Source organism: Scyliorhinus torazame, chromosome 3 (assembly GCF_047496885.1).
Source record: "Scyliorhinus torazame isolate Kashiwa2021f chromosome 3, sScyTor2.1, whole genome shotgun sequence".
Taxonomy (NCBI): Eukaryota; Metazoa; Chordata; class Chondrichthyes; order Carcharhiniformes; family Scyliorhinidae; genus Scyliorhinus; species Scyliorhinus torazame.
The window spans coordinates 297,345,133-297,416,822 of record NC_092709.1 but is presented as its reverse complement, the minus strand read 5'-3'; the positions used below and the strand labels follow the sequence as shown (position 1 = coordinate 297,416,822).

General features: G+C 46.4%; 2 protein-coding genes and 4 non-coding genes across 7 annotated transcripts; all 6 read right to left on the bottom strand.

Annotated features, from left to right (window-relative positions):
• Positions 1 to 3,534: 3,534 nt before the first annotated feature.
• Positions 3,535 to 15,949, bottom strand: LOC140409191 (UPF0729 protein C18orf32 homolog). Of its 2 annotated transcripts, none has more exons than XM_072497431.1 (3): positions 15,774 to 15,948; positions 7,562 to 7,737; positions 3,535 to 4,455 (listed from the first exon to the last, which is right to left on the bottom strand). In XM_072497431.1, the coding sequence occupies exons 2-3, from the start codon at positions 7,733 to 7,735 to the stop codon at positions 4,354 to 4,356; spliced, it is 276 nt and encodes a 91-aa protein (XP_072353532.1). In that variant the 5' UTR covers positions 7,736 to 7,737; positions 15,774 to 15,948; the 3' UTR covers positions 3,535 to 4,353. The 2 variants fall into 2 exon arrangements, with proteins under 2 accessions (XP_072353532.1, XP_072353533.1); XM_072497432.1 differs by lacking the exon at positions 3,535 to 4,455 and adding an exon at positions 6,193 to 6,345 and having other exon boundaries at positions 15,774 to 15,949.
• Positions 15,950 to 38,060: 22,111 nt separating this feature from the next.
• On the bottom strand, positions 38,061 to 45,163 carry rpl17 (ribosomal protein L17). The gene is made up of 7 exons (XM_072497430.1): positions 45,145 to 45,163; positions 44,241 to 44,290; positions 44,121 to 44,161; positions 40,714 to 40,848; positions 40,100 to 40,198; positions 38,641 to 38,832; positions 38,061 to 38,161 (listed from the first exon to the last, which is right to left on the bottom strand). Exons 2-7 carry the CDS (start codon positions 44,278 to 44,280, stop codon positions 38,114 to 38,116), a joined length of 555 nt encoding a protein of 184 aa, XP_072353531.1. The 5' UTR covers positions 44,281 to 44,290; positions 45,145 to 45,163; the 3' UTR covers positions 38,061 to 38,113.
• On the bottom strand, positions 38,370 to 38,441 carry LOC140409708 (small nucleolar RNA SNORD58). The gene has a single exon (XR_011940494.1). It is a non-coding gene; the product is annotated as a small nucleolar RNA SNORD58 (small nucleolar RNA).
• On the bottom strand, positions 39,875 to 39,938 carry LOC140409711 (small nucleolar RNA SNORD58). The gene has a single exon (XR_011940496.1). It is a non-coding gene; the product is annotated as a small nucleolar RNA SNORD58 (small nucleolar RNA).
• LOC140409710 (small nucleolar RNA SNORD58) lies at positions 40,422 to 40,487 on the bottom strand. The gene has a single exon (XR_011940495.1). It is a non-coding gene; the product is annotated as a small nucleolar RNA SNORD58 (small nucleolar RNA).
• LOC140409707 (small nucleolar RNA SNORD58) lies at positions 44,500 to 44,566 on the bottom strand. The gene has a single exon (XR_011940493.1). It is a non-coding gene; the product is annotated as a small nucleolar RNA SNORD58 (small nucleolar RNA).
• Positions 45,164 to 71,690: the final 26,527 nt, after the last annotated feature.

Sequence of the window (71,690 nt, the reverse complement as noted above, 5' to 3'; positions counted from 1 at the left end):
CGGGTCGGGTACAGAGGCGGTTAAAATGAATGTGCTGCTGCGATTCCTGTTTATTTTTCAATGCCTGCCAACGGCATTTTTTCGAGAGATTGAAGGGATAATTACCTCATTCATATGAGGACGGAAAGTAGCCAAAATTAAAAAGGTGTCACTACAGAAAGGAAGGCAGGCAGGGGGTTTGGGTCTTCCGAACCTGATGTATTATTAATGAGTGGCGAATGTGGAGAAGGTACGGAGCTGGGTCAGAGGGGTTGACTCCCAATGGGTTAGAATGGAGGAGAGTTTGGGTCGGGAGTCGGTATTGAAGGCGCTAGCGACAGCACCACTCCCGCCGGCCCCGGGGAGATACGCAGGGAGTCCGGTAGTAACAGCTTCGTTGAGAATTTGGAGGCAGTTTTAACAGCCCTTCGGGTTGGGTGCAGGGTCAAGGGATATGTTGATTCGGGGGAAGCATAGATTTGACCCAGGGAAGTGGGATGGAAATTTTCAGAGATGGGAGGAGAAAGGAATTAGGACACGAAAAGATTTGTTTCTTGGGGGTTGTTTTGCGGGATTGAAGGAGCTGGGAGCGAAGTATGGGCTGGAGCAGGGGGAAATATTTAGATACATGCAGGTTCGAGACTTTGCCAGAAAGGAGATACAGAGCTTCCCAGTAGAGCTGGCTTCGACATTGATGGAGGAAGTGCTGACGACAGGGGGATTGAAGAAGGGGGTAGTATCAGCGGTTTGCAGGGCTATTTTGGCGGAGAAGGCGCCGCTAGAAGGGATCAAGGCAAAGTGGGAGAAAGAGTTGGGAGAGTTTATGGAGGAGGGGTTCTGGTGTGAGGTGCTCCAGAGGGTGAACACCTCCACCTCGTGTGCGAGGTTGGGGCTGATACAGCTGAAGATGGTGTACAGAGCGCACCTTACAAGGGCGAGGATGAGCCGGCTCTTTGAGGGGGTAGAAGATGTGTGTGAACATTGCCGGGGGGGGTGGCGGACGCGCAAATGACGTTGATATGTTTTGGTTCTGTCCAAAGCTGGAGAATTACTGGAAGGAGCCGTTAGGGTAATCTCTAAAGTGGTGCACGTGAAACTGGACCCGGGCCCTCGGTAGGCCATATTCAGGGTGTCGGATCAGCCGGGGTTGGAAACGGGCTCGGAGGCAGATGGTTCACATCAAACATTAGGGGGGGGTGGGGGGGAAGAGGGACATCAGTAGTTGGTAATCAGCAGGTTTCCTTAGGAGGGTTGGGGGGAGAAGGACCGTCTGTGTTAATGACTATGGGTGATTCCTTTCTGTCATTTATTTATGTTAACATGCGGGCTAATGTCTGGGGTCGGGTGGGAGGATGGGATTGTTGTTATTGATATGGGGATTGACATTACATTCGTTACTGAATATTGTTTATTGCTGGGTGTAAATTTGGGAGACAATGAGCAAAAGTAGAATAAAAAATATCTATTGTAAATAATTGTGGCCACAGCACCGATTCCCGTGGCACTCCACTCATTATAGGTCGCCATTCTAAAAATGCCCGTTACCCCAACTCTGTCTTCTATCAGCTTGCCAATCCTCGATCCATGCTAATATACTATCCCCTAATCATGGGCTCTTATCTTATTAAGTAGCCTTTTGTGCGGTACCTTATCGAACACTTTTTGAAAATCTAAGTATATTACATCAGTAGTTGGTAATCAGCAGGTTTCCTTGCCGGCATTTTAGATATCATGAGACTTGGGTTTCCTTGCCAGCGTTTGACTAGATATCATGAGACTTCTGAAGTTAATGTTGAGGATTCCCCAAGCCAACTTCCTCCCATGGTGCTGCCAGGGAATAGATCTCTCGTTGTTCTGTCCTGCATTGGGATAAGACCTTCCCAGAATGATGATGGAACTTAGGCCAAGATTTTCTGGCCTCGCCATGGCAGGACCCAGGGCGAGGATGCAGCAGACCACCCTAAAGTCTATTAACCTCCGGAGAGACTGTGTCCTGGGCGCGGTGGGTCCACATGCACAAAGAAATGTGGCAGGACAAGTTGAAGACGCTATTTTTTAAATAATACATTCAGGATCTTTGGTTTTAAGAGCACAAACGTTATGTTAAAACTTTTTAAAAGACACTATACTGCACAATTATCATTTTGTGAATTTATTTTCAATGTATTTTTACATCACCTTCTAACCATTATGCCTTCTAACAAATGATTTGTAATATTAATTTTATTCCCTTCCTCTTTCAATCTCCTGCATCATCCTTGGGCAAGCATTAATTCCAGGATTTTTCCAATTGAGCTCCATAACGTGATTTACTAGGATGGTCCAAGGAAGATGTTCTGACCTTTGAACCATTACCCCACATTAGCCCTATTAACGAATGAGAAAATGCTGGAAAATCTCAGCAGGTCTGGCAGCATCTGTAGGGAGAGAAGAGCTAACACTTCGATAACGATGACTCTTTGTCAGAGCTTTGACAAAGGGTCATCTGGACTCGAAACATTAGCTCTTTTCTCTCCCGACAGATGCTGCCAGACTTGCTGAAATTTTCCAGCATTTTCTCTTTCGTTTCAGATTCCAGCATCCGTAGTAATTTGCTCTTAGCCCTATTAATGTCAGTGACAAAACATGGAAGAGGGGGGGGGGGAGGGAAAGAGGGGGGAGGTGGGGAGAAGAGGAGTTTCCCATCTGCACATGCTAGTGAAATCACACTTGCGGTATTACAATGGTCCCGGAATATGCTGAAGGACAGCCATTCTCATCTGCCTCAAAAGGGAAGTATTAGCTCAACTCCACTACTCAGCAAAAGGGACAACTTTAGGTTGTTCTTATAGCTTTTAATTATGCAAACATAATTTGGAATTGATCTAGTAGAATTGAAATCTCTACAATACAGGATGTTGCCATTTGGCCCATCAGGGCTGCATCGACCCTCAGAGAGCAACCTACCGAGACACACTCTCCAGTAACCGCACCCTCCCTAACTACACCTTGCACATCCCTGGACACCAGGGGGCAATTTTAGCAAAAACTGGCAAATCGTTGGAATGTGGGAGGAAACCCATGCAGATGTGGGGAGCATGTGCAAACTTCAGTCACCCAAGGCTGGAATTGAACCCGGTTCCCTGGCAGTGAAAACGATGGCATAGGAAGGGCATTGGTATACCCTTCAACAAAAATATGCTTCTAGCTCAGAATGAGCGCTTGCTGTCTGCTCAGAAGCAGTCCAATTCCAGGGAACGTTAGTCCGAAAATTCTGACTGGTGGGTGTACCAGCCTCGGATCATTCCTCTCTTTCCTCTCCCCCCCCCACCCCCAAATTTTGTTTTGCTGCTCCTGAAAGTACTGCCTCTTGATTGATATCTGGGTCACCACACCCATTAGCCCTTGATTACCACACTATGCTACATGTACAAGTCTAGATACTGTCTTACCTCCAAAAGGACATTACTATCAATAATTTAAAACATATTTGATCATTAGTAACCCAGCTCAAGAGTTTGAGGTTATTTGTACCAGTTTCATTTCCGTTTCAGTCAAGACCAGCACAGTGCAGACTAGGTATTAAATATAGTTTACTGGTCACATAGCTTAGTGCTACTATAAGTAACAAGAAAATGCAAAAATAGTTCAAGACTCCTGGTGCGGCACAGGTCTTTCTAATGTTGCTCTTAAGAACATCAGCCTGCGCTTTTTTCCTCTGAGTAGGGAAGTACCCAACTTTGGTGACTCATCCGCTCAGAAGCATAAGCATAATGGATCTACTTCTGCAATTGATAAAATACATCAATCTACACCCTCAAACTCTTTGCATTATCCACTATGCACTTACTGGCAGGTGGTTTCATTACTCTTGTTCTTGTAATGAATTATAGCAGACAAATGGGATAAAATAAGAAGGTAAATATTCTGGTCCCCCTGTCAATTTATCAGATTACACTCTATGTTAAAGCTGCTATATTATTGCAAGAGACACCAAAATCAATTATATTTTCTTAAATCAGGCCATTGAAGCAGAGATTTACTGGTCCACATGTCTTGGTATGATACCCAACTGTGGCACCAAGAGGGTGTTTGTTTCCTCATTTAATCAGGATATTTTCCTTTGATCAATTACAATGCACCACTAACATTGTAGATTCTGGAGTATACATATCAACACAGCAAAGAACCTCTACTAAAGAATATAAAGATCATTAAATGCACAGAAGATAATTATCCATCACAGAAACAGGAACTATATTACAGCATTAAAGAAAGCAATTAAACAACATGGTAATGTGCAATACAACAGAGTAACGAGACATCATTGGCCATTGGAAATTTTTAAATATTGCTATCAGACATATTATGCAAGGACATTTCTTGATGGAGGTCTTAATCAGTTTTTTTGTCTGAAACATTTTGTGGTCCTTCTGTTGTAATGCCGTGTGTAGTTTTGTCAATGCAATTCAGTTCTCCATTCATTGTATATTCAGACTAAAGGGAAAAGACACACATACACAACGGTTACAAGATTTTGCAGGGAAGCAAAAAGAAAATAAAGACATCTGCATTTTCTTCCTTTTTCTCCCAGTTTTCTCTCCAGAAGACACCTACTGACTTGACTTAACGGCTGCCAGTCACTGTGAGGGGTCATGACTGCAGGCACGGAGTTATGACCTGAAATCACGGACTACCAAAACAGCACTGGTTACAAATACTATACTTAACTTTTACATTCCCATTCACCTTGTTGTTTTGAGCAATAGCATTTTCTCTATTGAATTAACTCTGGAATTAAAAGTCTTATGATGACCATGAAGCCATTATCCCGGTGTACACCCTGTACAAGAGGCTTTAACAGTAGAAACAAAAGAATGATGCCCCTACATGTGGCAACCTGAAGAGGCAAATGCGATGATTAGAGGGCCAAAACACAAAAATAACAGTACAACCTAGCTTTCCACAATATTGAGGATGTACAGGGGAATACAAGGCTGAAATTACCATTGCCAAAAGTAATCACATTGTCAGCACCAATGCACCAGCTATGTTGTTTGAAACTCACTGATCAATGAACTTCACCATTGGATTGTGGACTGAAGCTTCTAACAAGCTGTATTCTCAGACTCTATGCTGCATAACTAGCACAATAGGAACAGAAGAAGGCCGTTCGGCCTCTTGAGCCTGCTCCACCATTCAATAGGATCATGGCTGATGTAACATTCCTCACGTCCATTTTCCTGCCCTTTTCCCGTGACCCTTGCTTTACTGATCAAGAATCAGTCTATCTCCGCCTTAAATATATACACGGGTCACTTTTTTTTTTTTAATACAAACTGTAGCCACCTGGGTAGGCCAACTCCCGACGTAAAATGGAGAACAGCAAAGGCTGCAGGGAAATTCAGCCAACAGAGGCAGAAACTAGCTGGTGCAAGTTACTGTGTATTAAACTCTGCAAAAGCCCAGGCAGCATCGATACAAGCAGCCATCTACATAATAATGTAGCAGCCATCTACATACTAATGAGCGATCCCCAGGTACAATCGAAACATTTGGGATAAAGAAAGGCAAGCCAGACTCCTCGGTGCCAGCAGGGGCCAACACAAAAGAGGTTAACGGACACCTCAAGACCGCCCATCGATCAGGGAACCGCTCTAGTATTGGAGAAATCGAACCAAGCGATTGGAACATTTTAACCAACTGTATGAAGAAACAGGCAAACTGGTGAAAATAAAATGGCAGGATACCAGGAGAGCAAGCTGGTACCTCAGAAGGAGGTAGAAAACATGTTAACAACTTCATGTGCTCGGACGTTCAGAAACAGATCTACAACGGCCCTGGTAGAGTGGCAGAGCCGGTATGTCTGCCTTCTTGGGTTAGGAGATGGAAGCCACCGACTGTAATATTTAAAACAAAAAAGGTAGGGTTGGAAAGAGCTTGCCCTCGGATCTTGTTCCCAGTTTAAATTTTTTCCACATTATACTCAGTCAAGCACTGGGTGACTTTGTATTGGTTTTAAGAATATCAGATCAATGTTGCAGATGTTATTTGGAAAATCAGAATGCATGGCGGGCTAGTGTGGAATTTCAAGGGTAAGGTGAAATCTATCCGTGTTGGAATGATGGGTGAATGATTTCACTTTGCTCAGATCCAGGAGAGGAGTTTAACTTTGTTTGAATTGTACATCCTTCCTCTCCTGGACTGTAAAGAACCACTACGGACACTACAGCAGAGAAGTATTTGGTTCCTTTATTAGTGCCAGCTGGTTAATTTCATTCCGTGGACAGTGCAGCACTGTAGATATCTGTGCTAAAACTCTACTGTTAGCAGTTTCTGAGCTTTGATCTCACAATCCTTCACTTTCTTACGTTTGTTCTTTCTCCCCTGTAACAACCATAACAGAACAATGAGTGTTGAAATAAATAATGCAAGGAGTTAGCAGGTGGTGACATGAGACAGGTCAGCAATGAAGTGGACAATTACTAGAATTTAGACATGCAACATCTGGCCAATTCTCACTGAATTCTGATCCAGAGCAGACATTTCTGTTGTATGTCAGCTTGGTTAGTTTGTAAAAAAAATACATCTGTATCCCCAACTCTCAACTTATCAGCTGAGCCAAATGGACCAGGGAGCATCAGTCTGAACTGATTTTTTTTTTTTTTTTTTTAAATTTTGAGCGTCCAATTTTTTGGGTTGTTGCAATTAAGGGGCAATTTAGCATGGTCAATCCTACTACCTTGCACATCTTTTTGGGGTGTGGGGGTGAGACCCATGCAGACACTGGGAGGACGTGCAAACTCCACACGGACAGTGACCCGGGGCCAGAATCGAACCCAGGTCCTCGCCACTGTGAGGCAGCAATGCTAACCACTGCACCGCCCTTCCATTTCTTTATTAAAATTAGAAATCTATCCATCTGTCTTTTTTTAAAAAAATTTAGAGTACCCAGTTAGTTTTTTTCCAATTAAGGGGCAATTTAGTGTGGCCAATCCACCTAACCAGCACATCTTTGGGTTGTGGGGGTGAAACCCACACAAACACAGGGAGAATGTGCAAACTCCACACGGACAGTGACCTCTATCCAAATCATATTCAATGACCGAGCCACCACAACCCTCTGGGGTAGAGAATTTCAATGATTCATCACACTCTGAAGACATTTTTCCTTATCTCGGTTGGTCCTAAATGACCTACCTACCTCTTATTGAGACTGTCTCCCTGGTTCTAGACCCCAGTTAGTTGTCATTTCCCCCCCCCTCCTCTATTTTCTACTAAATTGATCAGCCGAGAATTGGTTCCTCCCAAGCCTTTGACACTTCCCGGAATATGTCCCCAAAAGATTTGGAAAAATAAAGTACAGTACTCTGATTTTCCCTCAGAAAAATCTGGCTTCAAACTATTGTTTGGTGACACAATTGAAACATGTGTGGAATCATGGCTGCAAATGCATTTCTCATGGAAACAAACTGGAGTGCCATTGGGTGAATCACCCTCAGCATCAGTCCAATTAAATTCTCCATATTTAAATCAAACCATGCCAAGTTCCAGAATGCAAACAAAATCTAAGTCTCTGCAATAAGAAGTGCAGTTGTATTACCTTCATTGTTCCATTACATGCTCCGGCTTTCGGTGTAGCGATTTCCTCTTTCATCGCTCGCTTAGGCCAGAGGCGGGAAATAAAGGGAGAGATGAAAGGGTACAAGATAGGCTCCAAGAACTTCTTGTAAACCCACAACAGAACTGGAATGACTATGCAAGGAATGCAGACCATTGCTGTGGATCAGAACAGGGAGGAAAACAATAATCAATTCCATGATATTCCAAATGGAACAGCATGCCCTGCAGCTCAAATTGTAATTTTCTCAACATACTCAATCATTCCCGTAACAGCAAAATAGGAAACCAATTATGCAGCTTGTCCACGCTCATCATACATTTGGAAGAGTTGCTCCACTCAACAATCCAACTGTTTGCTATTGAACTGCTTTTACCCCCCCCACCCCCCCCAACCCACCCGTCGTCCTTTTTCATTAATAATATTCACTGGATTACAAGTCAATAGGCATTGTAAAGCCTCTCGTGCTTTTGCGCATGCTATATATATTTTCATATTATTCTAAACAAGAATCACAGCAGGCTATTTGAGTAAGTGAGGCATCATGGTTGAAATCAATCTAGTTTTCACTTGTACCATTCGTTCATTAAGATTTAAAAAATCAGATGTGGCAATCGTAGTTTAGGGAACAATAATAACTGCCTTGAAGCAGCTGAAAGCAGGCCAGCAAGACTAATACTTGTGGTTTTAGCGCTACAGAAGGGGTGTACAAGTCTAATTCTATCTAATACAATTTTGTTTTAAAAATCTGGGAATTATACTTTTTGGGCTGGATTCTCTGCTGGTGGGATTTTTGCACCTGCAGCGCACCCACGCCCTGGGATTTCCCGACAGCGTGGGGCTGCCCACAAATGGAGAATCCCGCTGCCGGCGGGGGCACGTCGTACCAGAAAACCGGTGCAGCAGGACAGAGAATCCAGCCCATTATCTTTGGTATATAATTGCATACAGTGAAGGCAGCACGGTGGCGCAGTAGTTAGCCCTGCTGCCTCACGGTGCCGAGGTCCCAGGTTCGATCCCGGCTCTGGGTCACTGTCTGTGTGGAGTTTGCACATTCTCCCCATGTTTGCAAAATTATGGGGGGCATAGACAGAGTGGATAGTCAGAGGCTTTTCCCCAGGGTAGAGGGGTCAATTACTAGGGGGCATAGGTTTAAGGTGCAAGGGGCAAGGTTTAGAGGAGGTGTACAAGGCAACTTCTTTTTACACAGAGGGTAGTGGGTGCCTGAAACTCGCTGCCAGAGGTGGTGGTGGAAGCAGGGACGACAGTGACGTTTAAGGGGCATCTTGACAAATACATGAAAAGGATGGGAATAGAGGGATATGGACCCAGGAAGTGTAGACGATTTTAGCTTAGACGGGCAGCATGGTCGGCACGGGCTTGGACGGCCGAAGGGCCTGTTCCTGTGCTGTACTTTTCTTTGTTCTTTGTTGCGTGGGTTTCACCCCCACAACCCAAAGATGTGCAGGCTAGGTGGATTGGCCACACTAAATTGCCCCTTAATTGGAAAAAATGAATTGGGTACGCTAAATTAAAAAAAATAATAATTGCATACAGTGTTCGCAAGTTCAAGAGGGCACTGTATTTTTCATAGAATTTTTAAAAATTGTCAAAATTATATTTTCAAACTACATTTCTGGTCTGTTTAGCTCAACATCACCCTAACCATCCAAATATCTCTGCTAGTGACAGACCTAGAGAAGAAGTGAATCACATGCTTTAAACTGAAATTCAGATTTGAAAGTGACATTTTACAGGGGCTCAGTCATGGGAGAGTCTAGGGCCAGAGGGCATAGTCTCAGAATAAAGCCGTGCCAACTTGAGACTGAGATGAGGCGCAATTTCTTCTCTCGGGAGGGTTGGGAGTCTTTGGAATGCCTTGCCACAGAGAGCTGTGGGGGCAGAGTCCTTGTGTATATTTAAGGTGGAGATAGACTGATTCTTGATCAGCAAGGCAAGGGTCACGAGAAAAGGGCAGGAAAATGGACGTGAGGAATGTTGTATCAGCCATGATCCTATTGAATGGTGGAGCACGCTCGAGGGGCCGAACGGCCTTCTCCTGTTCCTATTTTTTATTCTCTTTGGGGCAGTGCATGGTTGCAATGGACTTATACAGATCAAAATCCTATTTTGTCATACACACAAAATTATAAAATTACAACAAAGATTACAGCAGTTCAAGAAGGCAGCCCCAAACCACGTATATAGCCAGTAATTTCCACTTCTCAAAAATATTTATTTTAAAATTAGGTCAAGCTATGTATTGTGAACAATTTTATTTTATTTTTTTTTTAATTCAGAAAAATAAATTTAGAGTACCCAATTATTTTTTCACAATTAAGGGGCAATTTAGCGTGGCCAATCCACCTATCCTGCACATTTTTGGGTTGTGGGGGCAAAACCCACGCAAACACGGGGAGAATGTGCAAACTCCACACGGACAGTGACCCAGAGTCGGGATCGAACCTGGGACCTCGGCGCCGTGAGGCTGCAGGGCGAACCCTCTGCGCCACCGTGAACAATTTTATGATTATTGTAGAAGCCAGGTATTTCTGATACAACTAGTAGAGGTAAAAGATAGCTGCTTAAGCATAAATATTAAGCCCCAGTTTTAAATACCCATTTAAAATGAGGATTTCAGCACCCATAACCTCAGGTCATGACAAAACAGGTTTAGCCTGACACATGCATAAACTAATTGGAGATGAAAACAACATTTTCACTAAGCAAAATGAAAAAGCTATTGTTCTAATACATTAAGAAATGAGCTGTACCAGTAATCAGATCAAGGACGAAGCAGGCACCATAGCAACATAAAGGCACCATTGCTCACAATGCAGATAACAGCTAAGTCAGCAGAAGACCAGTTTTTGCTGGTAAAGATTAAGCAGAATATCGCATTCCATAACATACACAAGTATTCAGACATGAAACAATTAAAACTAATGTTGCACATTGAAGATGGACGGCTTGCCGTCAAATTAAATGTGTTTGAGTCTAACCCAAACCAATTAGGATTATATTGGGGTGTGATTAAATAAATGAGTTAAGACAGATATGAAAGGGTATAACTGAAGAAATTTCGCCCACCATTTTTGTGTGTTTTTGGTGTTTTTGTAATGTTGGAGTGTAGTTTTAGATTAGCTCTCTCTCTTTTTCATGTTTCATTTTCAGACTTTGACTTTTAAAAGTTATTGTTGAGCTGTTTGCCTAAGCAAGAAGATAATGTCTGTGATTCTCTGAAAGCTTCAAATTGTCTACGAATTGCCTTTTTAAATTACTTTCAAATTGTAATCAATAGAAGACTAATAAAACAATTCTTATTGGCACCTGAGAAGTTTTAACTTAAATTTCCAGAGTTCCAGTAATCGCAAAGTGCTGCTGGTAACCGAATAGTAGGAATCCTTCAACTTGGCGTAGTAGAATACTAGAAATCTTTCAACTATGCAGTGGGTACATAAATATCAGCCAAAACGGAAATTCATTGTTACACTAAATTTAATTTGAATTATATTTTAAAGTTAAAAATGTGCCCGCTTGTGCATGAAACCACTGTTGAATGAATTGATATACCCAAGATAAAAGTTTTGGAATTCAGACATTATATAAATATACAGATTTTAAAAGAATTTTTAAATTAAAACTTCATCAGACATAGACTTCTATAACATCTAAGTATTATGTTACATAAATAATAAATATAGGATAATACATTACAACTGTGAAGATAATGACTCATTATAGCACTACCTCAGTCTATAACGTACTGTGTGATTGTAGATATACCAGGCTGCTTACATTATGTCCAAATATACAAGACATTTGGGGACATGTTTATACCTACCTGGGGGTCCGTTAGCTCAGTTGGCTGGACAGCTGTTTTGTGACGTGGAGCAACGCCAAATAGCACAGATTCAATTCCCATGCCGAATGAGGTTATTCAGGCCCTATCTTCTCTAAAAGGGGAGAGCAACCTATGGTCTTCAGACTGTAGCAACATTTACCTTTTTACTATTCCCATTTTAATTCATGATCACCACAGGTAATTTCCAACATCAAGGTTCTGAAATGGTGTACATTTTTCAGGAATACATTCAGCTGATTTAACAGGCCTCAAGCCCCAAAGCTGTAATTTAAACTGAATGAAACCCAGGATCCATCACCCACCAGCCATAATCCAAGAAACATCGGCTTTAGGGATACGTGGAAGAACTGTCGACATACCTACCTCTCTTTCCAATAGGTATAGGGAATTGTTCGATAGTGAACAGTCTGCATACATCAACTAACTAATTGCTAACTCTCCCTTTATAATATACACCACTACATAGTCCAAAGATGTGCAGGCAAGGTGGATTGTCCCATGGTTATAGGGAGTGGAGTGGCTGCGGAGTGGATCTAGGTAGAGTGCTCTTTTAGAGGGTTGGTGCAGTCTTGATGGGCCAAATGGCTTCTAGGGACTCCAAAATTAACAATGATCTTCTAACTTCCGTATGGGGAAACCTCTGCATTTATTGATACGTTCTCAGTAACACGTTCTAATTTCCAAAAATAAAGGAAACAGTAATGGTTACAGTAAGCATTTAAAAAAAATCTGCAGCAACAAAATTAACCTATACAAAATCTTTTCTAAAACTTTTTTCCCCCCGAACTAAGGGGCACTTTAACGTGACCAATTCACCTACCCTGCACATCTTTGGGTTGTGGGGGTGAGACCCACGCAGACAGGAGGAGAATGTGCAAACTCCACACGGACAGTGACCCGGGATCAAACCCGGATCCTCGGCTCAGTGATGTAGCAGTGCTAACCACTGTGCCGCCCACCGATATATAATCTTGAGAGCAGAACCAAGTTGAAAACCCCTGATATATGTACTGCCCTACATACATTGGTAAGAGCAGCCAAAGGTTATACCATTTTCTGCAATGTACACGTGTGTGCGCTTGCCTTCCTGCATGCACTGATAGATCAAAGGATATCAAAAATACAAATTATTAGAGTTGGGCCACTTGGCCCAAATAGCCTGTACTGGCCTTAACTCCATGAACTTTCTCCCATTTCAACAACGTCATCTCAACTTTTCAACAGTCTAGCAATCTTTCTATTCTCACACATATGCATCCAGTTTCTGTCTGAAAGTAGCCAAGCTGTTGATTCAACCTGAGCCTGTAACATCAAGTTTCAGGACACTTCTCCTTACTTCCCTAATGGATTTATTAACTATTATTTATCTTCCCCTAGTTTCCACAAATGCAAACATTCTCTCCACATTTAACGCACCACATCCACTCATTAAGACATCTGTCAGCTCTCCTCCAAGTCTTCCCTCTTCTAAAAGAAAAACCCCAACCTGTTCAATCATTCCCAACAGCTGTAATTTCAGTTCCCGTACCAACCTAGTTAACATTTTGCAGTCTGGTGTTTCTTTGTTCTTTTCATAGTATGGAGACCAGAACTGCTCACAGTACAAAGTGCAGGCTGACCGGTGTCCTAACTTTGACATTTTATATTTTTATGAAAACATTCAGGGCTTTGATAACATTTCTTGTTGCTTTGCGAACTCAAAATTAGTGATTTGCTCACCTGCATCTTGGACCTATTTGTTCTACTCCATTCAATATCTTGAGCAGAGGTGATGATTTTATTTACTGTATCTCAAATGTATCCATTAAAGGTTTATTTGAAATCACAAGCTTTCAGAGTGCTGCTCCTTCATCAGGTGAAGTGGAGGCAGGTTCACAATCACAGCATATATAAGCAGAGACAATTGCCAAACAGCCTCAGTATTCAACACCGACAACTGCCAATCTCCGATGCAATCCTACAACTTATCCGCTTCATCCTGGACTACAACGTCTTCACCCTCAACAACAATTCTTCATTCAGACACACAACAGCCATGGGGACCATGTTCGCACCTCAATACGTCAACACCTTGATGCACAAGTTTGAGCAAGACCTTTTCGCGCACGGAACTGTCAACCGACGCTATAGACTAGACACATTGACAGAATTTTCTTCCTTCGAACTCATGGCGAAGAAACACTGAAATAACTACACGATGACATCAACAAGTTCTATCCCACCATCAGACTTATCATGGACTACTCTCCAGAATCGATTGCATTCTTGGACACATGCATTTCCATCAAGGACGGACATCATAGCACCTCACTCTACCGAAGTCCATGGATAACCCCACGATGCTCCACTTCTCCAGCTTCTACCCTAAACACGGATAACCCCACAATGCTCCACTTCTCCAGCTTCTACCCTAAACACATTAAAGAAGCCACCCCCTACAGACAAGCCCTCCATATACACAGGATCTGCTCGGACGAGGAGGAACTCGACAAACACCTACAGACGCTGAAAGACGTCCTCATAAGAATGGGATATGGTGTTCGACTCATCCGACGTGCCAGTGGAAAACCACACCGACCTCCTCAAAAGACAAACACAGGGCACAACCAACAAAGTACCCTTCGTCATTCAGTACTTCCCCAGAGCGGAGAAACTACATCTTCCTTGGAGCCTTAAACATGTCAGCAATGATGATGAACATCTCGCCAAGGCTATCCCCACACTACTACTTCTTGCCTTCAAACAAATGCCTAATCTCAACAGACCATTGTGCGCAGCAAACTACCTAGCCTTCAGAATAGCGACCACGACACCACACAATACTGCCAAGGCAACCTCTGCAAGACATGCCGGATCATTGACATGGATGCTACACACGTGAGAACTCCACCCATCAGATACACAGTACATACTTGTATGAGTCAGCCAACGTTATCGAACTCATACGCTGTAGGAAAGGCACACGACAATGCAGAATCAGCAAGCAGGAACTGGTAGTCAAGTTCTGCATGCATGAGGATGGCCTCAACCTGGATCTTGGGTTCATGTCACACTACATGTAACCCCCACCATCCAGTCTGGGTTTTCAGAATCCTAACTGTCCTGGCTTGAGCCATTCACACCTTGATTACCTTTTATCATTCACTCCACTCACACTGTTTGTACCTGTAAAGACTCACATTCCCACCATTTCTCACATTCCAATCTGTAATTATCTTGCAATTGTCACTCTGCCTATATATGGTGTGTCAGTGCAGCACAGTGGAGCAGTGGTTAGCACTGCTACCTCACGTCTCCGAGGTCCCAGGTTCGACCCCGGCTCTGGGTCACTGTCCGTGTGGAGTTTGCACTTTCTCCCTGTGTTTGCGTGGGTTTCGCCCCCCCCACAACCCAAAGATGTGCAGGGTAGGTGGATTGGCCATGCTGAATTGCCCCTTAATTGGAAAAAATGAATTGGGTACTCTAAATTTATAAGAAAAAAATATATATAATTATGCTTTGTTTCTGAACCTGCCTCCACTTCACCTGACGAAGAAACAGCAGTCCGAAAGTTTGTGATTTCAAATAAGTCTGTTGGACTTTAACCTGGTGTTGGGAGACTTTTTACTGTGCCCACCCCAGTCCAGCGCCAGCATCTCCACATCATGGTATCCATTTGCCACAATTCTGCAAACTTTATAATGATTTAGCATCTTAGGTTGCATTCTTGAATTTGATTTGCAAAGACTCATCCTGGTCTTCAAATCCCATCACACCCTACCTCCACAATCTTCTGCAACTCACAATTCTCACCTGATGAAGGAGCTACACTCCAAAAGCTAGTGATTCCAAAGAAACCTGTTGGACTTTAACCTGGTGTTGTAAGACAATTCTCCCAGATAGCTGCTGCACTCACCTGACCTCTTCAGTAACCATCCCCCTCCCATTTTAATCGTTCCACCATTGCTGTCTGTATTTTTAATCTTCCTTGGCACCAAGGAATCCCTCCCTAAACCCCCTCGCTGCCTTGTCGGTCTGTTTTTGTTCTTAAGTGACAGTCTAAAACATGTCCCCCTTTTTAGCTATCTGGTGTGGCCCGGTGTCAGATTTTGTCGGATAGCGACACGGCTAGCGCGTTTTATCGCCTCGAACGCGCTATGATAACGCAAATTCTTGGTGCCGAGTCTCCGCGGTCCGTCCAGTCCAGCGAATGTTGCCCTCAAGGCCCCAGCAAGACTCCCCGCTGTGCGCCGGAGCTCCTACTGCTCGGTTGACATTTCTTGGGAGGGTCAAAGCCACGGACTAACTTACAGGCAGCACCCGTCCCCATCCCCGGGAACACTCACTCACCGACAACAGCTGAAAGGCCCCAGTCTGACAACAAGCTTCCCCAAAGCAGCGAGCTTCCTTTCTCCCCACCCAACGACCAGCACTGGGGTCACGAGGGCCGCTTCTCCTCCCTGACTGGCTGCTTGTGACCCAATCGGCTTCGTAGCTCTGGCTCATTGGTTCCCCATCAGTCTCAGCTTCTGGCGCTGCGCTGGTTGGGTGATATTGGAGAGTGGGTTGGCCCCATTGGCTAGCTGTCGTCCAGTGACGTCACAAGTCTGCGACGTCACAGAGGTGGCATCACTAAATGCCCAATCAGGAAGTAAAGGAAGTTGAGGGGGAAGTGAGTGAGTTGAAAGGGTGAGATGAGGGAGTGGGGAATGAGTGGAGGGGATGTGAGTGAGTTTAAGGGGGAGTAAGTTGGAGGGGTGAGATGAAGAAGTGGGTGGGGGTGAGTTGAAAGGGTGAGAGAAGGAGTGGGAAGTGAGTGGAGGGGGTGAGATGGGGAGTGAGTTGAAGGGGATGTGAGTGGGTTGAAGGGGTAAGTTGAGTGCAGAATGAATTGAAGGAGTGGGGAGAGAATTGAGGGGGGAGTGAGAGAGGAGGAGGAGGGAAGGGGGGAGTAAATGAATTGAGGGGAGAGGGGTGAGGATTAAAGGAGCGTATTTGGGTGTGTGTGAAGGAGTTGATATCATGTACACAAAAGAAACACCTGCGCACGAGTTGATTTACAGTGGTGATGGATTGGCCAGCCCCACCCCCTCGGTTTTGCCCATCTGTTTGCACATCAAGACGACTGAGATGTGGTCAACTGCAGTGGATGACCAGCACCAGCATCATGAAGTTAACAGCTATCCACAGGGCTGTGCTGCGATGCTTTCAATACCAGAATGAGAGTATCATTTCATCTGCTTCATTTGTTAGGGCAGCTTTTTTTGTGTGTACTTGAAAAGGGGGATCCTCCCTCATGTGGACAGCAGCCCTCATGTGGACAGCAGCCCTCATGTGGACAGCAGCCCACATGTTAGCTTCACACGGTTTGGCCTGCCAACTGACAATTAAGTTACCCCCTGTTGTGCTCAAGTAGCTCCATGAAGCCACTGGTGAGAGCTGGGTATCAAGGGTTAGGTACAGTCATCAATAGTTATATAGAATATGACTGACTCCGGAAAAAGGGACCATCTCTGACATACGCCCCACACATCCCTTTCCAGCATGAAGTTATTAAAGGCATAATGTGTAACATAACTTGATTGGGTTGTTTGATGAGGCAACAGAGTTGGTAATAAAGTAAAGTTGTCATTGCCCCAGATGACCTTACGCTGCTTTCCACTTTGAGGAGAGCTGATTGGTAGTGATTTAACCTAAGGATCACCACACCTCAGGTGAGAGGCAAGGTTGAGAAGGCGGGGCTTTCATGAATAACCTCAGCTGGTACAAAAATTGTAACCACACTGTTGGCCTTGCCCTGCATCATGAGCCAGCTGAACTCTTTGAGGGGGTAATATGGTGTTCTTCCAAAAGATATTTGAGAAAGTGACAATATGCTTTACAGAAAAGTTGAAACCTGTGGAATAAAGTGAACAATGGCAGCATAGACACAAAGTTGGTTGAGTGTCAGAAGTGGTGAATGGTTGTTTTTCAGACACCGGGAAAAGGTATAAAGTGGGATTCTCCAGGTGACAATACCAGAACCACTGTTTTTCTTGGTTTGTGTTACGTTTTCTCCACGCCGACTTTCTGTGGCATCATGTACTTTTTAAGCATGCATTTTAATCTGGATATATGAATGATTATAACAGAAGCTCCAATGTTCTTTCCATCACATGACTGACCAGGAATCTCTCACTCTTACCACTTGGTAGGTCTATGTTGGAAGGATTTTGCAAGTTGATAGTTAACCTGTTCAGCTGTGTCATGAATGCACCTTCCATGGCCTTCAAGTGCTGGGATGGAACTTGAACCTAGAGCTTCTGGCCCAGAGGCAGGGATGCTACCGACTTGTGTACAGGACACCATTTTAAAATTTGAATATGACACAAATTGAAACTGTGAGAATTGTGATAACCTTAAAGAGGACCAAGAGAGGGCAGTGAAGTGGACAGATGAAACTTAAGACAAAAAATTGTGAGGTAATACATTTTGGTAGAAAGCGCCAGGGGATGGAACAGTGGTTAGCACTGCTGCCTCATGGCGCCGAGAACCCGGGTGCGATCCCGGCCCTGGATCACTGTCCATGTGCAGCTTTCACATTCTCCCCATGTCTGCGTGGGTATCACCCCTACAACCCAAAGATGTGCAGGGTAGGTCAATTGGCCACACTAAATTGCCCCTTAATTGGAAAAAAAATTGTGTACTCTAAAATAAAAAAAGGAGTGTCAGGCAATGCTGAAAGGCATACAGTTTGAAAGAGCTGTAGACACAGATATTCTGGTGGGGGCGCGCAAATCATTGAAGGTGGCAGGACAGGTTGAGAAATTGGTTAAAAAGGAACACAAGACCCTGGATTTTGTAAACCGAAGCAAAATACAAAGGGAAGGAAATGAACCTTTATAAAAGAGGAAGAATATAAAGGTTTTGAGAGGCTGCAGCAAAGATTTGAGAATTATTCCAGGGTTGAGGGACGTCAGTTATGTAGGTACTGTTATGGGAGAGGTGTTTTCAGAACCCCAAAATGTATCATGGAGTTCAACCAACCTCCCCCTTTAATGCTATTGTTACTTATCCCAGCACACGGCTTGTTCTCCAGGTGTGATATTACAATTTTAAAAAATATACATATATTTATTCAAATTTTTCAACAAACCCCCTCCCCCCCCCAACAAAAAGAAAGAAACAAAAACACAACACTCAAAAATTATACATTGGTTTTCCCCCATATACAATAACCCCCCATATGACATTTAAAAGCACCAATAGGGAAGCCCCCCGCACCCACCCACCCAAACGCCCCCCCAAAAGAACCCCCCCCCCTCCGCCCCTGGGCTGCTGCTGCTGACCTCCTAACGCTCCGTGAGATAGTCTAGGAACGGTTGCCACCGCCTGAGGAACTCCTGCACAGACCCTCGCAAGGCAAACTTTATCCTCTCCAGCTTGATGAACCTTGCCATGTCATTGATCCAAGCTTCCACACTAGGGGGCTTCGCATCTTTCCATAATAGCAAAATCCTCCGTCGGGCTACCAGGGACGCGAGGGCCAGACCTCCTGCACTCCCGGCTCGTCCGTTACCCCAAATAATGCCAATCACAGCTCGGGTTGACCTGGGCTTTCACCACCTTGGACATAGTCCTCGCAAAACACCTCCAAACCCATCCAGTGCCGGGCACAACTAGAACATATGGACGTGATTTGCCGGGCTTCCCGAGCACCTCCCACATCTGTCCTCCATCCCACAGAACCTACTCAACCTCACCCCTGTCATATGCGCTCTGTGAGTAACTTTGAACTGTATTAGGCTGAGCATGGCGCAAGAGACGGAAGAATTAACCCGACTCAGGGCATCAGCCCACAGACCCTCATCTATCTCCTCCCCAAGCTCCTCCTCCCACTTGCCCTTTAACTCCTCCACCGAGGCCTCCTCCTCTTCCTTCAGCTCCTGGTAAATCGCCGAAACTTTGCCTTCTCCAACCCATACACCCGAAATCACCCTGTCCGGAATCCCCTGTGCCGGGAGCAGCGGGAATTCCCTTACCTGCCGCCTCACAAACGCCCTCACTTGCATTTACCTGAAAGCGTTTCCCGGGGGTAACCCAAACTTCTCCTCCAGCGCCCCTAGGCTCGCAAACGTCCCATCGATGAACAGGTCCCCCATTCTTCTAATCCCTGCCCGATGCCAGCTCCGAAACCCCCCATCCATCCTTCCCGGGACGAACCGATGATTCTCCCGAATCGGGGACCAAACCGAGGCTCCCACCTCGCCCCTGTGTCGCCTCCACTGCCCCCAGATCTTCAACGTCGCCGCCACCACCGGACACGTGGTGTACCTTGTCGGCGAGAGAGGCAGCGGTGCCGTCGCCAGCGCCCTCAGGCTCGTGCCCACACAGGACGCCATCTCTAACCTCTTCCACACCGCCCCCTCCATTACCCACTTACGGATCATCGCCACATTGGCTGCCCAATAATAGCCGCACAAATTCGGCAGCGCCAGCCCCCCCGTCCCTGCTATGCTCCAGAAACACACTCTTCACCCTCGGGGTATTATTCGCCCACACAAAACCCATGATGCTCCTACTTACCCATTTGAAAAAGGCCTTGGGGATCATAATGGGAAGGCACTGGAACACAAAGAGAAACCTCGGGAGGACCGTCATTTTGACCGACTGCACACTACCCGCTAGTGAGAGTGGTAGCATATCCTATCTTTTAAAATCCTCCTCCATCTGCTCCACCAACCACGTCAAATTGAGCTTGTGCAGGCCCCCCCAACTTCTAGCTACTTGGATCCCTAGGTACCGAAAGCTCCTTTCCGCCCTCTTCAGCGGTAGCTCGTCTATCCCCCTTCCCTGTGATATTACAATTATGGACACGTGGGTTTTTAAACACAACACAATGTTTATTCCATGAATTCAACTTAACCTCTTAAATAAACATTGGATCTCTTAACACCCCTTACTTCGAAGATAACCCCAACAATATTACAATACTAAATAATCCTTCAGCTATTCCTTTCAACATCCAAGATTTAACACCTTTAAACAGAAACACATCAAGTTAAAGGCTTTACTATTACGAGTTTAAATCACCCAAATGATCCAGAGATAGTCTTTAATGGCAGAGATCACAGCAGATCCAGCTCACTGCAAAACAGACACTCCCCAAGCTCTTTTCCTCAAAACTGAAACTACAAAATGGCTGAACTGAGCTCAGCTCCACCCACTCTCTGACATCACTATTTTCTTAAAGGTACATGGCTTAAACATCCATTTCTTAAAGGTACTCACACATGACACATTCCCCCCCCCCCCAAGAAAAAAAAAGAAAACCATCAACTTCAAAATGGTTTCATTTTTCACTTTTGCACCATCCATTAAGAAGTGCACACAGTAAATATACCTTTTTGTTTAAAGAAAACCACACGCAAACAGGTATAATAATATAGTCCATTTTTCTTTGTTCTTATTCCTCCAACCGAAAACCTTCTCAATTGATCACATTCGTGACAAAGCATCGGCTATCACATTTTCCCGTCCTGACACATGTACTAATTTTAAATTAAATGGCTGTAACAATAAACTCTAGCGAAACAGCCTTGCATTGTTATTCCGGAATCGCTCCAAAAACGTCCACGGATTATGATCAGTATATATAATGGTGTCAGATAGATGGATTGCTGGTCACATAAATATGAAAATGTTGCAAAGCCAGCACCAAACTCAAAGTCTCCTGCTCAATCGTCAAATACTTTTTCTGGTGAGAATTCAATTTCTTTGAAAAATAACCAACCGGCTGCTCTAGCCCTTCGTCGTCGTCTTGTAGAATCACTGCACCTACGCCCACATCAACAGCCACTTTGAAGGGTTTGGGATGACTAACACAGGAGCAGTGGTTAACACAGCCTTCAGGCCGTCAAATGCCTGTTGACACTCCGCTGTCCACTGGAATTTGTTACGCTTCTTGAGCAAGTCTGTCAGTGGAGCGACCACACTGCTAAAATTTGGTACAAATTTCCGGTAAAATCCACTCAGACCAAGAAATCGCATTATTTCCCATCGTGTCGAGGGTATCGGAAACTCCCCAATAACTTTCGTTTTCACATCCCGTGGGACCAGTCGACCCTGTCCGATTGTATGGACAAGGAAAGTGACTTGGGCTTTTCCAAATTCACTTTTGGCTAGGTTTATCACCAAACCCGCCTCCTGAAGTCGATCGAATAACTCCATCAGATGTTTTAAATGTTCTTTCCATGTCTGGCTGAAAACTACCAGATCGTCGATGTATACCGCACAATTGGGTAATCCTGAAATGAATTTGTTAGTTAACCGTTGAAATGTTGCTTGGGCGTTTTTTATGCCAAATGGCATCACTTTGAACTGGTATATACCATCTGGAGTCACAAAAGCTGAAATCTCCTTCGCCCTTTCAGATAAAGGTACTTGCCAGTAACCTTTCAGTAAATCCAATTTGGAAATAAAAGCGGATTGTCCCACTTTCTCAATGCAATCCTCCAAATGTGGGATAGGATAAGAGTCCGTTCTTGTAACTGAATTCACCTTTCGAAAGTCCACACACAACCGTTGGGTACCGTCTGGTTTAGGTACCATCACTATGGGTGAGCTCCATTGGCTGCAACCCACTTCAATTATGCCATTCTTCAGCATGCTCTCAATCTCCCTGTTAACCTGTGCCAATTTTAAAGGGTTAAGTCTATATGGATGTTGTTTGATCGGAACAGCATTTCCCACATCTACATCATGTATAGCTATTTTAATACTTCCCAATTTATCTCTACAAACTTGCCCATGTGATATTAATAACTCTTTCAGGTCAGTTTGTTTTTCCTCTGGAAGGTAACTTAACAATTCATCCCAATTTTTAAGAACATCCTCATTTTCCAATTTAATTTGAGGTATGTCAAATTCACAGTCATCTGGATTTAGTTCGTCACTTTGAGTTAGAATCATTAAAACCTCCTTTTTCTCTCCTTCCCTTTCAATATACCTTTTAAACATATGCACATGACACACTCGGTGAGTCTTCCTTCCATCTGGTATTTTTACCACATAATTCACCTCACTTAATTTCCTTTCAATCTGACACGGTCCACAAAACCTAGCTTTTAAAGGCTCATCTACCACTGGTAACAACACTAAAACTTTATCCCCACTGACAAAACTACGAACTTTGGATTTGTGGTCCGCTACCCGTTTCATCACATTTTGTGCAACTTTCAAATGTTGTCTAGCCAATTCACCTGCTCTATTTAATCGTTCCCTAAAATTTGACACGTAATCCTATAATGTAATTTCCAATTTCTCACCCACCAATTTTTCCTTAATCAATTTAAGTGGTCCTCTTACCTCTTGACCAAAAATTAGTTCAAAAGGACTAAATTTGGTAGCCTCATTAGGTGCATCCCTAATTGCAAACAATACGAATGGAATTCCTTTATCCCAATCCTCTGGATAATCTTGACAAGGCGCCCTCAACATTGTCTTTAATGTCTGATGCCACCTTTCTAACGCTCCCTGCGACTCTGGATGGTATGCAGTTGATTTAAATTGTTTTATTGCTAAGCTATCCATAACTTCTTTGAATAACTTTGAAGTAAAATTCGTTCCTTGATCCGATTGAATCTGTGCGTAGTCCATATCTAGTAAAGAATTTAAGTAACTCCTCCACAATCCTTTTAGCTGTAATATTACGTACTGGAATGGCCTCTGGAAACCTAGTAGACACATCCATTATAGTCAAAAGATATTGATTCCCACTTTTTGTTTCAGGAAGCGGTCCTACGCAATCGATTAGGACCCTTGTAAAAGGTTCCTCAAATGCTGGAATGGGTATTGAGGGCGCTGGTTTTATCACTGCTTGAGGTTTCCCTGACACTTGACATGTGTGACATGATTGACAAAATTTAACTACATCTTTATGTAGTCCAGGCCAATAAAAATGTTTCTGGATTTTAGCTCAAGTTTTCCTTATTCCCAAATGACCTCCCACTGGTACCTCATGTGCAACTCGCAAACCTCCTTTCTATACCCTACCGGCAATACTACTTGATGAACTTCTGCCCACTTTTCATCCACCTGCATGTGTACAGGTCTCCATTTTCTCATCAAGACATCACTTTTACGGTAATAACACTCTGGTATACTCTCAGATTCCTCTTCCGTATATGCTTTCTGATATATCAGTTTTATTTCTACATCTTTCTGTTGTAACTCCGCCAATTTTCCTGAACTAAAAATATCCACCTCATCCTCCACCTGTTCTTGTTCTTTTTCAACCATCTGATCAAAAATTGTTTCTGATAATTGCATTTCAATTTCACCTTCACCCTTTGATTTCTCCTCTTGTCTCAACCTGTGACTTTGCGACCTTGTTGCAACACAATCTGGAAAAATCCCAGGATATTCGTCCTTCAACGCTTCAGATGTCTGATTTTCCACTGACTTATCAACCACAGTACGCATCACTCCCACCTGCGATCCAGCTATATCATTACCCAAGATAAACTGTATTCCTGGACAAGATAGTTTATCTATTACTCCTACGACCACTTCACCACTCTTCACTGGACTTTCCAACCTTACCCTATATAATGGAACACTACTCCTCTCACCCTGAATTCCACATATCACCACCTTTTCTGGCAACATTCTTTCCAAACTACATAATTCCTCATCTCTTACCATTAAAGATTGACTAGACCCGGTATCTCTTAAAATTGTGACTACTTTACCTGCTCCTCCTGATACACAAGTAAACTTTACCCACACAAATAAATTCTGTAAAGACATCTGGCACCTTCTGAACAATTACTTCTTGAACAGGCTGTACAATTGTTTGCACCTCCTTTGCTTCTCTTGGGCTTTCCTTTACCACTGTAACAAATCCCACTGTCTTATCCTGTTTTACCATATCAGCCTTCCCAGTGATTTTCTTCAATCACCAACACTGTGACTTTACATGGCCTAGTTTACTACAGTGAAAACATTTGAAACTTTTCATTTCTTTTCCACCCTCCTGGATTTCTTTTTTAATCTGAGGTACACTCTTTTTATTGTCTCCCATCAGGTCACCTTTACCTTTACCACTTGAGTATTTCTCATGTCCCCAGTTTCTATCCCTCACCGGCTGAAACTGATGTTGGAAACCAATCTTTGATTTATGAACTAATTCATAATCATCTGCAATTTCTGCTGCTAATCTCGCAGTTTTAACCCTCTGTTCTTCCACATGAGTTCTCACTACATTAGGAATTGAATTTTTAAACTCCTCCAAAAGTATAATTTCTCTGAGAGCTTCATAAGTTTGGTCTATTTTCAAAGCCCTTATCCACCGATCAAAATTACTCTGTTTGAGCCTTTCAAACTCCATGTATGTTTGACCAAATTCTTTCCTTAAATTTCTAAACCTTTGTCTGTGAGCTTCAGGCACTAACTAGCTCATATGCACTTAAGATGGATTTCTTACCTCCTCATACGTTCCAGATACCTCCTCCGGTAGTGATGCAAACACTTCACGAGCTCTACCTACCAGCTTTGTTTGAATCAGTAATACCCACATGTCCTGTGGCCATTTCATTTGTTTAGCTACCTTCTCAAATGAAATGAAAAAGGCTTCCACTTCCTTCTCGGCAAACCTTGGACATATTTAAATAGATTCCCACCAAGCCTTCGACTATGACGCACTTTCTCACTATCCTCATCACTATCCTCCAACTGTACGTTTCCCTTTACGTCTGCCAATTTTAACTGACTTTCATGTTTCATGGCCATTTTCTGAAGTTCAAACTCCCTCTCTTTATCTTTTTCCCTGATCTGTATCTCCCTTTCTTTTTGTTCTGCTAGGGCTATTCTTTCTTTTCTCCTTTCTTCTCTCTCCTTTTCTTTTTCCTCTCCCTCTCTTTTTACGCTCTCTTTCATATTCAAGCCGCATAACTCTTTCTCATGTTCCATTTGTTTAATTTGCAACTGAATTTTTGCCATTTCCCATGAGTCAAACTCTATCTTAGGCAACTTTAAATGCTTAACCACTGCCATAATTACCTCGTCTTTTTGCATTTTGTCAGGTAATGTTAACTGCAATGTTTTTGCCAAATCTAACAGTCTGCTTTTCGTCTCTGTCCGTAAGGTACTACGTGTGACATTCTCCACCCCAAAAAACTTCTGAGCCTCTGAAAAGAGCCATTGTCCACAACACTCTCCCCACTTAAACTAAAATACCACACCGGAAAAGCAACAAACCTTCACTGTCTTCAAGTTCACAAAAGCCAATCCAAGAGTTTGACTTTTATCCCCCTCGAGCCCCCAATTGTTATGGGAGAGGCGTTTTCAGAACCCCCAAAATGTATCATGAGTTCAACCAACCTCTCCCTTTCACACTATTGTTGCTTTCCCGAGCACACAGCTTGTTCTCCAGGTGAGATATTACAATTATGGACACATGGGTTTTTAAACACAACACAATGTTTATTCCATGAACTCAACTTAACCTCTTAAATAAACATTGGATCTCTTAACACCCCTTACTTCAAAGATAACCCCGACAATATTACAACACTAAATAATCCAATTATTCCTTTCAACATCCAAGACTTAACACCTTTAAACCGAAACACATCAAGTTAAAGGCTTTACTATTATGAGTTTAAATTACCCAAAGGAAGTTAGGGAATGCATCAAAGCAAAAGAGAAAGCCTATAATGTGGCAAAGAGTAGTGGGAAGTCAGAAGATTGGGAAATCTACAAAAACAAACAGAGGATAACAAAGAGAGAAATAAGGAAAGAGAGGATCAAATATGAAGGTAGGCTAGCCAGTAACATTAGGAATGATAGAAAAGTTTCTTTAAATACATTAAAAACAAACAGGAGGCAAAAGTAGACATTGGGCCGCTCCAAAATGACGCTGGTAATCTAGTGATGGGAGACAAGGAAATAGCTGAGGAACTAAATAAGTACTTTGCGTCAGTCTTCACAGTAGAAGACATGAGTAATATCCCAACAATTCAGGAGAGTCAGGGGGCAGAGTTGAATATGGTAGCCATCACAAAGGAGAAAGTGCTAGAGAAACTAAGAGGTCTAAAAATTGATAAATCTCCAGGCCCAGATGGGCTACATCCTAGAGCTCTAAAGGAGATAGCTGAAGAAATAGTGGAGGCGTTAGTTATGATCTTTCAAAAGTTACTGGAGTCAGGGAAAGTCCCAGAGGATTGGAAAATTGCTGTTGTAACCCCCCTGTTCAAGAAGGGAACAAGGAAAAAGATGGAAAATTATAGGCCAATTAGCCTAACCTCGGTTGTTGGCAAGATTATAGAATCCATTGTTAAGGATGAGATTTCTAAATTCTTGGAAGTGCAGGGTCGGATTAGGATTTAATAAGGGGAGGTTGTGCCTGACAAACCTGTTAGAGTTCTTTGAAGAGATAACAAATAGGTTAGACCAAGGAGAGCCAATGGATGTTATCTATCTTGACTTCCAAAAAGCCTTTGATAAGGTGCCTCAAGGGAGACTGCTGAGTAAAATAAGGGCCCATGGTATTCGAGGCAAGGTACTAACATGGATTGACGATTGGCTGTCAGGCAGAAAGTTGGGATAAAAGGTACTTTTTCAGAATGGCAACCGGTGACGAGTGGTGTCCCGCAGGGTTTAGTGTTGGGGCCACAGCTGTTCTCTTTATATATTACCGATCTAGATGATGGGACTGGGGGCATTCTGGCTAAGTTTGCCGATGATACAAAGGTAGGTGGAGGGGCAGGTAGTATGGAGGAGGTGGGGAGGCTGCAGAAAGATTTAGACAGTTTAGGAGAGTGGTCCAAGAAATGGCTGATGAAATTCAACGTGGGCAAGTGCGAGGTCTTGCACTTTGGAAAAAAGAATAGAGGCATGGACTATTTTCTAAACGGTGACAAAATTCATAATGCTGAAGTGCAAAGGGACTTGGGTGTCCTAGTCCAGGATTCTCTAAAGGTAAACTTGCAGGTTGAGTCCGTAATTAAGAAAGCAAATGCAATGTTGTCATTTATCTCAAGAGGATTGGAATATAAAAGCAGGGATGTACTTCTGAAGTTTTATAAAGCATTAGTTAGGCGCCATTTAGAATACTGTGAGCAATTTTGGGCCCCACACCTCAGGAAGGACATACTGGCACTGGAGCGGGTCCAGCGGAGATTCACACGGATGATCCCAGGAATGGTAGGCCTAACATACAATGAACGTCTGAGGATCCTGGGATTATATTCATTGGAGTTTAGGAGGTTGAGGGGAGATCTAATAGAAACTTACAAGATAATGAATGGCTTAGATAGGGTGGATGTAGGGAAGTTGTTTCCATTAGCAGGGGAGACTAGGACCCGGGGGCACAGCCTTAGAATAAAAGGGAGTCACTTTAGAACAGAGATGAGGAGGAATTTCTTCAGCCAGAGAGTGGTGGGTCTGTGGAATTCATTGCCACAGAGGGCGGTGGAGGCCGGGACATTGAGTGTCTTTAAGACAGAAGTTGATAAATTCTTGATTTCTCAAGGAATTAAGGGCTATGGAGAGAGAGCGGGTAAATGGAGTTGAAATCAGCCATGATTGAATGGTGGAGTGGACTCGATGGGCCAAATGGCCTTACTTCCGCTCCTATGTCTTATGGTCTTAAATAATCCAGATAGTCTTTCAAGGCAGAGATCACAGCAGATCCAGCTCACTGCAAAACAGACACTCCCCAAGTTCTTTTCCTCAAAACTGAAACTACAAAATGGCTGAACTAAGCTCAGCTCCACCCACTCTCTGACATCACTGTTTTCTTAAAGGTACATTGCTTAAACATCCATTTCTTAAAGGTACTCTCACGTGACAGTGCTACCTGAAGAGAAAAGCCCTTGCAGGCTGAATGGCCTCCTGTTCTGTAACCATTCACCAATTATTGTACAGACAGCAGACAACATAGCTATATGGATAATCCACATGGTCTTGGATACTCACCAGTGGCTCCATGTAACTACTGGTGCATAGCTGTGGCCACACCGTTTGTAGGTCAAATCGCGTGAGAGTGGCATGTAGGAAGATGTCCACGCAGGGCAGAATGTCCATCTCCCACCACCCATTTACAAGTGAACAAATCGACTCACCAGGATTTCCAGTTTGAAACATTTATGGCACAGGAGTGACTTTTAATTGTTTTTTGGAACACAGATAATTTACCCTGTCTGCAGCTATCTTGAGTGACCGTTGCAGTGGATCTCAGGTAAGTGCATGGCTATGCAGCTTGTATTTTTATAGCCCTTACAATGTAATAGCCCATGGTGTTGCAGTATTCTAAAAACATGACACCAAGCCACACGGAGATGTCAAGTGACCAAAGTTTGGTAGCGGTAGATTTTAAGGAAAGCCTTAAATAGGGATGCTCAAGATACTGGAATTAAATAAGAGTTGTGGAGCTGGACATTACAGAAATAGAGTGTGAGGCCACGGAGGGATTTGAAAACAAGTGAGAATTTTAAAAACAGGTTGCTTGACCAGACCAGTAAGTCAATGAACACAGGGCTTAGACGTTTAAGATGTGGGCAGCAAAGTTTTGGATGACCTCAAGTTTACAGAGGGCAGAATGGGGAGACCTGCCAGGAATATATCAGATTCAAGGCTGAAGATTTAAATGGCATGAATGAAGGAATGTTTAGGTCCATTGGCCCCAAGAAATGGTATCCAGTATAACTCCACCTTCCAGCTCTTGGTCTGCAATGCATATCCAAGTGTTGGTCCCACCTTTCAGGCAACGAGGTTCAGAACGCCACTACCCTCCGGGTGGAAAGCAAATGATTAAATCTCGCTCCAATTCTTCCAACGATAATTAGCCACAGTACATGAGGGACCATAGCCACTGAGACAAATAGGTATATAGCTTGAACAGCACCGGCAGACCTCCATGAACTATCAATACCAAATACTAAAAGTCTTACAACAGGTTAGTTTCAAACACGAGCTTTCGGAGCACTGCTCCTACCTCAGGTTATATAGACAAATTCAAAGATGCAAGACAATGCTTAGAATGCGAGCATTTGCAGTTAATTAAGTGTTTACATATCCAGAGATAGGGGTAACCCCAGGTTAAAGAGGTGTGAATTGTCTCAAGCCAGGACAGTTGGTAGGATTTCACAAGCCCAGGCCAGATGGTGGGGGGGGGGGGGGTGAACGTAATGCGACACAAATCCCAGGTCCCAGTTGAGGTCGCACTCATATGGGCGGAACTTGGCTATAAGTTTCTGCTTGGCGATTCTGAGTTGTCGCACGTCCTGAAGGCCGCCTTGGAAATCGCTTACCCGGAGATCAGAGGCTGAATGCCCTTGACTGCTGAAGTGTTCCCCGACTGGAAGGGAACATTCCTGCCTGGTGATGGCCGCGCGATGTCCGTTCATTCGTTGTCGCAGCGTCTGCATGGTCTCACCAATGTACCACGCTTTGGGACATCCTTTCCTGCAGCGTATGAGGTAGACAACGTTGGCTGAGTCGCACGACAACATCGTCTACCTCATACGCTGCAGGAAAGGATGCCCCAAAGCGTGGTACATTGGCGAGACCATGCAGACGCTGCGACAACGAATGAACGGACATCGTGCAACCACCACCAGGCAGGAATGTTCCCTTCCAGTTGGGGAACATTTACAGTGCAGAAGGAGGCCATTCGGCCCATCAAGTCTGCACCGGCTCTTGGAAAGAGCACCCTACCCAAGGTCCACACCATCCCCATAACCCAGTAACCCCACCCAACACTAAGGGCAATTTTGGACACTAAGGGCAATTTAGCATGGCCAATCCACCTAACCCGCACATCTTTGGACTGTGGGAGGAAACCGGAGCACCCGGAGGAAACCCACGCACACACGGGGAGGCTCCGCACAGACAGTGACCCGAGCCGGGAATCGAACCCAGGACCCTGGAGCTGTGAAGCAATTGTGCTATCCACAATGTTGCCGTGCTGCCCTAGAAACAGTGAAATGAAATGAAAATAGCTTGTTATAAGTAGGCTTCAAATGAAGTTGCTGTGAAAAGCCCCTAGTCGCCGCATTGCGGTGCCTGTTCTGGGAGGCTGGTACGGGAATTGAACTATGCTGCCTGCCTGCCTTGGTCTGATTTTAAAGCCAGCTCTTTAGCCGTGCTAAACCAGCCCCTTGTCGCATTACATTCACCCCCCACCATCTGGCCTGGGCTTGTGAAATCCTACCAACTGTCCTGGCTTGAGACAATTCACACCTCTTTAACCTGGGGTCACCCCTATCTCTGGATATGTAAACACTTAATTAACTGCAAATGCTCGCATTCTAAGCATTGTCTTGCATCTTTGAATTTGTCTAATATGTTTCTGGAACATATCTCTTCATTCACCCGAGGAAGGAGCAGTGCTCCGAAAGCTAGTGATTTGAAACAAACCTGTTGGACTTTAACCTGGTGTTGCAAGACTTCTTACTGCGCTCACCCCAGTCCAACGCCGGCATCTCCACATCACAAATACTTCATCAATTAAATTGCCCTCAACCATCTCCATTTCAAAGAAAACAAACACAGCTTATTGTTTCTCAGTTAAAATTCTTCATTCCAGCAATATCCTGGTTTCTACACACTGGTGTGATCACATTCTTCCTGTAAAGGCACGGTCATCTGTAGTGAGATACAAATGCTTTGAAGTCACGTGGGAAGGTGGTGGTGCAGTGCTATTATCACCAGACTAAAATTCAAAACACCATTGATGATCACTGATGGCCCCTGCCATCTTTATCTGGTTTGCAACTTCAGATCCACAGCAATGTGTTGACTAATAAATGGCCTAATTAGCCATTCAACTGAAGGGCAATTAATACTGGCCGAATCAGCACTATCCACAACCCGTGACCAGAAGACAATTCAGCCCGAGTCTGCTCTGCCATTCAATACAATCATTGCTGGTCACATCTCGGCCTCCACTTCACTGTCCTTTTTTTAAAAAATAATATTTTATTGAAAATTTTTGGTCAACCAACACAGTACATTGTGCATCCTTTACACAACATTGTAACAATACAGATAATAATGACCTTTTTAAATTTAAACAAAAACAACAACAAATAAATAAATATTAAATAACAAAAAATAAAAACTAGCCCTAATTGGCAACTGCCTTGTCTCAGGCCACCCGCCACCCACCCCCCCCCCCCATCCCTCCACCCCCCCCCCCCCCCAAGTCCTGGGCCGCTGCTGCTGCCTTCTTTGTTCTCCCCTATCTATCTTTCCGCAAGATATTCGACGAACGGTTGCCACCGCCTAGTAAACCCTTGAGCCGACCCCCTTAGGACGAACTTAATCCGCTCTAACTTTATGAACCCCGCCATATAATTTATCCAGGTCTCCACCCCCGGGGGCTTGGCTTCTTTCCACATTAGCAATATTCTGCGCCGGGCTACTAGGGACGCAAAGGCCAAAACATCGGCCTCTTTCGCCTCCTGCACTCCCGGCTCTTGTGCAACCCCAAATATAGCCAACCCCCAGCTTGGTTCGACCCGGACTCCTACTTTCGAAAGCACCTTTGTCACCCCCATCCAAAACCCCTGTAGTGCCGGGCATGACCAAAACATATGGGTATGATTCGCTGGGCTTCTCGAGCACCTCGCACACCTATCCTCCACCCCAAAAAATTTACTGAGCCGTGTTCCAGTCATATGTGCCCTGTGTAATACCTTAAACTGAATCAGGCTTAGCCTGGCGCACGAGGACGACGAGTTTACCCTGTTTAGGGCATCTGCCCACATCCCCTCCTCAATCTCCTCCCCTAGCTCTTCTTCCCATTTCCCTTTTAGTTCGTCCATCATAGTCTCCCCTTCGTCTCTCATTTCCCTATATATATCCGACACCTTACCGTCCCCCACCCATTTCTTTGAGATGACTCTGTCCTGCACCTCTTGTGTCGGGAGCTGCGGGAATTCCCTCACCTGTTGCCTCGCAAAAGCCCTCAATTGCATGTACCTGAATGCATTCCCTTGGGGCAACCCATATTTCTCGGTCAGCGCTCCCAGACTCTCAAACTTCCCATCCACAAATAGATCTTTCAATTGCGTTATACCTGCTCTTTGCCACATTCCATATCCCCCATCCATTCCCCCCGGGGCAAACCTATGGTTGTTTCTTATCGGGGACCCCCCCAGTGCTCCGGTCTTTCCCCTATGTCGTCTCCACTGTCCCCAAATCTTCAGTGTAGCTACCACCACCGGACTCGTGGTATAGTTCCTTGGTGAGAACGGCAATGGGGCTGTCACCATAGCCTGCAGGCTGGTCCCCCTACAGGACGCCCTCTCTAATCTCTTCCACGCCGCTCCTTCCTCCTCTCCCATCCACTTACTCACCATTGAAATATTAGCGGCCCAATAATACTCACTTAGGCTCGGTAGTGCCAGCCCCCCCCTATCCCTACTACGCTGTAAGAATCCCTTCCTCACTCTCGGAGTCTTCCCGGCCCAAACAAAACCCATGATACTCTTTTCTATCCTTTTGAAAAAAGCCTTCGTGATCACCACCGGGAGACACTGAAACACAAAGAGGAATCTCGGGAGGACCACCATCTTAACCGCCTGCACCCTCCCTGCCATTGACAATGCTACCATATCCCATCTCTTGAAATCTTCCTCCATCTGTTCCACCAACCGCGTCAAATTTAGCCTGTGCAATGTGCCCCAATTCTTAGCTATCTGGATCCCCAGGTAACGAAAGTCTCTTGTTACCTTCCTCAACGGTAGGTCTTCTATTTCTCTACTCTGCTCCCCTGGATGCACCACAAACAGCTCACTCTTCCCCATGTTCAATTTATACCCTGAAAAATCCCCAAACTCCCCAAGTATCCGCATTATTTCTGGCATCCCCTCCGCTGGATCCGCCACATATAGTAGCAGATCATCCGCATATAAAGATACCCGGTGTTCTTCACCTCCCCTAAGTATTCCCCTCCATCCCTTGGAACCTCTCAGCGCTATCGCCAGGGGCTCAATCGCCAGTGCAAACAGTAATGGGGACAGAGGACATCCCTGCCTTGTCCCTCTATGGAGCCGAAAATATGCCGATCCCCGTCCATTCGTGACCACACTCGCCACTGGGGCCCTATACAACAGCTGCACCCATCTAACATACCCCTCTCCGAACCCAAATCTTCTCAACACCTCCCACAGATAATCCCACTCCACTCTATCAAATGCTTTCTCGGCATCCATCGCCACTACTATCTCCGTTTCACCCTCTGGTGGGGCCATCATCATTACCCCTAACAACCTCCGTATGTTCGTGTTCAGCTGTCTCCCCTTCACAAACCCAGTTTGGTCCTCATGAACCACCCCCGGGATACATTCCTCTATTCTCATTGCCATTACCTTGGCCAAGACCTTGGCATCTACATTGAGGAGGGAGATTGGTCTGTAGGACCCGCATTGTAGCGGATCCTTTTCCTTCTTTAAAAGAAGCGATATCGTTGCTTCTGACATAGTCGGGGGCAGTTGTCCCCTTTCCTTTGCCTCGTTAAAGGTCCTCGTCAGTAGCGGGGCGAGCAAGTCCAAATATTTTCTGTAAAATTCAACTGGGAATCCGTCCGGTCCTGGGGCCTTTCCCGTCTGCATGTTCCTAATTCCTTTCACCACTTCTTCTACCGTGATCTGTGCTCCCAATCCCATCCTTTCCTGCTCTTCCACCTTGGGAATTTCCAGCCGATCCAAAAACTCCATCATTCTCTCCCTCCCATCCGGGGGTTGAGCTTCATACAATTTTTTATAAAATGTCTTAAACACTTCATTCACTCTCTCCGCTCCCCGCTCCGTCTCTCCATCTTCGTCTCTCATCCCCCCTATTTCCCTCGCTGCTCCCCTTTTCCTCAATTGGTGTGCCAGCAATCTGCTCGCCTTCTCTCCATATTCATACTGTACACCCTGCGCCTTCCTCCATTGTGCCTCTGCAGTGCCTGTGGTCAGCAAGTCAAATTCCACATGCAGCCTTTGCCTTTCCCTATACAGTCCCTCCTCCGGTGCTTCCGCATACTGTCTGTCCACCCTCAAAAGTTCTTGCAACAACCGCTCCCGTTCCTTACTCTCCTGCTTCCCTTTATGTGTCCTTATTGATATCAGCTCCCCCCTAACCACCGCCTTCAACGCCTCCCAGACCACTCCCACCTGAACCTCCCCATTGTCATTGAGTTCCAAGTACTTTTCAATGCATCCCCTCACCCTTAAGCACACCCCCTCATCCGCCATTAGTCCCATGTCCATTCTCCAGGGTGGACGCCCTCTTGTTTCCTCCCCTATCTCCAAGTCTACCCAGTGTGGGGCATGATCCGAAATGGCTATAGCCGTATATTCCGTTCCCCTCACCCTCGGGATCAATGCCCTACCCAACACAAAAAAGTCTATGCGTTAATAGACTTTATGGACATAGGAGAAAAACGAGAACTCCTTACTCCTAGGTCTACTGAATCTCCACGGGTCCATCCCTCCCATCTGCTCCATAAAATCCTTAAGCACCTTGGCTGCTGCCGGCCTCCTACCAGTCCTGGACTTCGACCTATCCAGCCTTGGTTCCAACACCGTGTTAAAGTCTCCCCCCATTATCAGCTTTCCGGTCTCTAGGTCTGGGATGCGTCCTAGCATTCGCCTCATAAAATTGGCATCGTCCCAATTCGGGGCATACACGTTTACCAACACCATCTCTCCCTGTAATTTGCCACTCACCATCACGTATCTGCCCCCGTTATCCGCCACTATAGTCTTTGCCTCGAACATTACCCGCTTCCCCACTAATATAGCCACCCCCCTGTTTTTCGCATCCAGCCCCGAATGGAACACCTGCCCTACCCATCCTTTGCGCAACCTAACCTGATCTATCAGTTTCAGGTGCGTTTCCTGTAACATGACCACATCTGCTTTAAGTTTCTTAAGGTGTGCGAGTACTCGTGCCCTCTTTATCGGCCCGTTAAGCCCCCTCACGTTCCACGTGATCAGCCGAGTTGGGGGGCTTCCCACCCCCCCCTTGCCGGTTAGCCATCATCTTTTTCCAGCTTCTCGCCCAGTTCCCACGCAGCTGTATTTCTCCCAGACGGTGCCCCCCCGCCCATCCTTTCCCGTACCCACTCCCCCCTTTCCCCAGCAGCAGCAACCCAGTAATTCCCCCCCCCCGCTAGCGTAATTACTCCCCCCATGTTGCTCCCAGAAGTCAGCAAACTCTGGCTGACCTCGGCTTCCCCCCGTGATCACGGCTCGCCCCGTGCGGCGCCTCCTCCTTCCTGCTTCTCTATTCCCGCCATAATTATCATAGCGCGGGAACCAAGCCCGCGCCTCTCCCTCGGCCCCGCCTCCCATGGCCAACGCCCCATCTCCTCTCCCTCCCCACCTCCCCCCATCACCACATGTGGGAGAAAGAAAAGTTACCATACCGCAGGATTAATCATACAATCCCTCTTCGCGCCCCCCCCCCCCACTCGTCCCACCACTTTGTCCAAACGTTCATTTTCGTAGTCCAATCATTCCAATTTTTCTTCTACAATAAAAGTCCACGCTTCATCCGCCGTCTCAAAGTAGTGGTGCCTCCCTTGATATGTGACCCACAGTCTTGCCGGTTGCAGCATTCCAAACTTTATCTTTTTTTTGTGAAGTACCGCTGTGGCCCGATTAAAGCTCGCCCTCCTTCTCGCCACCTCCGCACTCCAATCTTGATAGACGCGGATCACCGCGTTCTCCCATTTACTACACCGAGTTTTCTTCGCCCATCTAAGGACCATTTCTCCATCCTTAAAACGGAGAAATCTCACCACTATGGCTCTGGGAGCTTCTCCTGCTCTCGATCCTCGCACCATAACTCGGTATGCTCCCTCCACCTCCAACGGACCCGTCGGGGCCTCCGCTCCCATTAACGAGTGCAGCATCGTGCTCACATATGCCCCGACGTCCGCCCCCTCCACACCTTCAGGAAGGCCAAGAATCCTCAAGTTGTTCCTCCTTGCGTTATTTTCCAGTGCCTCCAACCTCTCCACAGATCGTTTCTGGTGTGCCTCCTGTATCTCCGACTTCACCACCAGGCCCTGTATATCGTTTTCATTCTCTGCTGCTTTCGCCTTCACGACCCGAAGCTCCTGCTCCTGGGTCTTTTGTTCCTCTTTCAGCCCTTCAATCGCCTGTAATATCGGGGCCAACAACTCTTTCTTCATTTCCTTTTTTATCTCCCCCACGCAGCGTTTCAAAAACTCTTGTTGTTCAGGGCCCCATATGAAACTGCCACCTTCCGACGCCATCTTGGTTTCTGCTTGCCTTCCTTGCCGTTGTTCCAAAGGATCCGCTGCAATCCGGCCACTTTCCTCTCCTTTTTCCATCCGTGTCCAGGGGGAACACCCTTCTGGTTTACCGCACGGTGTTTTCAGCCGTTAAAATTGCCGTTGGGGCTCCTATCAAGAGCCCAAAAGTCCGTTTCACAGGGAGCTGCCGAAACGTGCGACTCAGCTGGTCATCGCCGCACCCGGAAGTCCTCCACTTCACTGTCCTGTCTGTTCTCCACAACCCTTCAATTACGAAGTAAAACATCTAAAGGGCAGCACTGTGGATAGCACAATTGCTTCACAGCTCTAGGGTCCCAGGTTCGATTCCGGCTTGGGTCACTGTCTGCGGAGTCTGCACATCCTCCCAGTGTGCGTGGGTTTCCTCCGGGTGCTCCCACAGTTGATGTGCGGGTCAGGTGGATTGGCCATGATAAATTGCCCTTGGGTGGGGTTACTGGGATAGGGTGGAGGTGTTGACCGTGGGTAGGGTGCTCTTTCCAAGAGCCGGTGCAGACTCGACGGGCCGAATGGCCTCCTTCTGCACTGTAAATTCTATGAATCTATGGCCTCAAAGTCCTGACATCCACTGCACTCAAGGTGGTGAATTCTCCCTGCGAGAGAAGCAATCATGTTTTAAATCTGCTACCACTTATCCCAAAACTTTGTCCTCTGATTCTAAATTGCCCCACAGGTCTACGTTGTCAATACCTTTTCTCATTTTATATACCTCATTAGATATCCTCGGATTCTTTTAAACTTGAGGGTATACGGCCTCCCCGAACAGGTGCCGGAATGTGGCGACTAAGGGCTTTTCACAGTAACTTCATTGAAGCCTACTTGTGATAATAAGCGATTATTATTATAGGCCTCAACTGCTCAATCTCTCTTCATAAGACAAACTCATCTCTGGAATCAACCTAGTGAGCCTCCTCTGATCTGCCTCCAATGTAACTACATCCCTCCTCAAATATGAGGACCAAAACTGCACTACTCCAGGTGTCTTGTACAGTCGCAACACTTCCCTACTTTTATACTCTATTCCTTTAGCTATAAAAGGCTAAAATTTAATTTGTCTTCCTCATCACCTGCTGTATCTGCATACTATTCTGCAATCCATGCACGAGGACACCCAGGCCCCTCTGCACTCGAGGTTTCTCTCCATTTTTAAAAACTTATCTGAACCCTTAGAAAAGTCTAGTCTCCTTCATACCCCATTAAAATGGATAACTGCCTACCTCTTGGAGCCTCCAAACCTTCTACTAGAATCCCTCCCCCAACTATTTTCTTCAGTACTCGGACAGATTGGAAACGCATTTCTGAAGGCAGGAACGGAACAAACACCAGTCAAGTTCCAACAGTGGTTTCAAATAGTTTATTGTATGTACAGAAGTTCCTGCAAAATTAGCAAGATTTAATCCCGTGCCATAAGTTTTTGTTTCTTCAGCTTCTTCTGGGAAACCTAACAAAAAAAATCAAGAAAACAAAAATCACTGCAGTGTTACCATGCAAAAATCAAGCAACTTAAAACAACTCAACCCAAGGACTTATAAATTATTCCAACTGAGATTTTATTATTGAACAGCCCATCGGGGTTGTGCACTTAAACACAAGGATGTTGAATTTACCAAGTGCAAAATTGTACCGAGTAGGAAGTGGCGCTGAATGTAGTTGCTCAGATTATAATTGGTTTGTTTTCATGGTTAACATCCAAAGGTGTCCTAAGTGTGTCATCACTGCAACTACACATTTCAGAAATTACAGCGGCCGAGTATTTCCAGCATTTTTGTTTTTATTTCAGATCTTCGGCACCAGCAGTATTTTTCCTTTTGTAATTTTGATGTGAATTAAGGAGGACAAAGGTGTATGGAAATGCTCAAAATGCTAAAGACCCCAGTGATCGGACATCTCATAATTCAGTGGGAGGAAACAAAAGATCACCTTTTTCTTCTGAACAACCTCCTCCTCTGGTTTTGGAACAATCTGCTCCTTCTCAGTGAGGATCATCTCTATGTGGCATGGTGAGCTCATGTATGGGTTGATACGGCCATGGGCACGGTAGGTTCGCCGGCGCATCTTGGGTGCCTTGTTCACTTGAATGTGCTCAATCACTAAGGAATCCACATCCAGACCCTGTAAAAACAAAGGAATTACTTTAAACCAGCACCATTATCCACATCCAATGTGATCATTCCAGTGGTCAAATTCTAACAGTCCAACCTAATCAATTGCCCACTTGTTTCCTACAATTTACAAATCTACAGCAAATGGCAGTATCAAGGACCGTTCTTACTGCATCAATACTTCACTACAAATAAGCACACAACTTGGCCAGTTAAAAGTGCGGGGGAAGGGAGAGCAGCTTTAGAACGAGAAACAGCACGGAGAGGGGCAGGCAAATGTGGAGAAAAATGACATCAGAACACCGCACGATAAGTAACTGCTAATGCAAACGACTAGAATCATTGAATTTACAGTGCAGAAGGATGCCATTCGGCCCATCGAGTCTGCACCAGCCCTTACAAAGAGCATCCTACGAAAGCCCACGTATCTACCCCATCCCCGTAATCCAATAACCCCCAATTTTTGGGACACAAAGGGCAATTTGATAGAGGTTGTCAAAATCACAAGGGTCTGGACAGGTTCTCACTCAAAGTCAGCGCAGACACAATGTGCCAAATGACCTCCTCCCACACCACAACAGTTCTGCAATTCCTTGATCTTGCCTGATGGAAATGTTGAAATACAAACCGTTACCGCCTTTTCACCTTTATTGGGTGGGGGAAAAAGCTAAACTCGTAGCAAGAAGGTTTGTATAATAGCTTTAGCCAAGCAGTGTTAAAATTACCACCTACACCCATTTTTGAAATTACACCACACAAGAAACATCTGTCGGATGCTTGCAGCTGCAGGAGAAAGCAGTGTGCTTTCTCAGCACCTTATTCAGTCGCTGGAACATTCACCCATTCTATGACAGATGCATCTTAGCTGTAGTGCATACTATTGACACAATGCACCATCCACATAAAAGACAGTGGAGGCAGAGGACCCACTGCATTTTCCCAGGACAGTAAATGCCAGCGACACCAAAGACGCATTTAAAACAGAAGATGGAATCTTTGTATTGCGCAACGGCAAAATCTTGCGGTCGATCCAAGACAGAGATAAAGATGTGGTCACTCAGAATATATTGTTTTCATGTATAATCCAAAGGTGTCCTAAAACTGTCATCATTGTAACCACACCACATTTCAAACTCACGTCATATTGAAATAAAGGATCATCCAGATCCAATACCCTAGCTGACTTCACTCAGTCATTCTAGAACTCAATGTTTAACAATTCTCCAAAAACACAAGTAACTCCTTTTGGAGCTCCAGTAACGATCAGTGCCACATACCTTGAGTTCAGCATTGCTTTCTGCATTCTTTAGCATGTGCAACAGAAATTCTGCGCTCTTTTTAGGCCAACGACCTTGTGTCCATCGCCAAGCCTTAGCCTTTACAATAAAAGCAAACATTAATTCATTCCACATATCACATCAGGCAAATTATAAAATATTGGCTCTTGATGGGGAAAACGGGACACCCAAATCGAGCCACAATCTTGGTCAACTATACAGCAATCACTTCAATGGAAAGCCCAGCTACCAGATGACCCACAAACCAGACAGTCCCAGGAAAAATAAATTTGTTTTAATCCCCCATAAAGCCCAAAATGTGGAAGCTCAGATATTTAATTGTTTTCATGATTATTCCAAAGGTGTCCTAAGATGCTCATCACCGCAACCACATTCAGGGAAGCCACAAGTACAAAACATTGTTTTAAACAAATTTCCCTGGTACCCGAGAGAAAGTTGCAATATATGCAAACCAATTCTGTTTATTGGTGCAGTTTTCACTAAGCCAGTGATGCAAGCTTACCGAAATTTGCACCAATGAGATTCTCTAGACGGGAAGCAGGAAATTAAGGCAAAATTATCACACACGTGATTCACTTCAACTTCAAACTCACTTGTGCACACCTGCCAACTCCACCATTGTATCGGCGGAAAGGGACACACTGCCTCTTGATTACAACATCCTTCAGGAACTTGGTTGCTTTGCGGATGTGCATGCCTTTGATGGTCTGGGCAGTCTCACGAGTATTCTAGGAATGGAACATTTTTGGTACAGATTAAATCAGTCAGGCAGGGCATTCAAATATTTTTTCATGAACACTCCAAAGCCGTCAATGGAATGGAAAAGCACTATTTACTCTCTTGTCCAGTTGTCCAAAGGACGTTAAGGCCAATCATGTGATGTGAAGTTGGACATGGGAAAGACGTCCCCATACTTGTCCACAGCAAAACATTATAAATCAAACAACGCAATGATAGAATAAAATTCAGAGTGGTGCGATTAGGCAAACGGTATTGAAACAAATAGGGTCCCTTTTTAAACTTTAGTTTTGAACTGTACTAATGTTAGCCCATAAACTATCAGACATGTTCAATTCAATTTCACCATAGTGGGACTTTGTCTCAACACATGAATTAGGAGGTGGTGGCTACTCTAGTCTACTCTGCCATTCAACAAGATAATAATAACCTTTTATTGTCACAAGTATGAAGTTACTGTTAAAAGCCCCTAGTCACCCCTGGCCTTGTTCTGCATCACAAACTTCTACTTTAAGATAAAGATAGATAGTTTTTTGAAGAATAAAGGGATTAAGGGTTATGGTGTTCGGGCCGGAAAGTGGAGCTGAGTCCACAAAAGATCAGCCATGATCTCATTGAATGGCGGAGCAGGCTCGAGGGGCCAGATGGCCTACTCCTGCTCCTAGTTCTTATGTTATGTTCTAAACCAGCTATCTAGCCCAGTGAGCTAAACCAGCTCGAAGTTTTGACGTCAACTTGCTGCATGCCTGATAACCTTCACCTCATACTCACCAACAATCTATCCAGTTCTGCCTTTCATATAGCCTTATTACATAATAAATAAATGGTTTAACTCAGTCGGCTAGCTTGTGATAAAGAGTAAGGTCAACAGCACGGGTCCAATCCCCTGACTGAAGTTATTAATGAAGGCCTCGCCGTCTCAACCTTGCCCCTCGCCTGAGGTATGGTGATCCTCAGGTTAAATCACCACCAGTTAGCTCTCGCCCTCAAAGGGGAAAGCAGCCGATGGTCACATGGGACTATGGCAACTTTACTTTTACATAATAAATCAACCCAAGGCAATTCGCAAGAGCATTACACTGCAAAGATTTGACATTAAGTCATTCACTCGAAGCATTTAGACAACACTTGACATATCAAAGCAGACAAGGCTACGGGCCAAGTGCTGGAAAATGGGATCAGAATACAAGTGCATGACTGCCGAGGCACATATATATGACGGGCCTTCTTCATAAGATATAGGAGCAGATTTAGGCCATTCGGGTCTGCTCTGCCATTCTATCATGGCTGATATGTTTCTCATCTGCTACCTACAATGTTAGACCAAGAGCTGGATTGCGAAATCAGCCAGAGCATCTACTCCCTAGAACACATGACCGAGGAGCGGGAGTAGACAATTTAGCCTCCCGAGCCCAACACCCTCAATGTGATAATGGCTGATGCCATCCTGGAACTCCACCGTCCTGCATCCACCCCACTCTGCAGTAACGAATTCCGATTCACAACTCTTTGCGAGAAGTATTTCCCCCTCAAATATCATAGAATTTACAGCGCAGGAGGCCATTCGGCCCATCAAGTCTGCACCAGCTCTTGGAAAGAGCACCCAACCCAAGGTCAACACCTCCACCCTATCCCCATAACCCAACACTAAGGGCAATTTCGGACACCAAGGGCAATTTAGCATGGCCAATCCACCTAACCTGCACATCGTTGGACTGTGGGAGGAAACCGGAGCACCCGGAGGAAACCCACGCACACACGGGGAGGATGTGCAGACTCCGCACGGACAGTGACCCAGCCGGGAATCGAACCTGGGACCCTGGAGCTGTGAAGCAATTGTGCTATCCACAATGCTACCGTGCTGCCCAAATATGTTTTAAATTTGCCACCTCTTAATTCTATCGTTTTAGAATGCCCCATAAGAGGAAGCATCAACTCCACGTCTACTTTATCCATACTTTTTAGCGTCTTGTATACCTAAATTAGATCTCCCTCATTCTTCTAAACTCTAGGAGTATTGGCCTAAACTATTCAATCTCTCCCCATACGACAAACCCCATATGGGCATTGGGGCAGCACGGTAGCATTGTGGATAGCACAAATGCTTCACAGCTCCAGGGTCCCAGGTTTGATTCCGGCTTGGGTCACTGTCTGTGCGGAGTCTGCACATCCTCCCAGTGTGCGCTCCGGTTTCCTCCCACAGTCCAAAGATGTGCGGGTTAGGTGGATTGGCCATGCTAAATTGCCCATATTGTCCAAAATTGCCCTTAGTGTTGGGTTATGGGGATAGGGTGGAGGTGTGGACCTTGGGTAGGGTGCTCTTTCCAAGAGACGGTGCAGACTCGATGGGCCGAATGGCCTCCTTCTGCACTGTAAATTCTATATCTCTGGAATTAGTCTAATGAACCTCCTCTGAACTGTCTCCAATGCCACTACATCTTCCCTCAATTAAACTGTGCACAATACGCCAGGTGCAGTCTTACCAATGCCATGTATAGTTGCAACACTTCCTTACCTTTACACTCAATTCCTTCAGCTATAAATGCCAACATTCCATTTGCTTTCCTTATTATCTGTTGAACCTGCCTCTGCATTGGAGCACCCCGAAGTCTCTCCCCGGGCTGTTTAGCACCGGGCTAAATCGCTGGCTTTGAAAGCAGACCCAGCAGCACGGTTAGATTCCCGTAACAGCCTCCCCGAACAGGCGCCGGAATGTGGCGACTAGGGGCTTTTCACAGTAACTTCATTTGAAGCCTACTTGTGACAATAAGCGATTTTCATTTAGATAATAAGTTGCCTTTCCATTTTTTCAACCAAAATGCATGACCTCACACTTATCCAAGTTAAACTCCACCTGCCACATTTTTGCCCACTGTGCTGCAGAATATGGGGAGTTAGGGCTTTGACCAATTTATTTGCTTTAGGATTGCCTTAAATAGGGGCAAAAAGAGTGTGTTTCGGAAGGAAACTACATGGATTAGGCCTTTGGAAGCTGAAGTCAAAACAATAAAACAATTTGTGTAGCTGTAAGATAGCAGATAGGGATGGGAGAGGCCATGGAAAACAAGAATGAGAACTTTAAAATGATTATAGACGATTGCATCAAATCTCAAGGAGTATTTAAAATCCAGTCCACCTTCCCTAAATTAACATACAAATGTCTTACCATTGACTTTGTGTAGGTTAATTTCATTCTGATTATACCCCCCTTATTTATACCTTACCACTTTTATCATAAAAGTTGAAATCGGGTAAGTCTTACCTTGAAATGTACTCGCAAGTTGGAACCCCTTGCCTTGCATGCTGTGGAGAATACAAAGTCAGGTGAGCCAGTTGAATTACCCGCTCAAGTCAAGACTTATTAAAGTAAACAGTTACTTACATTTGGTGGGGTTCTCTGGATCTAACGAATAGCGGACCATTTTCAGAGAACTGGGAAGCAAGGCAAAGTAAATTAAAGTTCATTAAATAATATTCCACCAGGTTAGAAATATAAAATTATGCAACCTATGTTGCACTAATGTTTAGGCCCTACATCAGGAGTGGAACTATTTTCATCGTGTTTCAGAATTACTAATGCACCCATCAACTTGAAAAACGTCAGGAGATGGGGTCTGCAATTCGGCAAAGACTCAAACGTGGAAGCTCAGAATAGTAGTACATTTTCATGATTATTCCAAAGGTGTCCTAAGAAAGTCATCATTGCTACCACATTACTGATAGAGCCTCATTTAAAGGTTGTCTTTTAGAACAATCTTAGGGCCAGGTTGGGCCTCAGCCGGTAGGGGCATTGAATCGGGGCTGTCGGCGTCGCTCCCCATCAGAATATCGCAGAACCAGCCGCCAGGACAACTGGGTTAACCGACCCCCTTAAAACACCCATCTCCAAAACCCCATCACTCTAAACGAATCGACAATCAAGGATATGTAAAGTAGATTTTACAGGGTTAAAATTGGCCCCTTCAGGCCCACAACCCCGGCAGTATCGCTACGTAAACATGGAATGAAACTCAACATTGAAACACTCCCAACATGAAGCCTGTTCACTGCGACTCCGTCCCGGGCCCAGCCGGGCTGCCATTTTGTAACGCGCTCGGAGTCGACAGCTTTTAATCCTTTACATTAAAAATTGATCCCAAAGGCTATAATATCGAGCGGATAACGTTGTTTATCGAGCTGTGGAACTATTTATTGTGAAGATGCAGTATCTGGAGCTCGGATGCCTGAGATTGGGAGCAGATCACTTATCGGTATTTACCCCCGGACCATTTGCAGCTCATACTCACCTCCGGCGGCCAACATGGAAAGAGAGAGCAAAGGCTCACGGGACCACAAATCGCAGGGTTCATCTCGCGCGCGACACTTCCCATCCTGGCAAGCTCCCTCTCGCGATACTTCCCATCCTGGCAAACTCCCTCTCGCGATACTTCCCATCCTGGCAAGCTCCCTTTCGCGATACTTCCCATCCTGGCAAGCTCCCTTTCGCGATACTTCCCATCCTGGCAAGCTCCCTTTCCCGTACTTCCCATCCTGTCAAACTGTCCTGGCTTGACACAATTCGCACCTCTTTAACCTGGGGTTACCCCATCTCTGGATCTGTAAAGATTTAATCACGTGCATTTGGTCGCATTCCAAGCATTGTCTGGCATCTTTGAATTTGTCTATATATATGTTTCTGGAACATACCTTTTCATTCACCTGAGGAAGGAGCAGCGCTCCGAAAGCTAGTGACATCGAAACAAACCTGTTGGACTTTAACCTGGTGTTGTAAGACTTCGTACTATACATACATGGGCAGCACAGTAGCACAAGTGGATAGCACTGTGGCTTCACAGCACCAGGGTCCCAGGGTTGATTCCCCACTGGGTCACTGGCTGTGCGGAGTCTGCACGTTCTCTCTGTGTCTGCGTGGGTTTAATTGCCCTTAAGTGACCCAAAAATGTTAGGAGGGGTTATTGGGTTATGGGGATGGGGTGGAAGTGAGGGCTTGGGTGGGTCGGCACAGACTTGATGGGCCGAATGGCCTCCTTCTGCACTGTCTATTCTATGTACGCTTATTTATGCCTATCATTGCTGTTTTTGAAAGCTATGTTGAATTTGCCCCCACCACACTCAAAGGTAGCTCATTCCACTTGCAAGAATAACAATAATAATTTTTATTGTCACAAGTAGGCTTACGTTAATGAAGTTACTGTGAAAAGCGCCTAGTCGCCACATTCCAGCAGCTGTTCGGGTAAACAGAGGGAGAATTCAGAGTGTCCAAATTACCTATCAGCATGTCTTTCAGGACTTGTGGGAGGAATCCGGAACACCCAGAGGAAACCCACACAGACACAGGGAGAACATGCAGACTCTGCACAGACAGTGACCCAAGCCAGGAATCGAACCTGGGGCCTTGGCACTGTGAAGCCATAGTGCTAACCACTATACTACCGTGCTGCCTATGTTTCCCCATGTTGCTGTTGGTTCTTTTGCCACATTTACTTTTAATTGGTATCCTCAGTTGCTTGACTCTTCTGCTAATGCGAACCATTTCTCCTTATTTATCCTGTCCAGAGCCCTCATGATTTTAAACATCTCTATCAAAACTCCTTGAAAAGAGTGAGCATTTGCATCATTTTCGGCCACAAATGCTGAGTGCGTAACATTTCTGGACCTCATCCTGAGGTCTCCACCATCATAGATTTGGCAGGGTAACCAGGTGTCCCATTCTTTCATCCCAGTGTTCTGACAATTCCCTCAAAGGAATTCTAATTTCTTCATTTTCACTTTCTCCCTTTGTGTCAAATACACAAAGGGGGGGGGGAGGGGGGGGGGGGGGGAGAGAAAATATGTCTAAAAGTTTGCCCTCCCGTAAACACCCATCAAATCACATTCCATTGAATTACATTAAAGACCTGCTGTTTGTGAGGTTTACATTCCTGTGAAACCAAGCAAATGGCAAAATCGTGAACGATGAATATATACTTTGCAATGGGAGTCAATTAGATACATTCCAGCCATCCTAAAATTTTACAGGTAGGTAGGATCAAATATAATAAGTTATGTTTTAATAAATTTGAAGAGAAATTTACTGGAAAAATTGTTTAGCAAAACAGAAAAAAATCACGGGTCACATCTAATAGTCTGTGTTAATTGGTGCTGGTGTTCCGGAATGTTCTGCCAAACTCAGACAGGCTCCGTTTTGGGAGATTGGAGCTCTCTTTTGATTAAGAGGCTTGGAGAGCCATATTCTAATTTCTCTCTCCTGATGGTCCTGAAGAAAAGGCCTCTCTCTTCCGCCCCCCGCTCCCTCTCTCCACAGCCAGTTAAACCCACAGGAAGATTCAGACCAACACCAGCTGCAGGCAGACTGGGTTATTTGAAAACTATCTTTTAAAAGCTGATTCAGTGAGTTCTGACTGAATACACATGCCAGAAGATCCAATCCAACAGGTGCTTTTCAACACCCAGCGTCCTGGAAAGTTAGCTACTTCAACATAAACAACAATAACACATCTCTCTTTCTTCCATATTTTAATCCTTATCATTCTACCCCTTTCCCTTCCTCTATGTGCATCTGTCTTGTGTGTGTTTGGATAGAGGATGGGATGGTCAAAGGAGAAAATAATAGATCAAGTGGGCCATTATTCTAGTTCAATTATTGCATGTTTTAACTCTTTTCTTGTTATAAATAAACAGTTATTGTGCTTTTACTTATAAATCTGGTGCCTGTAAATTATTAAAACAGCCAAGGGCGAATGATCTTGAAAATGTTATAAGAATTATTGGTTAATTCGCTTACGTTCCAACTCCGGGTCAAGGGGGGCTGGAGCTGAGGATGTTATAACATAAATTGGGACTCGTCCGCGGTACAAAGAATTCAATGACGAATTTGGGTCACAGCTGTAGCCATCTAAAATGGCCACCTGCAAAGGACCATGGGAATTGTGGTCAACTTGGGGCACAGACAAGTACGCAGTCTCTGTGTATTGTGCAAAGAAGCCAGAACTGACAGAAACTTGCACCTATTAAAAGTCAATCACCATTTCCCCAGGACAATAGAACTCGAGTCAAGGAATGGCAACAGTAGCAGACTAAACGGCGCCACTTCCCCTTATTTTGAAAGGCATATGTGCCTGGGACAATGATAGCTAGGACCCGTCCTGCCATCGAGGTATCCGCCCCTTAATTGGCCAGGAGCAATGAGGATGATCAAAACTGTATCGATCCATTGGTTCTGGAATTAGGACCGCCGAAAAGGGCGCAAAAACCCAGGGGAATAAGAAGAACTGCAAACCGAGAGATCGGCCTCTTTTGGACTGGCCTCTGTGTGACCAACTGCAGCATATCAACCAGCCAAGTTCAAGGACCCGCGATCGCTACCTGAAGGACGAGCCCACCCGAGACAAACCTGACGACTTCCAACCGACCCACATGGACACAGATAAAGGCCTTCTTTCCCGCACAGAGCCGGTCACCCCGAAGTTAAGTAAAGGTCATCTTAGTTATTAGGTCTAGTTTAGTGCGTAGCCGCATGTATCATTGCATATAGAAAAAGAACATAAGAACATAAGAACTAGGAACAGGAGTAGGCCATCTGGCCCCTCGAGCCTGCTCCGCCATTTAATGAGATCATGGCTGATCTTTGTGGACTCAGCTCCACTCTCCGGCCCATACACCATATCCCCGAATCCCTTTATTCTTTAAACATAGAAAATACAGCACAGAACAGGCCCTTCAGCCCACGATGTTGTGCCGAACCTTTGTCCTAGATTAATCATAGATTATCATTGAATTTACAGTACAGAAGGAGGCCATTCGGCCCTTTGAGTCTGCACCGGCTCTTGGAAAGAGCACCCTACCCAAACTCAACACCTCCACCCAACACCAAGGGCAATTTTAGAAAGGCATCTATCTTTATCTTAAAAACGTTTAAAGAAGGAGCCTCAACTGCTTCACTGGGCAAGGAATTCCAGAGATTCACAACCCTTTGGGTGAAGAAGTTCCTCCTACACTCCGTCCTAAATCTACCTCCCCTTATTTTGAGGCTATGCCCCCTAGTTCTGCTTTCCCCGACCAGTGGAAACAACCTGCCCGCATCTATCCTATCTATTCCCTTCATAATTTTATATGTCTCAATAAGATCCCCCCTCATCCTTCGAAACTCCAATGAGTACAGTCCCAGTCTACTCAACCTCTCGTCATAATCTAATCCCCTCAACTCCGGGATCAACCTAGTGAATCTCCTCTGCACTCCCTCCAGTGCCGATATGTCCTTTCTCAGGTAAGGAGACCAAAACTGAACACAATACTCCAGATGCGGCCTCACCAACACCCAATACAATTGCAGCATAACCTCACTAGTCTTGAATTCCATCCCTCTAGCAATGAAAGACAAAACTCGATTAGCCTTCTTAATCACCTGTTGCACCTGCACACCAACTTTTTGCGACTCGTGCACCAGCACACCCAGGTCCCTCTGCACAGCAGCATGTTTTAACATCTTACCGTTTAAATAATAATCTATTCTGCTGTTATTCCTCCCAAAATGGATAGCCTCACACTTGGCAACATTGAATTCCATCTGCCAGACCCTAGCCCATTCACCTAACCTATCCAAATCCTTCTGCAGACTTCCGGTATCCTCTGCCCTTTTTGCTTTACCACTCATCTTAGTGTCGTCTGCAAACTTTGACACATTGCACTTGGTCCCCAACTCCAAATCGTCTATGTAAATTGTGAACAACTGCGGGCCCAATACTGATCCTTGAGGGACCCCACTAGTTACAGGTTGCCAACCAGAGAAACACCCATTTATCCCCACTCTCTGCTTTCTGTTAGTTAACCAATCCTCTACCCATGCTACCACTTTACCCTCAATGCCATGCATCTTTAGTTTATGCAGCAACCTTTTGTGTGGCACCTTGTCAAAAGCTTTCTGGAAATCCAGATATACCAAATGAGTCTTGTGTTTATTAATAAACTGTCTTTTGAACTAATAAACTGGTTGTGTGGTCATTCGGTCAATATAAGAAACAGCTTGTGGTTCACATAGAAATAAAGAAGTCAACACATCGTAAATTATAAAGAGTCACCAGATTTGTACTGATATAACAGGATGGCTCTGACAGCTGTTAAGCATTTTCTCCAGATGAAAGACTTAACACTGGATTACTTGGAAGGGCTCCGCAAAGACCGGCTAGTTAAATTGGCAGGGAAATCACAACTGGTTTTACCAACTAGAGCTACGAAGGCGGAGGTACCTGAAGTGATTGCTAGACATTTAAATTTGATGGAGGTGCTAAGAGCACAGGGGCCCCAATGAGAGATGGGATGTCTTCTGGATGGGAAATGGAGCTGGAGAGAATTCGGTTGAAGTTAGAGCATGAAAGAGAATTTTGGAGATGGAAAAGAAGAGAGAGGAAAAAGAAAATGAGAGGAAAAAGAGGGAGAGAGAGAGGAAAGAGAAAGAGAGAGAAGACAATAAAGGGAGAGTGATTTCCAGTTTAGGGTACTAGAAGTAAGTGGGAAGTTGCCAGGCACAGAGGGTAGCTTAGTCCTAGAACTGAACTCAGTGGTGATATGTTTAAATTTATACAGGCTCTCTCAAAATTCGAAGTTGAAAAGTTCTTTAGGGCTTTCCAAAAGACAGCAACCCAAATGGAGTGGCCAAAAGTGAAGTGGACATTACCCCTGCAGAGTAAATTGACGGGACGGGCACAGGAAGTTTATGCTACCTTGTCAGAGCAGGAGCCTAAGGATTATGTGACGGTAAGAAAGACTATTCTAGCTGCATACAAATTGGTTCCTGAGGCATATAGATAGAAATTTCAGAATTTAAGGAGACAGCCGGGACAGACTTATGCAGAATTTAAAAGGGTAAGCAGAATAATTTTAATAGATGGGTACGAACATTGGGAGTTGAAACTACTTATGAGGCTCTTAGAGGAGTTTAACAACTCCTTATCTTCTATAATAAGAACCCACGTTGAAGAACAGAGGGTACAAACATCTAGGCAAGCAGCAAATATGACTGACAACTATTTAAAAAAAAAATTTAGAGTACCCAATTTTTTTTTCCAACTAAGGGGCAATTTAGCATGGCCAATCCACCTAACCAGCACATCTTTGGCATGTGGGGGTAAAACCCATGCACTCACGGGGCGAATGTGCAAACTCCACATGGACAGTGACCCATGGCCGTGATTTGGACCCAGGTCCTCAGCGACGCAGTCCCAGTGCTAACCACTGCGCCACCGTGCTGCCCTTGACTGACAACCATGAGCTAATACATAAATTTAAACCTTTGTCCCATTTCCTCCAAAAGGATAGTAAGTGGAAGAGTGAGAGGAAGGCAGGTAGTCAAGTTAAAGAATGGAATTTGAGGGAATTTTAGCACTGTTAGCACGGTTAGCACTGTTGCTTCACAGCTCCAGGGTCCCAGGTTCGATACCTGGCTTGGGTCACGGTTACTGTCTGTGTGGAGTCTGCACGTTCTCCCTGTGTTTCCTCCGGGTTCACCGGTTTCCTCCTATAAGTCCTGAAAGAGGTGCTGTTAGGTGAATTGGACATTCTGAATTCTCCCTTGGTGTACCCGAACAGGTGACGGAGTGTGGCGACTGGGGGATTTTCACAGTAACTTCATTGCAGTGTTAATGTAAGCCTACTTGTGACAATAAAGATTACTAACGATTATTAGAATAGCTGAGAAGGCCCAGATATCTCCTCCTCAGAAGGAAGGTACATGGGAGAAGGTGAGACTTGGAAGCCTCGATGTTACCATTGTAAAAGGTGGGACATGTGTGTGCAGCATGTTCGGAGTTACAGGGAAAATCCATGGGACGTGTGGGTGTTCTGAAGGAGGCTTCTGAAAAAGGAACAAAAATGGAGAATACCACAGTGCAGACTGTCGCATTAACTGGACTTAGGAGACCTGAAGTCAACACTGCAGTGGGAACAGGTGAGGGGAATGAGGTAGATGAGAGATATGCTGCTTTTGGGAGAAGGTCACCCCATTTTGCTCAATAGAATTAGCCAAACACATAATAATTTTAAGAGATACAGGGGCTAGTCAAACTCTCGTGCTGGAGAAGGATTTGCTTTTCCCTCCAGAAAGTTCAGTGGGAACTGAAGTATTTGTGAATGGGATGGGTGGATGTTGTATCCCGGTTCCATTGTATAAAGTGCAATTGGAGTGTAATTTAGTCTCAGGTCCAGTAGTTGTTAGCGTGGTTAAGGAATTCCCGGTGGAAGAAATAGACTTACTTTTGGGGAATGATTTAGCGGTTGTGGTTGTAGCTTCACCCATGGCTACAGAGAGTCTGAAGGAAGTACCGCAGTCAGCACATGAGATGCCAACAGTAGGGCATGTGGGAGTGAGGAAAACTCATTGGGCAGTGAATGACTCAGACAAAGATGTTGACAGCTGAGCTCTGGATCACATGTCAAATGACAGTGGTAGTGAACCAGATCCTGAGCACTTTCAGGTCAAAGGTGATGATAAGGATAAAGAGTCAGACGAAAGTCTTGACTTTGATTTTGGTTCTGACTATGAAGTGATGATAAACAGTTGTTACCGAATAGATCTCTCATCAATTGATCATGAACAATTAGCAAGTAATTCTTCCAAAGGTAGTGAAGGAGAAGAAGAAAGTGCTGTCTAAAAGTAATTTGTTACTGTGTCTTGTCGTAAACCCATTGCCATCCCCTTCCCTGGAAAGAATGTCCTAGAGCAGACTTGCTTTGAAGGAAAGTATACCTGGCAGCTCGGCATCAGTTAGTCAGAACGAGGACAGTAAGGACTTTGAAGTGATACCAAGTGAGCGGCTGGCTAACCCACATCCTTTTGAAGGTTTACAGTGCCTCTTCGAGGTAACAGAAGTGGATAGCAAGGGAGGTTTAGTAATTGGCAATCAATCCCTTTCAAGAGTTAAGGAGAAGGCACGGTAGAACAATGGTTAACATTGTTGCTTCACAGCGCCAGGGTCCCAGGTTCGATTCCCGGCTTGGGTCACTGTCGGTGCAGAGTCTGCACGTTCTCCCTGTGTCTGAGTGGGTTTCCTCCAGGTGCTCCGGTTTCCTCCCACAAGTCCCGAAAGACGGGCTTGTTAGGTGAATTGGACATTCAGAATTCGCCCTCCGTGTACCCGAACAGGCGCCGGAGGCGACTAAGGGCTTTTCACAGTAACTTCATTGCAGTGTTAATGTAAGCCTATCCGTGACACTAATAACAATTATTATTATTATAATTATTAGGTGATTCAAGAACCCTGTAGTGGTTCTGCAACCATAGAGGCTAGCAAAAATCAAACCATTCAACGAGTTATCATACTCTGACTGTGAAAGCAGAGAAGCTAAATTGGAATCTGAAATGCACAAATCATGTCATTCTGTATTACTAATTGGAGATGCAGTTGGTGATTACGAAAATTCTGATGAGGAGGTAAACGTTGTCACCCCACTGATAGTGCCTGTCAAGCCAACCAACCCTGAGAGGACTGACTCCTCCACTGCACTTCTTGTTGAAGGTAGCCATGTGAATGCCATGGGATAATGTAAAGCTGGAGGGGCTGAGAAGAGTCTATTGGTTAAAAGTGAACCCAATACTTCTCTCAGCATTGACAAACCTACTGGTAGTTTAGTTATAGGAGACCTTGAAATTTGAATATATGTTCACTGTGGCGTTTGCACATTCTCCTCGTGTTTGCATGGGTCTCAACCCCACAACCCAAAGATGTGTAGACTTGGTGGATTGGCCATGCTAAATTGCCCCTTAATTGGAAAAAAAAAGAATTGGGTACTCTAAATTTATTTAAATTTTTTTTTGGCAGTTATAAGTTTTGTACCTGGACTATTACTGAAACCCCAACAGGATGTGCAAGTTGGTTTGGCCCAGGGAAACCTCTGGTACAATGTGCTATTTGGTATGGCCCAGTGATGACATATTTTGATGGACTTGGCTGGCAGCCAATTGGCTACTTTAAATTCCCGGGTTACAGCTAATAGTCTGTGCTGATTGGTGCTGTTTTCCGGAATGTTCTGTCAAATTCAGACAGGTTCCATTTTGGGAGGTTTGGGAGCTCCCTTTGATTTGGAGGCTTGGAGAGCCATAGTTCTCATTTCTCTCTCTCTCCTTAACATTTTGCCCCTTTTCCTTCTTCTATGTGCATCAGTCCTGTGTGTGTTTGGGTAGAGGATGGGAGAAACAATTATTCTGTTTTTACATACAAACCTGGTGCCGGTAATGCATTGGAGCATTCAAGATCCAAAGATTGCAAAACCTTTAAAAGAATTATTGGTTAATTCTATTGTGTTGCAACTCTGGGTCAAGGAGGGCTGGTCCAGGGTGTCGTAACATAAAGAACACCAATCACTGTATGCACAGTGTGCATTTTTGAAATTCATTTATGGGATGTGGGTGTCGCAAGCTGGGCCAGCATTTCTTGTCCATTTCAGAGTTAACAGGGATCACATGTAGGCCAGACCAAGTAAGGAAGAAGGTTTCCTTTCCTAAAGGATGTCAGTGAATCAGGTGGGGTTTTACAATGGTTTCATCATTAGACTTGTAATTCCAGATATTTTATTGAATTCAAATATCACCATCTGCTGTGGTGGGCTTCAAACCCAGGTCCCCAGATCTTGCCCTGGGTCTCTGGCCAGTGACAATGCCACTGGTTCCCCTGAAAACTGTATAAAATATGTCATGGACACCTCCTTTTTGAAAAGAAATGTTATTTAGGCAGTTTCTCTTTATTCTTTGGCATTTTCTAAAGATGGCTTTGATGTTTTTGTCTTTTTTAAACCGTGGAAAAGTGTACATTTGGGCCCACAGTGGGTGAACTGATATACAAACACTTTGGTATAAGCTATTTCATGAAACAGGACGTCGCAAACGGTGAGACCTTACATCTCAGACCCAATCCCTCCCCCAACTGACCCCTTGACATCCTCAAGGGTGTTGTCACTACTTTCTTTGGCCCCAATGGCCCCATTACTGATGATGCCTTTGAATTGATCGAAAGAATAGGGTTGTCTACTGATGTACGATCAATGACCACTAAAGCGAGTTTGTAGTCCAACTGAAGGCTTTAATAAGCTAGATGTTTCCCCCAGCAGCTCAGGTACAGAATGAAGGCTGCTGGGGTGGCACGGGCTCTTATACCCCGCCTAGCAGGGTGGAGCTACCATACAGCTTGACCAATAGGAAGCATACAATATCTACCAATGGTGCTCCAGCATTACCAGGGACCGTAATACCTCTACACAGACTACCACACCTATTCTAGCTGCACATATTCTTTGAGATGTCATCACCTCCCACTTTCATTTGTTCCCCCATCCCAGACTCTTGCCATTGGTAGCCTAATTCCTGTGGCTTTTCAATCTGTCTCTCACTTTAGACGTTTGGAAATCTCACCACTCTATCATTGATGCCAGTCTTCAGCCAATTCAATTGTATTTGTGTGACAGCCAAAATTGTCCAAGTGCACTGAACAGAGTAAAGGTACAGTCTCCCACAGCATGTCAGCTGTCATGCTGAAGACCTGTGCTCTTAATGAGTTGCACCACGAGCCAAACATTTTTCAGTACAACTAAAACACTCCTAGCAACTCATCAGTGTAGTGATTTCATGGTTGTGTTGTAATTCACTGACTGACCACTAGGAATCTCATTAGTATCTCAGTGAATGTTAGAGTTAGGTGACCCCTCAGACTAGCTGGAGGAAGCTGGAGAGAGGTTGGTTGTGTTTGATCTTACTGTTATGCATCTGTTGTTTAGTATATAGTTTACTCACAGTTAATGTTAATAAATTGTTTATAGCTTTAGGTACAAGTGTTCTTGTAAAATAAATCAGGCCATCTGGCAAGAACATTACAGACAGCACGGCCTCCCAGTCCTTCCTGTCCTCTATCACAGATGTCCCAGAGGACAGCAAGCAGGAGAGCCTGGATATATCGCTAGCTGTGGCTGAGTTGACTAAGACCCTCGAGACCTTTGAGAAGAGTAAAACCCCTGGAAGCGAAGGCTTACCAGCTGAGTTGTATTTGGCATTGGGGGACTGGATTGGTCCTGACTTACTGGAGGTATAGGAGAGTCTGCTTCTGGCTGGGAGCATGTCAGAATCCATGAGGAAGGACATCATTACCTTCATCTACAAGGAGAAGGGGGAAAGGGAAGAAATTACAAATTGGCGACCCATTTCACTGTTGAATGCGGACTAGAAAGTCCTGTCCAAGCTCATCGCAAATCAGACCAGATCTGTTCTGCATTCGGTGATCCACCCTGACCAGATCTGCTCTGTACCTGGCAAGAAGATCTCTGATAGTCTCACGCTACTCAGGGATACGATCGTCGCCATGTGGGACAGGGGTGTGGATACCTACCTCATCAGCCTGGATCAGGAGAAGGCCTTTGACAAAATATCACACACCTACATGATGGATGTGCTCTCTAAAATGGGGTTGGGGAGGGAATTCACAATTGGGTCCAACTGCTTTACACAAACATCAGCAGCGCAGTTTCAATCAACGGGTGGGAATCTGAAAGCTTTCCACTAAAATCTAATGTCAGACAGGGCTGCCCTCTCTCCCCCGTCTTGTTTCTGTGTTGTATAGAACCCTTTGGTGACTCCACAGGTTCACAGAATGCTACAGTGCAGAAGGTGCCCTTTGGCCCATCGAGTCTGCACTGACACATGAAAGGCCCTGACCTGCCCACCTTCTGCCTTGAATGTTATGGCGTGCGAAGTATTCATCCAGGTACCTTTTAAAGGATGTGAGGCATCCCGCCTCTACCACCCTCCCAGGCAGTGCATTCCAGACCGTCACCATTCTCTGCGTAAAAAATGTTTTCCTCAAATCCCCCCTGAACCTCCCACTCCTCACTTTGAACTTGTGTCCCCTCGTAGCTAACCTCTCAATTAAAGGGAACAGCTACTCCCTCTCCACCTTGTCCATGCTCCTCATAATCTCGTACACCTCAATCAGCTCACCCCTCAGTCTTCTCTGCTCCAGAGAAAACAGTCCAAGCCTATCCATCCTCTATTTGTAACTTAAATGTTCCATCCCAGGCAACATCCTGGTGAATCTCCTCTGGATTGGATTGGATTTGTTTATTGTCACGTGTACCGAGGTACAGTGAAAAGTATTTTTCTGCGAGCAGTTCAACAGATCATTAAGTACATGAGAAGAAAAGGGAATAAAAGAAAATACATAATAGGGCAACACAACATATACAATGTAACTACATAAGCACTGGCATCGGATGAAGCATACAGGGTGTAGTGTTAATGAAATCAGTCCATAAGAGGGCCATTTAGGAGTCTGGTGACAGTGGGGAAGAAGCTGTTTTTGAGTCTGTTCGTGCATGTTCTCAGACTTCTGTATCTCCTGCCCGATGGAAGAAGTTGGAAGAGTGAGTAAGCTGGGTGGGAGGGATCTTTGATTATACTGCCCGCTTTCCCCAGGCAGCGGGAGGTGTAGATGGAGTCAATGGATGGGAGGCAGGTTCGTGTGATGGACTGGGCGGTGTTCACGACTCTCTGAAGTTTCTTGCGGTCCTGGGCCGAGCAGTTGCCATACCAGGCTGTGATGCAGCCTGATAGGATGCTTTCTATGGTGCATCTGTAAAAGTTGGAAAGAGTCAATGTGGACATGCCGAATTTCCTTAGTTTCCTGAGGAAGTATAGGCGCTGTTGTGCTTTCTTGGTGGTAGCGTCGACGTGGGTGGACCAGGACAGATTTTTGGAGATGTGCACCCCTAGGAATTTGAAACTGCTAACCATCACCACCTCGGCCCCGTTGATGCTGACAGGGGTGTGTACAGTACTTTGCTTCCTGAAGTCAATTACCAGCTCTTTAGTTTTGCTGGCATTGAGGGAGAGATTGTTGTCGCTACACCACTCCACTAGGTTCTCTATCTCCCTCTTGTATTCTGACTCATCGTTATTCGAGATCCGGCCCACTATGGCCGTATCGTCAGCAAACTTGTAGATGGAATTGGAACCAAGTTTTGCCACGCAGTCGTGTGTGTACAGGGAGTAGAGTAGGGGGCTAAGTGCTCAGCCTTGCGGGGCGCCGGTGTTGAGGACTATTGTGGAGGAGGTGTTGTTGTTCATTCTTACTGATTGTGGTCTGTTGGTTGAAAATCGAGGATCCAGTTGCAGAGTGGGGAGCCAAGTCCTAGGTTTTGGAGCTTTGATATGAGCTTGGCTGGGTTATGGTGTTGAAGGCGGAGCTGTAGTCAATAAATAGGAGTCTAATGTAGGAGTCCTTGTTTTCGGGATGCTCTAGGGATGAATGTAGGGCCAGGGAAATGGTGTCTGATGTGGACCGGTTGCAGCGGTATGCGAATTGCAGTGGATCAAGGCGTTCTGGGAGTATGGAGGTGATGCGCTTCATGATCAACCTCTCGAAGCACTTCATCATGACTGAAGTCAGGGCCACTGGTCGGTAGTCATTGAGGTACATTGCCTGGTTCTTCTTTGGTACCGGTATGATGGTGGTCTTCTTGAAGCAGGTGGGGACCTCGGAGTGGAGTAGGGACAGGTTAAAGATGTCCGCGAATACCTCTGCCAGCTGGTCCACGCAGGCTCTGAGTGCACGACCAGGGATCCAGTCCAGGCCCGTCGCCTTCCGAGGGTTCACTTTCAGGAAGGCCAATCTGACTTTGGAAGCTGTGATGGTGGGTATGGGTGAATTATGGGCTGCTGGGGCACTCGCCAACGGATTGTTGGTTACCTGCTCGAACCGAGCATAGAATGCATTGAGTTCATCGGGGAGGGGTGCGCTGCTGCCAGAGATACTGTTTGGCTTCGCTTTGTAGCCTGTTATGTTGTTTAGTCCTTGCCACAACCGCCGAGAGTCTGTCTGTGACTCTAGCTTGGTTTGATATTCTCTCTTGGCATCTCGGATGGCTTTGCGGAGGTCGTACCTGGATTTCTTGTATAGGTCAGGGTCGTCTGCCTTGAACGCCTCAGATCTGTCCTTCAGTAGGGAGTCAATCTCGCGATTGAGCCATGGTTTCCGGTTGGGGAACGCACGTATTGCTTTCTGTGGCACGCAGTCGTCCACACATTTGCTGATGAAGTCTGTGATGGTGGTGGCATATTCATTTAAGTTGGTCGCTGAGTTCTTAAATATGGACCAGTCCACTGTCTCTAAGCAGTCACGTAAGAGCTCTTCTGTCTCCTCGGACCAGAACTACGCAACCTTCTTAGCTGGATTCTCCCGCTTGAGTTTCAGCTTGTATGCCGGGAGAAGGAGCACCGTCTTATGGTCTGATTTCCCAAAGTGCGGTCGGGGGATGGAACGGTAGGCGCCCTTGTTTTTTGAGTAGCAGTGGTCAAGAGTGTTGTCACCCCTGGTGGGACAGGAGATGTGCTGGTGGAATTTTGGCAGTACACTCTTGAGGTTGGCCTTGTTGAAGTCTCCGGCCACGATGAACAAGGCCTCCGGGTGTTCTGTTTCGTAGTTGTTTATTACTGTGTATAGTTCGTCCAGTGCCTTCCTCACTACTGCCTGGGGTGGGATGTAGACCGCTGTGATAATGGCTGAAGTGAACTCACGTGGAAGATAATATGGGCGGCACTTCACGGTCAGGTATTCCAGGTCTGGGGAGCAGTAGGTCGTCAGAGTCGCCACATCCAAGCACCAGGAGGAGTTGATGAGGAGGCAAACCCCTCCACCCTTCGCTTTGCCTGATGATGCCGTGCGGTCCGCCCGGTGAATTGAGAAGCCTTCAGGTTGTATGGCACAGTCCGGTGAGGCAGGGGTGAGCCATGTCTCTGTGAAACAGAGCACACAGCAGTCTCTTACTTCCCTCTGAGAGGTAAGTCTGGCGTTAAGTTCATCCAGCTTGTTTTCGATCGCTTGGACGTTTGCCAGGAGTATGCTGGGGAGAGGGGTCTTGAAACCGCGTTGCTTCAGTCTAACCTGCAGACCGCCACGTTTCCCTCTGTACCCCCTCCACTGCAATTACATCTTTCCTACAACGTGGTGACCAGAATTGCACACAGTACTCCAGCTGTGGCCTCACCAAGGTTCTATATAACTCTATCATGACCTCTCTGCTTTTGTAATCTATGCCTCGATTGATAAAAGCGAGTGTCCCCTATGCCTTTTTCACCACCCTATTAACCTGCCCTTCTGCCTTCATCAGGAAGGATTTGGGCATAGTACGAGTGATGATCCCAGGCAGTGGAGGCACTCAAGTCAAAGCCTCTCTGCATGATGGGCAACATCTTCTGCTCAGATCTGCTGTTGGTGCACAGACTGATCAACATCTGCGACCAGTTTGAACTAGCTTTGGGTGCCAAGATAAATTGTGGCAAGAGCGATGCCATGTTCTTTGGGAACTGGGCTGACTGATCCCTTGTCCACCTTCACTGCCAGGTCAGACAGCCTGAAGGTGCTGGGGATATGGGTTGGAGAGACCAGGACATGCGCTAGAAACTGGAAGGAGCAGGTAGGTACAATGAACCAAAAACTGTATATGTGGGAGTGAAGCTCCCTCTCCATTGCAGGTAAGAACCTGATCACCAGGTATGAGGCACACTCGGTATTACTGTATGTGGCGCAGGTCTGGCGTATTCCTCACTCCTGCACGGTGGTGATTACCGAGTTATTTTCCACTTCATCTGGGGGTCAGAAATAGATCACTGTCAACGGAAGGCAATGTATAAATCTCTAGATAAAGGTGCCCAGCATCACCCTAATCCTGATGGCCATCTTTCTGTGTGACTGCATCAAACTGTGCATAGATCCTCGGTACGCAAACACCATGTGTCACTACATGTTGAGGTTCTACCTGTCCCCCAGTGTTGCGATGGATGGGTCTAGCCTTGCTGCCGAGGAATGCTCCAAGTAGTTGGGCCGTGCCGTACTACCTGCCCCTCGTGGAAAAGGTTATGCAGAGAAACACCTTCGACCACAAGTCCGCCAGGCAGTGATCTGCACATAATGTCCTAGAAGCCCTTCGGAAAAAGATGGTGGATTCTGTCGGATGGTTCCCTGAACAAACTATCATGGTCATTTGGCAGAATGCCTCATCACCAGAACTTTCAAATAATAATAATAATCTTTATTAGTGTCACAAGTCAGCTTACATTGCTACTGCAATGAAATTACTGTGAAAATCCCCTAGTCGCCACACTCCGGCGCCAATTCAGATACACATAGGAAGAATTCAGAATGTCCAATTCACCTAACAAGCACGTCTTTCAGGACTTGTGGGAGGAAACCGGAGCACCTGGAGGAAACCCACACAGACACAGGGAGAACCTGTAGATGCCGCACAGTCAGTGACCCAAGCGCGAATTGAATCCGGGTCCCTGGCATTGTGAAGCAATAGTGCTAGCCACTGTGCTATCGTGCCGCCAAAACCTGGCTTGGCCGATGGTAAGAAAGGCCCACTCCATCAGATCCTCCCTACATGCTCAGAGTTTGACCCCATCTGCACATTGCCCTAGCGGTGACTGTGGTGGGGAAGAGTGCGTTGTCCACCTCCTTGTGGAACATGCCTTTGCAAAGAAAGTCTGAAGAGAGATGAGGGGTGGGATTCGCCCCTCTAAGTCGCTACGCCGGCGGGAAAACCGGCGCCAACCACTCCGGCGTCAACAGCCCCTGAAAGTGAGGAATTCTCCAAACTTTCGGGGGCTAGGTTGACGCCGGTGGGGTTGGCGCCGCTCCAGCCGGCGGCAAAGGCGAGTTTGCGCATGCGCGGAATGGCCGGCGAATCTCGCGCATGCGCGCGGCTTCTCTTCTCCACGCCGGCCCCCAGGCAATAGGGCGGAGCCCTACAGGGGCCAGGCACGAAGGAAAGAAAGCGACCAAGGAAACAGCCCGCCCGCAGAAATGGTAGGCCCCGATCACAGGCCAGGCCGCTGTGGGGGCCCCCCCTGTGGGGCCCCCCACCCCCGGGGTCGGATACCCCCGCGCCCCCCCCAGGACCACCCCCGCACAGTTACCTGCCAGGTCCCACTGTGCGTGAGGTGAGTAATTCACGCCAGCAGGACTGGCCAAAACTGGGCAGCCACTCAGCTCATCGGGGCCCGGAGAATCGCCGAGGGGGGGGGGGGCGCTGTCAACGGCCCCCGACCCTGCGTGGTGGGAATACCGCTGGTCCCCGAAAAACGGCGCCGGAGAATAGGGCAGCCGGCGACGGGGCGTCAGGGCGAGATTCGCTCCTCCCCCCGGGGATTCTCCGGCCCGACGGGTGGGGGGGTCGGAGAATTCCGGCCCAGTTGTTTTTTGCCGAGGTATGTTCCGAGCAGTTCCATGACGCTGGACTCTGTGCGCTACGGGCTGTTCCCAGGGCCGCACACCAAAACAAACATCAACCTGGTGAAAGACGCTCTTTGATCTGTCCAGAACCTGTTGGTCTTCCAGTACAAAGAATTGTCCCCGACCAAGTGTTGCAGATTGGCACATTCCAAAGCCCAAGACCACATGCTGAGGGAGGACTATAGCTTGTGCAGCCACCGCAGAAGCTCAATGGGGGATGGTCACTGTCTAAGACCTTTCACCCACAGTGAACTGTGAGGCTGGGACTCGTATAGAACCCACTTAGGCTGTAGGACTTACTTTGAATGCGTATGGTGAATATTTCATGTATCACAATTGTATTGAAGCACCTCAGAGTGCAACTTAATCTATGTAGACGACTTAAATGCCTTTGCACCATTTGTTACGACCATTTGGAATGTATTTAATGTTTCTTTGACTGGATTGAAGCATCTCAAAGAGTGATGTATACGGACAACGTAAGTATTATTACATTTTGTGTAATGGCCATTTTGAAACTTTTGTAATGTTCTTTCAGATATTTTGTGAATAAAATATATTTGTCCTGGAATCCTCTGTCCACAAAAAGCAAGCCAAATTTAACATGGTCAATCACCACCTTATTGCCACTTCCCCAAATTGATGCAAGGTGTTGTCAACACAGCTAGAAAGTACCATTTGCCCATAATCTACTCACTGACACTCAGTCTGGATGCTGACAGGATCACTTGACTCCAAACCACATCAGAGATAATGGACAATTAGATGGTTAATTCCCAGTGTTAATTAGAAACCATGCTAATCATCAACATAACACAGATGATAATCATGTCATAATTAGAGGCTGTTTTGATTGTCACCGGACTAGTCATTGGGAGACCCAGAGTAATGTTAATTCGGGAGCTGATTTCAAATCCCACAATGGATGGTGAAATTTAAAAAGAAACTGAGGGATATAACATGCTGTTGGCTTCAAAGATTTCGTTATTTGTATTTCTTAAGAAAAAGGAGCTCGAACTAAGATGAAGAAAGATGTGCTGTCTCTCTGTGTATATTTAATGTTTATTTTGAAGATTAACATAAACAAAAGCTACAGCCAGTTTCTAATCTGCCTTTTCCTGCACACAAATGGCCTCTATATTTAATTAAAAACAATATAGAAACATAAACAATAGAAGCAGAGTCAGCCATTCAGCCTGCTCCGCTATTCAATATGACCATGCTGATCCTCTGTCTCAATGTCATATCCCATCACTGTTTCGAATGACTAAGGAAGCCAGCGGCAGAAGGAAAAGAGTTATTACTTTTAACATAACATAACTTTTACTCATATGCAGCAGGCAGAAGCTCCCAACTCTTGAATCCGGGCTTAAGCAAACAGGCGGTTACTTGACTCAGCTGAGGAACAGATGTCCCCAGCTGTTAGTGAGGAAGACATTACAGGGTTGGCTGGGCTGGATGTGCCTTTGCTAAATCCATTGCCTACTTTAGTGTTGGGTGGTCTGTCCAGTTTTATTCTTCTTTGACTTTTCCGTAAGGGTTTGATACGACTGACTGGCTTTCTAGATTTCAGAGTCAGTCACATTGCTGTGTGCCTGGACACACCAGGCCAGGTAAGGATGGTAACTTTCTTCAAAAGCATGAGTACACCCGATAGATTTTTTATGACAACCCCAGATTTATTTAAGTGAATTTATGCTAAAGAATTTAAGAATTGAGCTCACATTGGTCCCGGTCTGTGGATTATTAGTTCAGTAACCTTACCACCATTCCACCATTCTCACATACCAGAATGTGGTGCCAAAAATTTACACCAGAATATTTCTTGTGGCCTGTGAGAAATGCTGCCACATTCAAGATGCCTGAAATTCCTTTAGTAACTCGTTGGTACACTAAAATGTCTCCTATTGAAATTATGTTGCAGGTTAATCTTTAGTGTGCTTCAGCGCAATGTGTGCTGCAAACCTTGAAGTAAGCGAGTTACGCTGGTGGAACATGCGATGGTATGTGAACTATTATCTATGTATATGATATAATAACCAAGCCATATGTAAACATTAGTGCCTGTATGAATAGACTAGTATTCTAGCATCTGACCACAAGTGGCGTGGCTACAGGAGAAGGTCACTGGAAGACACCCACATATGGGAGACGTGTTCTCCTGGACAGCACAGAGAGACACAAGCTGCACAGCAGGCCCAGATCGAGCAGTTCCTGAGTTAACAGTAATTAATAATAGTCAATCATAATTGTTCGTATTTAGCCTTCGTATCCAACTGTAATCTTAGTAGATATCGTAAAAACCCTAAAAGAAAATGCTGGAAAATCTCAGCAGATCTGGCAGCATCTGTTGGGAGAGAAAAGAGCTAACGTTTCGAGTCCAGATGACCCTTTGCCAAAGCTGAAACCCTTTAGTTAATTTTGTTCATTTACAAAGCCATTTGTTCTCTGATCACTTCTACTACAAAGACCTCGCCATCCGTGCGTGCAGAGAACATTACAGAACACGTCGGTGGGATTTTCCAGCCCTTCCAGCTGGCAGGTGTACCGCTCCTGCCGAAGCAGAACGCCCTCGTACCCCATAGCATGTTCCCCGGTGGCGGAATGGGTGAGCCACGCAAAACGGTGTCGTGATCGGTGGGACTGGAGATCCTGCCAGCGCCCAGCGGTGAGCTGCCTCTGCCGGCGGAAAACACAGGAAACCTCACCCTCAGATTTCAGGTCTAATTTTAACAAATGCATTGACAGTCAAACTAGTGATTTGTTCTTAAAGGGACAGCTCTTTTTTTTGTCTCTCTGGAATGTTGTTCCATCTTGAAAGAATGAACAAGCTGGGGGGGTGTCTCAAGGAAAGAGGGGTGGACTATAGCCTTTATGGTAATGAATGTTTTCAAAGGGTTGAGGTGGAGGAGATGGTTCCATTTGTGGGGGTGACCAAAACTGGGCATCAAAAATATATGATTGTCATCCAATAAGTTCAGTAGGAATTTAAGAAAAACCTTTTTACCCAGAGAGTGGTTAGAAGGTGGGATTTGCTATCAATGAGTAGTTAAGATGGTTGACATTGATGCACTTAAGGCAAAGCTAGATAAATATTTGAAGGAGAAAAGAACGACCTACTGATAGAGTGAGATACAGGCGGCACAGTAGCACAGTGGTTAGCACTGCTGCCTCACAGCACCAGGGTCCCAGTTTCGATTCCCGGCTTGGATCACTGTCTGTGTGGATCTGCATTTTCTCCCCGTGTCTGCGTGGGTTTCCTCCGGGTGCTCCAGTTTCCGGCCAAAGATGTGCAGGTTAGGTGGATTGTTAGGTGGTGGTTGGGGGGGGGGTGTCCTAGGTAGGGTGCTTCGGAGGGGGGGATGGGGGGGCCCTAGGTAGGGTACTTCGGAGGGGGGGGGGGAGGGTCCTAGGTAGGGTGCTTCGGAGGGCGGTTCAGGCTCAATGATCCAATAGGCTCCTTCTGCACTGTAGGGATTCTACAATTCTATGTCGATGAGTTCAATGTTAAACTGACTCGCAGCAAACTCTTTAGGGTTAAATCAGAAGTTAAGTTTATTCACACCTTCAAACCCAGGAAAGGGCACAACTTCACAAAACACACAAACGACACAATAAGAAGTTAGAAATGAGGATGTTTTTACAACTATGAATAACTTAAAGGGAAAGGAGGACAGGTGTGGATATCAGTTTACATAATTGTCAGAGTACAGAGATTCAGAATCTAGTGAGGGTTCCCCCACAGATGAGCTACAGTTCAGTCAGCTGAAGCAGGAGTTTGTAGAATTCCATTAAATATTACTGAAAGAAGAGACATGTTGAAGCTTTTCCTCTTGCACTCATCAGGTCAGGTTGCAAGAATGCCAGTAAAAGGGGTAACAACAATTCAAAAGTATGAGAAGTGAATGCTAATTGGTTGGCAAGATGACTCTGATTGGCAGAATCAATGTGGAGAATGCACCAGGTGACTGACAGTTCACTGCCAAGCATTGTTTGAAATTTAAACCAGGCATAAGACCATCGGAAATATGAACAGGAGTAGGTCATTTGGTCCCTCGAGCCTGCTCCACCATTCAATAGGGCCTCGGCTGATTCGACATTCCTCACATCCACTTTCCTGCCCTTTCCCTGTAACCCTTGATTCCCTTACTGATCAAGAATCTATATATCTCAGCCTTAAATATACACTAGTGGCCGGATTCTCCATTCCTGCGAATAAGTGTTGACACCGGCGCAGGAGGGTGGCCGATCCCCATCCTGCACCCCCCACCCCCCCCAACCAGGAGGGTGGCCGATCCCCATCCTGCACCCCCCCCCAACCAGGAGGGTGGCCGATCCCCATCCTGCACCCCCCACCCCCCCCCAACCAGGAGGGTGGCCGATCCCCATCCTGCACCCCCCACCCCCCCCCAACCAGGAGGGTGGCCGATCCCCATCCTGCACCCCCCACCCCCCCCCCAACCAGGAGGGTGGCCGATCCCCATCCTGCACCCCCCCCAACCAGGAGGGTGGCCGATCCCCATCCTGCACCCCCCACCCCCCCCAACCAGGAGGGTGGCCGATCCCCATCCTGCAACCCCCACCCCCCCCAACCAGGAGGGTGGCTGAACCCCCATCCTGCAACCCCCCCCCTCCCCACCAGGAGGGTGGCCGATCCCCCACCCTGCACCACATACCGGCACCCATACCAGCTGCCATGGCCGGATGCCCTGGCCACTGAGGCCACCTGCTACCCACCCCCTGAGCTGCATGCATCAGACTGTGTAACACTGTTGTTTTCTGTTTTCCCCCTTCTGGAAAAGGCCGTCCATAACCACGGCAGCAGGAGAAAGCTGGACGGGGGCCACCGGATCTGCGGCCCATCACTGTGGCAGAGCAGTGGGTCCTGGACGAGGTTGGCAGGCCAAAGGAAAGGGAAGTCGCTGGGTTGGAGGTCGGCCGCTGGCGAGGAAGTCAGACTACGCTTAGTTGTGGTTCCCCGTGAAACGTGTATGAAACCCCCCAACACCACCCCCACCCTCACCCCTACCCTTACCCCTACCCTCACCCCCTCCCGGCCCGCGGTCTAATCATGTGTCTTGTCTTGTGTCTTGCAGGTGCTGGTGATGGGGCGGGTCCATCTGGTGTCCCCCGATCCCAGCCAGTGCCACAACCTGAGCACCCCCCCCCGGGTGCTGACCAGTGACGAGGACACCGACAAGAACAGGCAGTCCCATCTATAGTGGAGATGGTCACAGAGCCAGGGACTACATGAGGGGTTGTCGGAGAGCATCCAGTACCTGAAGGTGCAATTGGAGGAGTCCAACCGTGTGCAGAAACAGGAGGTGGTGCTGACCATGCGTGCCACCCAGGCCAGCGCCACATGTGTGGCGTCCATGGTGGAGACCTTGCGACGAGGGATTTGGCTATGGATCAGCAGGTCCAAGGACTGGGGCACTCTGTGCAGGTGCTGGCCGAGGCCCAGGACAGGTTTGCCTTCTCACAGGCAGCCATGTGCCAGAGCCACCTGGACTTATCAGCAGCGCTCCTCAGCGTGGCCCAGTCACAGTAGACCATGGCTGAGAATATTGGCGGCCTTGCCCAGGTGCTGGCTGACTTGGCTTAGCCACAGAGAAAGGTGGCCCAGTCCCAGTGGGATTTGGCGCAGTTACTGGCTGATGTGATACAGACCCAGAAGGTGTTGGCACAGTCGCAGGCAGAGGTGGTCCACTCTCTGTGCTCCATGGCCGCGAACATGCAGGTCGAGATGGGAATGGCCCTCCAGGCCTCAGGGGATAGCTCCGTTCGTACTGGAGTAGCCGGGTGGCCATTGGGCAGGCCGAGGGAGGAGGAGGTGATGGGGCTCATGTCGGTCACTACCGCAGGGAGGTGCCGGAACCCTGCAACACCTGGGACTTCCTCTTCCCCCCCCCCCCTTCCAATCCCCAACCCTGGCAAATCTGGTGGGCAGCGGGCGGAACAGGATGGCACCACGCCACCTGGGACACCGAAGCAGCAACTGGGCCCATCCAGCCCACTCGCCCCAAAAGATGGCCGCCAACTGGGTCCCAGGTCGCAGGGCAGGAATCACAGCAGGCCGCCTTCACTCCTGATGTACCATCTGGGGATCCACCTAGACGTAGCGTTCGGGCCAGTAAGGCCAGAAAGTTACACACTAGTTAAGTTGGCATGGGTGCAGGGCACAGGGCACAGTATAGCGATAGGGGCTAGGGCACATATATGGATATATTTGTTCACAACGCATTTTACACTGTTACCACCTGCCTCAGTGCTCTGTCAGAAGGGTGTGAGGGATGGGCTGGTCTGGTCGCAGAGGGGACGCTGGGTGGGTGAGGAGGGGGGGGAGAGGCAATGGGCGGATGTTGTGGGTGGGCTGGGCTCCCACCCAATACCCCGACCGTCCCCACCACCACGACCCCAGGGATTGGATGGGATTGTGATGGAATGGCCAGCTCGCATGGAAGGATCACCCAGGTGGAAAGTGGAAAGTGCTACTTGGGCAGGAGTCAAACGCTGTCAAACGATGCGGAGCACCAGATCTCATCACAGAGCGGGTTGTCATCATCCTGCATCCCATGGACCTGACTCCGTGTTACTGCCAACCCAGAGCCCGCAGCCTCTGTTGCGGCATGTATGTATCACGGAGTGGGTTGCAGGCGGGTTGGTGGCCGGTTGGTCGGGGGGGGGGGGGGTGTTAAGGTTGGGGGGCGGGGGAGGGGGGGGATGTGTGTCCGTGCCCCTGGCCAGATCCCCCCCCACCATGTTGGTGAACCTGGAGGTGATCAAGCGTCCTGTGCGCGTTGGCACTGGCGCGTTGGCACTGGCGCACACGTGCAGCCTGCCATTGCTGCCTTGGCCCCATGTCCTGCCCATCCTTGTCCTCCCCCCATCCCCTGGCCTTCAGTCTCCTCTTCCAGCACATCGCCCCTCTGCTGCACGATGTTGTGGAGGATGCAGCAGACCGCCATGATGCAGGCGACCCTCTCAGCGTCCTACAGGAGGGTACCTCCAGAATGGTCCAGGCACCTGAAGGCACCTGAACTGTATCTTTACCGAAGCACCGCTCGATCACTCCCCTGGTCGCTGTATGGGCGTCGTTGTAGCGTGTCTCCACCTTAGTCTGTGCCCCCTGGAAAGGCGTCAGCAGCCACAACTGCAGTGGATAACCCCTGTCTCTTAAGAGCCAACCCCCCAGCCAGGGGACATCTTGAAGAAGCCTGGCAACATTGAGTGTGCCAGGATAAAGGCTTGTGCACACTGCTCGGGTATTGTGCGCAGATGTGCATAATACGCAGCTGATGGTCACATATCAGCTGCATGTTCATCGAGTGGAACTCCTTTTGGTTTGTGGATAGCGGCCTGTCACCTGCAGGTGCTCATAGGGGGACATGCATCCCGTCGATCACCCCCTGGACCCGGGGCATGGCGGTAAACCCCGCTGCCTGGGCATCCTGGTTGTCTTGGTCCACATTGAAATGAATGTATTGTACCGATTGGGCACATAGGGCCTCCATGACGGTGCGGATGCACCTGTGCACCGGTAGCTTTTGCTTCCCTAATCGCCCACCGGAGAATCCTGCTCGGCCGGCGATCAGCAGCACCACCCACCAGCTGCAGACCGGCTGGGAGACTTGTCGGAATTTCTCCACCTGGAGAAGATCAAGTTCACCGTCCGTGGGTCAGAGGAGGAGGAGGGCTTCCACAAAGTGTGAAGGCCATTCACAAACTTGTTCCAGGACTTGTTTGAACCCAACAGCCAATAGTGCGAGGGGAGGGACACACGGGAGCCAACGGGAGCAGACAGGACAGGGAGGGGGTGAGTGTGTGTGTGGGGGGGGGGGGCTACGGTGGGAGTGGGAGTGGGAGGCCGGAAAACAACTGACACCTTGTACGAAACGGGGTCAGTCTTTTCCACCGTGACTCTTGGGAACCAAGGAGATCCGTCCTCAAAATCATGGACGTAGACTGTCTCCTGTCGTGAAGGTCCTGTCGGGCCTTTGGGTGTCACAATTTATTTTCTGGACTTCTTGTCTTGACCCCACCTTTCCGCCGGAGATTGGGAAACAATAGGCTGAGTTCCTCTGTTCCCGAGGCGACGGACCATCAGCAGCTTCACCGGCGCAACTCCCATTGTGCTGTGTGGCCTGGTCCTGTAATCAGAGAGGAACCGAGCCACTTTGTTGTCCAGGGAACCAGTGGTCTGTTTCTTCAAGCCATTTTTAAATGTTTAAACCGCCCGTTTGGCGTAGCCATTGGAGGATAGATGGTATGGCGCCATTCGAATATGTTTATTCCCTTGGGACTTCATAAATGCCTGGAGTTCTCCGCTGGTGAATGGCACAGACCGGCTCCACTGATGGTTGACCCAGATACTCTGGTATCCCATGAACGCAAAATGATTGCCGGAGTTTCTCTGTGGTCATGTTGGAAGTTGTGTAGGACATCTAATAATAATAACTGCTTATTGTCACAAGTAGGCTTCAATGAAGTTCCTGTGAAAAGCCCCTAGTCGCCACATTTTGGCGCCTGTTCGGGGAAGCCGGTACGGGAATTGAACCTATGCTGCTGCCTTGTTCTGCGTTACAAGCCATTACAATCTGGTGTATTTAGAATGGGCATTGACCAAGGTTAAGCACAACAATCCCATGAGCGGCCCAGCGAAGTCAGCATGTGCCCATACATTCCCTCAGGTGCAACGAGGCCCAAGGTGGGAGCTTCTGATTCTCCACAGCATCCCTACAGTGCAGGAGGCCATTTGGCCCATCGAGCCCATTTAGCCTCTGTGCTAAACCTCCCAAAGAGCCCTCTACCCAGGTCCACTCCCCTGCCCACACCATCCTATCTCCATAGCCCTGTAACCTAACCTGCACACCTCTGGACACTAGGGGGTAATATAGCATGGCCAATCCACCTAGCCCGCCCATCTTTGGACTGTCGGAGTACCCGGAGGAAAGCGACGCAGACACGGGAATAATGTGCAAACTTCACACAGTCACCCAGGGCCGGACTGGAACTCGGATCCCTGGTCCTGGGACACAGCAGCGCTAACCACTGTTCCACCGTGCTGCTCCTGACACAAAGAGCATTGTCCCACCAAGTTCTCAATGTCAGTGGCAAGCCTGAGCCACTAGATGTAGCTCCTTGTGAGCATCTTCATCTTGGAGACCATTGGGTGACCGTTGTGTAGCTCTGTCAAGTTTGGGTGCCAACCTGAGCAAGGGACGACCACTCGGGCTCGCCAGAGGATGATGCCATTTCCCATGCTCAATTATAGACATAGAACATAGAACATAGAACAATACAGCGCAGTACAGGCCCTTCGGCCCACGATGTTGCACCGAAACAAAAGCCATCTAACCTACACTATGCCATTATCATCCATATGCTTATCCAATAAACTTTTAAATGCCCTCAATGTTGGCGAGTTCACTACTGTAGCAGGTAGGGCATTCCACGGCCTCACTACTCTTTGCGTAAAGAACCTACCTCTGACCTCTGTCCTATATCTATTACCCCTCAGTTTAAGGCTATGTCCCCTCGTGCCAGCCATTTCCATCCGCGGGAGAAGG

Bases quoted from the DNA above. Each gene is read 5' to 3' on its own strand.
- rpl17 (XM_072497430.1), bottom strand. From the start codon at position 44,280: ATGGTCCGCTATTCGTTAGATCCAGAGAACCCCACCAAAT. The intron at 40,849-44,120 runs GTAAGACTTACC...TTCCATTCCTAG, and splicing joins ACTTGCGAGTACATTTCAAG to AATACTCGTGAGACTGCCCA. The intron at 38,162-38,640 runs GTGATCTTTTGT...TTTTTTTGTTAG, and splicing joins AGGTTGTTCAGAAGAAAAAG to GTTTCCCAGAAGAAGCTGAA.
- LOC140409191 (XM_072497431.1), bottom strand. From the start codon at position 7,735: ATGGTCTGCATTCCTTGCATAGTCATTCCAGTTCTGTTGTGGGTTTAC. The intron at 4,456-7,561 runs GTAATACAACTG...TTTTCCCTTTAG, and splicing joins CATGTAATGGAACAATGAAG to TCTGAATATACAATGAATGG.